This window comes from Phragmites australis, chromosome 18 (genome assembly GCF_958298935.1).
Source record: "Phragmites australis chromosome 18, lpPhrAust1.1, whole genome shotgun sequence".
Classification (NCBI taxonomy): Eukaryota; Viridiplantae; Streptophyta; class Magnoliopsida; order Poales; family Poaceae; genus Phragmites; species Phragmites australis.
Genome location: NC_084938.1, coordinates 7,712,650 through 7,769,314, shown reverse-complemented (window position 1 = coordinate 7,769,314; position 56,665 = coordinate 7,712,650). Strand labels below are relative to the sequence as shown.

General features: G+C 43.6%; 3 protein-coding genes and 1 pseudogene across 5 annotated transcripts; 2 read left to right on the top strand and 2 right to left on the bottom strand.

Moving 5' to 3' along the window:
• Positions 1–11,663: 11,663 nt before the first annotated feature.
• On the bottom strand, positions 11,664–12,406 carry LOC133899284 (protein GLUTAMINE DUMPER 1-like). The gene has a single exon (XM_062340263.1). It carries the CDS (start codon positions 12,328–12,330, stop codon positions 11,824–11,826), a length of 507 nt encoding a protein of 168 aa, XP_062196247.1. The 5' UTR covers positions 12,331–12,406; the 3' UTR covers positions 11,664–11,823.
• A 7,818-nt stretch (positions 12,407–20,224) lies between these two features.
• Positions 20,225–24,096, top strand: LOC133898515 (uncharacterized). Its single transcript, XM_062339239.1, has 5 exons — positions 20,225–20,317; positions 20,576–20,710; positions 21,179–21,687; positions 21,759–22,402; positions 23,888–24,096. Exons 1-5 carry the CDS (start codon positions 20,225–20,227, stop codon positions 24,094–24,096), a joined length of 1,590 nt encoding a protein of 529 aa, XP_062195223.1.
• Positions 24,097–24,389: 293 nt separating this feature from the next.
• LOC133898514 (transcription factor PCF1-like) lies at positions 24,390–24,990 on the bottom strand (annotated as a pseudogene).
• A 6,104-nt stretch (positions 24,991–31,094) lies between these two features.
• LOC133898948 (uncharacterized) lies at positions 31,095–35,255 on the top strand. Of its 3 annotated transcripts, none has more exons than XR_009906287.1 (9): positions 31,095–31,503; positions 31,610–31,685; positions 32,386–32,518; positions 32,596–32,707; positions 33,525–33,616; positions 33,746–33,815; positions 33,906–33,988; positions 34,188–34,433; positions 34,561–35,255. XR_009906287.1 is itself a non-coding variant. In XM_062339782.1 (8 exons), the coding sequence occupies exons 1-8, from the start codon at positions 31,189–31,191 to the stop codon at positions 34,267–34,269; spliced, it is 963 nt and encodes a 320-aa protein (XP_062195766.1). In that variant the 5' UTR covers positions 31,095–31,188; the 3' UTR covers positions 34,270–35,255. The 3 variants fall into 3 exon arrangements, 1 of the variants encoding a protein (XP_062195766.1); XR_009906286.1 differs by having other exon boundaries at positions 34,470–35,255; XM_062339782.1 differs by having other exon boundaries at positions 34,188–35,255.
• The last annotated feature ends 21,410 nt before the right edge of the window (positions 35,256–56,665 follow it).

The window sequence follows — 56,665 nt, the reverse complement described above, 5'->3', positions numbered from 1 at the left end:
AAGAAGGTTACAAGACCCCCCATGATCTACTCGATGCCGTCCAACAAGAGGAAGGAAGAAAATAACCAGGAAAGTCTTTCCCACATCCTTTTCCTCTCTGACCAATACCATCATGAACAACATCATGGAGGATAAGGGCAGTGGGGAGGCCCTGGCTGACCACCAGTATCATTGGTGTCATTGCCCTAGCTCCTCCCTTCAGCCGTCATCATCGGCATCACATGAGGACGAAGGTGAAGAAGAAACTAATGCCTTGTAGTCTTTAACGGAGACACTGACTGACGCCTCCTTCTCCTCCACCTCAGCATCTACCTCTTCTTCTAGTATCTCCGCTTTCAAGAGATCCCATTTGAAGGTATCGGTGACGACCTAAGAGGGGGGGGGGAGGAGGTGAATTAGGACACTTAGAACTATTTCGGCTTTAAAAACAACACAAGATAAACCTATATCAATTTCTATTTAAATATTCTCTAGGTTTATCTAGTATGTCTACTCTACTGATCAAAGCACTTTCAACCTATCTAAAAAGGTAAATTGCAAGAATGTAAATGCGGAAATGTAAATAAGATAGAGAGAGCAAACTCGGCATAAGGATTTTTCCTATAGTATCGATGGTATGAATACCACCCCTAGTCCACGTTGGAGCTCCACAAAGAATATGCTTTGCACCCGGTCAAGGATCTTGAGCCACCAAGTCATAAAGATAAGGTCCCTACCTGTATGAGCCACCAAGGTAAGGTCTCACCATTAGCCTCTCTTCCAGTTCCTTGCCGTCGTGATCACTTCAGAGCTTGAGCCACCAAGGCAAGGGTCTCCGAATACCCGCACAATCGCCTTGCCACCACTCCACACCAAGTCGGAGGGTCAACAAGCTTTCTGGCGAGTCACCAAGACTCCAAGATATCGGTGTACCACTTGGTAAAAGGTTAGATCACTCCTTGATACACTCTTTAGGAAGCAATCACCTAGCAACACTCTCTCCAGGCCTATAAGCACTAAACACTCTCTAATCTTGTGCTTAATCACCTTGGATAATCATTTTAAGCACTTTGGTGGCTTGGATGTCTTCTCAGGTGTACATGAACTTCTCTAGACTCTAGCAACTTCAAATGGCCGAGTGGGTGGGTATTTGTAGTCTCAAACTCGCGCACTAGCCGTAAACCCAACGGCTCAGAAAAGTTGTTAACACCGGATGATCCAGTGAGAACAATAGTACTAACACTGGATCATCTGTGAGTACTACCATCTGATGTCTTAAACTTTGTTCTGCTTCTTTGCACTGTTCATTGTCCGATGTTCGTTCCATTCACACCGGACCATCCGATGAGTTGAACCTTCGATCTTCAACGGCTGCATCCTTATCTGGTAATAATGCTCTGTGCATTCATCCTTCACAACACCGGACCATTCAATGGGTTGAGCCTTCTCTTCTTTTCTGTAGAAATACTCTGGTGCAACTCCCACTGATCACCGGACTATCTGGTGAGGTTTAACCTTTATTCTTCAGCACAACACTTTCTCTGGAAGAATTGCTCCGGTGAGCACTCTGCTCAAACAACGGACCTTCTGGGGAGGTCTTTAGGCCTCTCTCCCATTTGACAAATATACTCTGGTGAGTTCAGAAACCCAGAGCACTAGACCATCTAGTGAGACAAATCTTCCTGAGACTTCTCCAATTCAGTCCAACTTTGTCCTGACTGCGGTGGCTTCTTCATGTATTGCAGCCATGAGACCTACTAACACATATTCTTGACAAACATATTAGTCCCATTGACTATGTTATCATTAATCACCAAAATCACAATCATGGTCTAATGGGACTATTTTCGCTATAACCTCCCCCCTTTTGGTGATAACAACACAACCAAAGAAAGTGGCAAATAATAAATGATACAAAATGTAAAGATCATAAACGAGCACGAAGTCTTACCACATTGCTTAGATACATGTTCTTACCACTTAGTCCCCTTTTGTTGTGGCTCTCCTTTTCTCCATTGCCACTATCTCCCTTGAACGACCTATGCAAGAGTTTCTCTTTTGTCAATCTAGGCACCTAGCATCTTTTCTTCTTCCCCTTTATCAACTTCGGCATTCCTGGATGTCTTGTTTGTTCCTACAATCTCCTCACATTGTTCATCTTGCTTTCATCTTGCTTTGGTCATCAAAATTCTCCTCATTTGTCAACAATCTCCCAAAAGGGGCTATAAATACATATTGAACTCAATGGAAAAACATTAGAGCACATGCGAGAGAGCTTCACAAATCATGATCCAATAAAAGGATACCAATTGTATGGATATCACTACAAAATAATAATACCAATTGTAGACTATGAAAGCACATGAATTATAATTATTAAACTCATATAATATAGTCTAAACTCCCCCTATATGTGTGCATACATATGATGAGAAAGAAACATATGTATAATTAGACAATATATCAAGATAGTAAGTTTAAGCTATATTATACATTGAGGTAGCTTAAATAAATAAAAGATTTGGCGATGACACCAATTAAAGCATTTAATTATTGCATACCTCCGGGAACATGTTGATTTCTCTATGAGACTACAAAAGATGTCACTAAAAATATATGTTAGTTTCAAAATCACAACCTATTGGATATACTCCTCCTAAATGTGTGCATACAAGTGTTAAATACTTATGAGATATATATGCACTCGTTATTAATAACAATAGGAATTTATCCTTGGATCATGGCTCATAAAAAGATACCAAATGTAAGAACTAGTGATATAAAAAGAACATACAACTAATAAATCATATAAGTTGCTCATAGGTTAGAGATAAATACAAGCAACATACCATATGAAAATCTATACTAGGCATTGCAATAAATTAAAATAAGCATATGCAATCCTAGACAAGGCAAATAAGCTAGAAGCTAAATAACAAAATGCATGAACATAAGTATAGCTACACTTATCTCTTTTTCATTTGGATGGAGATTTGAGTATATGATGATCATGATCTTCATCAATAAGCTATCTTATATACTTGGACTCTTTGCTTGAATCTTCACTTTATTTTGTAAGTCAAGCCTCCAAATCCTCAAGCTGACTTGTGCTTCAAGTCTTCTTTAGAACCCAAACCGATTAGGGTCACTTTATGTTAGTGATGACTTCCTTGGCACCCAAATGGGTTGGTTCCACCTCCAGTTATTTCTCTTAACTATGTGTGCAACCACCTTACCATTGTCCTTCTTCTTGAGCTTATAGTGGTTGCTCTTGGTCTTGATCTTGTAGTTGAGTTTGGTGTAGAGGTTGGAGGTCTTGTTGGAGAGGTTCTCCATCTTCTTATTCTCCTTGATCTCCTTCTTCATTTGTTTGCATTGGAAGGACTTGTTGCCTTCTTGATGGCATTTGAAGCATGTCACGGTGGACCCCTCCACAAGCTTCTTCACCATGAAAGCATAATTATCTTAAGGAGGTTGGACATGTTCTTTGCCCTTTAAAATCGCCAAGTCCTTCTTGAGCTTCTCGACTTCTTGCTTGAGCTCATCATTTTCTTGCGCAATGAGGTCATTAGATGGTTCTACAAAAACATTCTTAATGCAAATCTCATTGCAAATGGGTGAGCTAGATAAATAGATTAAATTATCACAAGAAGTGTAAGCATCTACCTTATAATCGTAATTAAATAGAGAGGTAGATTGCTTTAAATGGACCTTAGTTTGAGATTCAATGCACTCAAATTTAGCCTTAAACTCATGATGCTCCTTGTTTAGCAAATTGAATTTACTCAATAATTATTTATAATTAGAAACAAAGGTAGCATGAATGTCATTAAGTGCATTGAATTTCTTAAACTCTTTTCATTGTTCTTAAGGGCCCTTTGTTGCTTATTGATCAAATGAAGAAGTTCATTATAGGAAGGAGAATCCTCATCGGATTCATTATTACTTACATAAGGCACTTATGAGATGACTTGTGTGATGACGACCTTGAGAAAGAGCTTTTCTTGAAGGGGAGGATAGTGAAGCTTTCATCACTTGAGCTTAACTCTTCATCGTCGCCCACCCATCTCCCTATGTTAGCAAGTACCTTGGCTCTTCCCCTTATCTCCCTCTTCTTGATCTTGGTCTTCTTCTCCTTTTTGATGCGATCAACTGTGTTGACCAAGTCTTCAATGGAGATACGATGATCAACCTTGGCATTGATCCTTTTCATGTTCTTCTCTAGCTTTGAGAAGAGTTTGGTCATCTTAGGATTAATTTCTTCATCACTTGATGTGTTTTGATCATCCTCTTCATAGCTCTCTTCATCTTGATCACCATCATCTTCACTTGAGCTTGACTCTTGCTCTTGTCTCCTCATCCTTGCCTTCATATGTTGGCATTGAGCTTGCTTGCTTGTGATAGCAAACTTCTTGGTACCAGATGCGAAAGAAGCTTTCACCCTCATGTTCATTGTCATCTCATGGGCGGTGATCTCGTCGAGCACTTACTTGGAGTTATCATCTTGATGTCATTGTTGTTATAGATGATGGAGACTATCAACTTGTACTTCGGAAGAAGAGCTTAAAGTATTCTTCTCACCACTTGATCATCTTCAACTGGCGTCAAACCTAACCTATTGCTCTCATTAAAAAAAATGTTCAAACGAGAATACATATCATTAGCACTTTTATGGCGTAGTTACTTAATGCCATTGAGCTTAGTAACAAGAACATGATATTTCTTATCGTGCATATCTTTTGTGCATTCGTGAGAGAATAAACACGATTAAATGCATCAACACATCTAGATGATAAAAGGATACTCTTGGTTAATGCATCTAATTGCCTCTCCTTGTTGGTGATGCGAGGTCTCATCCCTTCCTCGGTGACTCTCCAAACATCCAACCCTTGGGCTTGAAAATAACAAGTCATTAGAATTTTTCAGCGAGGAAACTTTGTACCATCAAAAAGTGAAGCACTATAAGAATCCATCCTAACCACAAATGTTACAACTCACTAGCGGTGAAACCTAACCGATCATAATGAGACTAAGGCTCAAATGCCACTTGAATTGGTGAAACCTTATGAAAGGTGTGAAGCTCTAACACAAATTGTAGAGCTAGATGTGAGCCCTAGCTCTGATACCAATTGAAAGGATCGATGACATCCTAAGAGGGGGTTGAATTAGGACACTTAGAACTATTTCGGCTCCAAAAACAACACAAGATAAACCTATATCAATTTCTATCTAAATGTGCTCTAGGTTTATCTAGTGTGTCTACTCTACCGATCAAAGCACTTGCGACCTATTTAAGAATGTAAATTGTAAGAATGTAAATGCAGAAATGTAAATAAGGTAGAGAGAGCAAACTCAGCACAAGGATTTTCCATGGTATTGATGGCATGAATGCCACCCCTAGTCCACGTTGGAGCTCCATAAATGATATGCTCCTGGTCGGCACCGAGTCATGGCTCTTGAGCCACCACGTAACAAAGACTAGGCCCCCACCCGGATGAGCCACCAAGCCACTAAGATAAGGTGTCACCACTAGCCTCTCTTCTGGTTCCTTGCCACGGTGATCACTTTGGAGCTTGAGCCACCAACGCAAGGGTCTTCGCGTCCCCGTATAATCGCCTTGCCATTTCTCCACACCAAGTCGGAGGGTCAACAAGCTTTCTAGCGAGTCACCAAGACTCCAAGGTGGTGGCGTACTACTTGGTACAAGGTTAGATCACTCCTTGATTCACTCTCTAGGCAACAATCACCTAGCAAGACTCTCTCTAGGTCTATAAGCACTAAACACTCTATAATTTTATGTTTAATCACCTTGGATAATCACTTTAAGAACTTTGGTGGCTTGGATATCTTCTCAGGTGTACATTAACTTCTTTGGACTCCAACACCCTCAAGTGTCTGAGTGGGTGGGTATTTATAACCTCAAACTCGCGCAGTAGCCGTTAACCCAACGGCTAAGAAAAGTTGTTAACACCGGATGATCCGGTGAGGAGCAATAGTACTAACACCAGATTATCCGGTGAGTACACTCTCACAAACTAGCTGTTGGAGCCCCACTCAAGCCTCTATGAAAACTAGACACATTGGTGAATACTTCATCTTCATAACCGGACTATCCGGTGAGTTATCCTGAGCCATCCAAGCATTTTCTTCTTCTCTGTGTAAATTGCTCTGGTGTATGCATCTGGTGCACATCATCATCGGACTATCCGGTGAGTTGACTTCAGCCAACCGAGCCAATGCAACCCTCTCTGGAAATAATGCTCAGTGTTACACAGCCTTCATCACCGGACTATCCGATGCCTTGAACTTTGTTCTGCTTCTTTGCACTATTCATTGTCCAGTGTATTATCTGGTGTTCATTCCATTCACACCAGACCATCCGATGGGTTGAACCTTCAATCTTCAGCGGCTGCATCGTTCTCTGGTAATAATGCTCCGGTGCATTCATCCTTCTCAACACCGGATCATCTGGTGAATTGAGCCTTCTCTTCTTTTCTTCGGAAATGCTCCAATGCAACTCCCACTAATCATCGGACTATCTGGTGAGACTTAACCTTTATTCTTCAGCACAACACCTTCTCTAAAAGAAATGTTCCGGTGAGCACTCTGCTCAAATACCGGACCTTTCAGTGAGGTCTTCAAGCCTCTCTCCCATTTGAAAAATATACTTCGGTGAGTTCAAACACCCAAGCACCAGACCATCCGGTGAGGTAAATCTTCTTGGGACTTCTCCAATTTAGTTCAACTTTGTCCCAGCTGCGGTGGCTTCTTCATGTATTACATCTATGAGACCTTGTCGGAGGATTAACTCCTGTCGCAGGGATCCCGAGAGACCCCTTTTTAGAGATTCGGCCGAGGGGATGATCCTAAATAAGTTCGTCGGAGAAATAAATGGAAGTGGAAGTAAATGCAACAGCCGGTGGTGGGGGATGATCGACCTAGTGCAAAGGGAAGTAAATGCTCCGGAGTTTAGACAGGTTCGGGCCGCACGGGGGCGTAATACCCTACTCCTGTATGGATGCAATAACTGTCCTGAGGGAGATCCCTCAGGGAGGTAGCTGGTTACAAGAATATTGTGTCTAACTAAAAGCTTGAGGCTCCTTGTTCTTGGGCAGGGACTACGGTTTTGTTCTTGGTGTTTTTGTGCTCGATGCTTACGGTCTCTTCTTTGTTGGTCGCGACACGGTTGACTGCTTGGGCTTTTTTCTCTGATTTTTTTTATCCCCCGTTCTCTTCTGTGTGCCGACCCTTTTATGCACTCGCCGGCTGCGACATGCCCCGAACGGGAAGGAGGGGGCACAAGTTCCAAGACGCCATGACTGAGAAAGGCGTCATCATTTCCTCTGGGCGAAGTGACCGAGGAGGTGGAAAACGCGACGCACGCCCGGTCACTTGTCACCATAAACGCCCTGGCAACGGGAGCCGTTGAGAGGGCCCACCGGGCAGCCACAGAGCCACCCGGCGTGCCCGCCCTGTCTTGTTCTTCTGCCACGGCAGGGAGGCAGGCGGAATGCCTTGATCCTGGCAATGTTATCCCGAAACACACCGGATGATACGGGACGGGACCCGTGCAATTAATGGCCCCACGCCCCTCTGCCAAAGCATGGCAGGAACTGACGCTGCGGCGGGAGCAGTTGGGAATGTCAGGCCGCGCACGCTCATTAAATGCGGCCTCAGGCCTCTAACTGATTGACACCTCATTGGCGGGCCCCTCGGGGGCCTTTCCGGGTCGTCGGGGCACCGAGCGCTCGGGGGTACTGTTCACCTCCCCGAGCACTCTCTCCCGAGAATGCTTATCCTTGCCCTCGGGGCACCGGGTGCTCGGGGGCACTGGTTACCTCCCCGAGGACTCTCTCCCGAGCACTCGCGCACGAACCTTCGGGGAACCGAGTGCTCGGGGGCTGCCACGAGCAACCCCGAGCACTCTCTCCTGAGCACTTTTGCACAGACCTTTCGGGGAACCGAGAGCCCGGGGGCTGCCACGCGCAGCCCCGAGCACTCTCTCCCGAGCATTCTCACACTGGCCCTCGGGGAACCGTGCGCTCAGGGACTGCTGTGCGCAGTCCCCGAGCACTCTCTCCCGGAACTTAGCCCTTCTGATCGTCGGGGGACTAGGGTGCTCGGGGGTGACCGGGCACCTCCCCGAGCACTTTCTTCCCGGTACTTAGACTCTGCGGGTCATCGGGGAACTGGAGTGCTCAGGGACCAGGGACTGTGGCCCCGAGCACCTTCTCCCGGAACTTAGACTTTCCTCACCTCGCAGGAGGGACCTCGCGGGGTGGTGACACGTGGCGGACGGCTGGCTTGGCCTCGGGACTCAGGGACCCCTGGTTCCTGATACACCGACAGACCTACTAATATATATTCTTGACAAACATGTTAGTTTCATTGACTATGTTATCATTAATCACCAAAATCACAATCGTGACCTAATGGGGCCATTTTCACTGTAACATTCCTCTTCATCGTGGCTTGGGCATGATTCCTTAGGTATTAGGGGCTTGCTAACTTTCATAGGGATGCTACTGATAGTTGCATCCTTTTCTGCCTCCTCATCGGAGGAGATGTCAACAACCTCCCCAATAGAGCCAAACTCGGTGGGAGATGACGGTGGTGTTAGAGAGGAGTACTCTGGTGGCGAAGGTGGAGGGTTTGGCGAAGATGGAGACTCCATGACTAGGCTTTGAGTTGGTGCAACAAGGCATCATCGCTTGGGGGCTTTTAAAAGATTCTAGGACAGGGAGACAACGTATCTTTGTCTTCGAGCATTGAATGCTAAGCGCGGCTACATAATGGTTCACGGGCAACCAAGCATCAGTTGGCTATCGGCATCACATCTTTTCAGCTGACTCGTGTGGACAAATAGGCGACCTCTCGGTGCATCCAATTGCCCACTGTGTTTTATGAAGTCTCGGTGCATCTGATTACTTGGTGTGTTTTTCAAAGTGTGCGAGGTAGCTGAGGGGATGGTACATTGCTTTGTCGTACTCGTGTAGACCTTTTGTCATCCAGAAAATCTCTTCACTACCGCGTAAAACTTCCGCTGCGATGGTTCAACTTTAAAACCCGACCAACGATAAGTCATTTCCTCCCCGTCCTTTCGCAAGGCTAGGATGATATTTTTCTGAGCAAATCATAAATCCTACTTAGATGGAGTATCTTCTCTAGGACTTGCTTAAGAACTCAGAGGTGTTTGGAATTCCAAATAGATGATCCGTAGATCCAAAGAACCCGGTTAGATGTACCATCCTAATCGGGAAATCGAGTCCTACTCGATGATTCGGTCAGCCAAAATGCTTATCTTTGCTAACCAAATTTTTGATCCGTCAAAGCCTCATTCTACGTATTGGTGGGGGGCTTAACGATGAGTAGTATAAAACTATCATATCTAGACACCCCAGGGATTTTCGTTATTCTCGGGGCATATCTCTATTACAGAAAGGGAATCCCTAGAAGTATGAAAACTTTCCATAAATACCTAGGATATCTAGTAAACAGGGAAGTTTATCTCTAAAATTAGGAAGGAATGTCTCTAGAGGTCGTATGATGATCCCCTTATATATACGAAGTGATGGGACCCTAAGGAGGAACAATCCATACAAGACTAAACGAGCCATACAAGCCAAGCAAAGTTAGTCAAGCTGGCGGAAATTCTGCACCTCTGAACCTTCATGGTTTAGATCTGTATTAGCAACTTGCCCCGACTACATTCAAGGGAGCCCCTTGACTTGGTTTTGATCCATCTAGGTTAGACAAGCACCTCTTCTAATAGTCCTAGAGATCAATACAAGATAAACATGATATATGATTATTATCCCAAGAGAGACCTAAACCTGTATAAAAACTTCTCTGTGTACTATATGATTCATCTACTTGAAGTATCACCTATCTCTTCTACAAATTCATAAGATCGGTGGTTCACCAATCATAGACAACATCAAACTCAAAGAAGAACTTTGACCTATTGTTTTGACAAGTGATCATGGTGTTAAGAGAATCACTTATGTAGATATGTTTGTTTTCTTTGGTCGTAGTATAAAGAAGGGTTTATCAGTGCTGGTTCAAATTAAAAACCAACACTGATACTATCGGTGGGATCGGACCCGAAATTTTAATTGAATTCGCTTCCGGCTCAACTCACCTCCGTCATGGCTCGACCTTATCTCTTCCCTACGCCATTGATCCCCTCTCTCCCTAAGACTCTCACCTCCTCTCTCTCCCCCCCCCCTCAGACCCTCACCAGCAACTCCGTCACGGCTCGACCTTATCTCTTCCCCGCCGTCTTCATCCTCCTCCTCTCCTACCAGCCTCCTCCTCCTCCCCAACCAGCATCTCTCTCCCTCATCCCCTCACTGGCAACTCCGCCCCTTGCGAGATCCACGGTGGGATCCAGCGGATCCGACCATGGATCTTGCTAGGGTTGGACTCTCTATATTGCCGTTTTTTTGTGGCGGCAGTGGCCTTCGTGCCCCATGGTAGATTGTAGTTCGCCGAGGCCCTCCCGCCGTCCAATGACGAAGGGAACTGAGGCATGGCTAATGTCGTCAACACCGTCGATTAGTCCGTCGTGCCCTCTCTCTGTGTGCTTGGCTGTGACGTCGTAGCCGATGCTCCGGCCGCGCTATTGTGCCTTCTCTCTCTATGCCTGGTCGTGCCGTCATAATCGGTGCTCCAGTCGCGCCGTTGTGCCTTCTCTCTGTGTGCCCGGCACTCGTGTCGCTGCCACTATGTTGCCGCGCGTGGGTGTGTGCGTGCGCTTCTGTCATCGTGTTGTTGCCGTCGTGCCGCCTCTGTGCTGGTGCAGCGCGTGTGCTTATCTATCACCATGCTACCGTGGGTGTGTTTGTGCGTTTCTGTGGCTGCAGCGGCCTCAGCGAGCAAAGGCCCAGGATCCGCGGCGACGGTGTCCTTGGCAAGACCGAGGCCTAGGATCCGCAGCGATGACATCCTCGGCGAGAGGAGGCACCAAATCAGCAGTGCGGGGGCCTAGCGGCGACAATTAGCTCTGTCAAGTGGGGTCGGCAGCTGGCTCGGCTCGATGCATCGAGACAGCTCGTTTGCCTGACCCTTTTTCTTTTTTGTTTTCTAGGCACTAATAGTTTCTGACTATCAATACTTCTTATGAAGTGTTGGTTTCAAAATCAACACTGATGAGATTTTAGAATCAGTATTAATAATCTATTTTGATGTAGTGTTAAAATTAAACTTTAGTTTTAAGTGATCCTAACGCGCTCACTCGTAGGCATTAGGCAAAAGCACCTTGTCGCCAACCAATTAAGCAGCCTTTTCCCGGCCGGAAACTTGGCAAGCGCTTCATGCATGTCTCCGGCTCTTCCTGGATTTGCGAACCGGCAATGAGTGCCTCCAAGCAACGGTTGTCAGTTTCGATATGGAACCCGAAGACCACCACAGGAAAGGTTTTGAGTGGACGTCAAGGCTAGAAACGTACGTAACGCCGTATTTTAGCGCCATGCTTTAGGCATATTTTCTGCAAAAGGTTCCGTTTAATTCGAACTTTTCCCTTTTCCGCGTTACCTGAATTCCTGAAACTTGCACACCAAGCTTGTGCTACTTAAAAACAGCTCCCAACAGAAAATAATCATGTTTAAAAAATGACGATTTTTTTTAACGAATTAGAAGCAGTACATCTAAAGCGAACGCAGCCCAGTGACTGACTACACCGGTGCGATTGAAATAACTTTTCTTCATCCGAATTATCACCAAATTATTTACATGTCCCAGCAGAGCTGAGAGAGTAAATAAACCAAACAAAACTTGGAGAAAACGAGAAGGACATTTCTCACGGAATCGCTACAGTTTTCTCTCTTCTGATCTATCCGCAGTTCACACGTGATCCTGCTGTCGGACTCGCTCGGCGTCGGCGACCGCGCCGCTCTCCCCCTCCCACGCCTTGCCGCGGTTCTTTTCCTCCTCTGTCTCCCGCGATCCCTCCACGGCAGCGGCTGCGGTGTCTTTGCCGGCTCGGTGGACAATCGGCGCGGCCAAGAACGTCGGCGTCTTCTCCCCGGCCATGACGACGGCGACGAGGTCCGCGAAGGCCGCCGGAGAAGCCGCGGCCGCGGCAGCGGGTGACTTGGAGCCGTCGGCGTCCCCAGCGCCGGCTCCGGAGGAGTCGTCGCCGGTGCCGAGGTAGCTGTTGAGCTTCCAGTAGGAGCAGGCGAGGATGAGGAGCGCCAGCGTGATGAGGCCCAGCATGGCGGCCAGCCCGCCGAACAGGTACGGCACCGGCGAGTGCCATGGAGAAGTCGGCGTCCCCGCGGCTGCCGGTGGCGACGCCGACGGTGATGTCGACATCGATGTAGGCCTGGGCGCACTTGCTGCCGGCCTCATGGGCTCGTTGCTTGTGTTCGCGCGGGCTCTGTGTGTGGCAATTATTGGCTTGAGGGAGGTGGCTTGGAGTAGGGGAAATGGCAATGAATGGCGGGGGTGATGAGTGGTATTTATAGATGGTTAGAGTCATGATTTTTCTTGTGTTCTTGCAAATGAAAAAGATATTTGTTAGGGGACTTCAAGTATCCCTTGTTTATTTTGTATTAGCGCCACTGTCAAGTCAATCTTTTCCTCAAAATTGTAGTTACAGTCTAAGTTACTACTCCAACCAAATACACAAATAAGCGATGTTTTACGATACCGCACTTCGACTTCTTTTTTAAAAAATTTTGGCTGTTCATATACCTTTCCATGTGTTTAGTTTGACTTATGAAAGCAACTAGTTCATAGATATCAACCGTGTTATGATACGATTGATCTTACAAGAAAGTTTTTTCTGTAAGCGAATCGATAACACAATCAAGAATAGGTAGATACAATCTGAATATTACTAATTATCAATAAAATACTCGAATTGGGTTCCACAAACCGATATACAACGAAACTATCTAAAATAAAATAATCTAAATAAAATCCGAGCATAAACTACGACGACTATTGTATATATATAAGAGAACATGAGGAGGTCAACCTAGGATTGTGCAACCGTGGAAAGAGCAGTATACAACTTAGAATCCGACCTCGACACACTTACAAGGCTCGACAAGGTCCACAATTGTGACACAACACCTTATTTTAATGACCCTGATTAATCTATAAGGAATCTAAAGGTGAGACTAGATTTATTAGAAATATCTCATCATAAACTTTCCAGTAAATCCAAGATTGTCTGAATTAGATTTTGTATGAGAAAGTTATGCCTGTTTTACTGATATATTGTCATGAGACTTGAGTAGACTTTGGAGTACGACTAGAGCTTGACTTCGAGTCCGAGTACACTTGGTCCTCGAGTGATAACACCCAGATAAGATTGTGGTGCTTCTTTTATGTTTCTAAGCAACAAAATAATATAAAACTTCTTAGTATCTTATTTTTTACTAAGAAAATATAAATAATTAGAAACAAGTTCACTTTATATGTATCCTAAGGAGCGATATCCTTACCAACAACTTCTTAGTATCTTATTTTTTACTAAGAAAATATAAATAGTGAGAAACAAGTTCACTTTATATATATCCTAAGGAGCGATATCCTCATCAACAACGTCAGTAGATTTGTCTTGAAAGATATATTCATTAGCTATAATTTAACATTTTTGATGTATCGGTAAAAACTCTTTCTAAAAACTGAAGTTAACGTCCAAAGCGTCACTTATTGGTGACTGCAGTGTGTACTTAGCTACGGGTAATAGTCCCCTACCAATTTAGCTTGATGGCACGCATCTAATGGTTTACATTCATGTTCTATTTGAAAGGAAGCAATGGAGGTCATGTGGTTAATTTGGTTGTTTGCAAACATGGTCCGGAAAAAAACTACATCAACCTAGTTCCTATTTAAAAGGAAACAATTTGCTTGTTTGGGAACGGTCGGTAAATAAGAAGAAAATCGGTATCTAAATCCGCATCCAAGAGAACTTTAAATCTGGATGATCTAGACATACATCTGTATCTTTAACATCATACTAACGTGGTTTGTTAGAGGGCCTTTGTGTAACTAGTATGGTTGTAAGGTAAGGAGGGTTTGTAAGAAGCTAGGCGAGGTGGTCATGAAAAAAGAATGCTTCGCTTTCACTTGATTGGGCTGGCAACGGCGGGCGCTCGGTCGGCGGGTAGCTGCTGCGACAACGACCGGTGCACGCCCGTGATTGCATTTACGACGACGAACGCGCGGCCAGCTTTGGCGAGGTCAAACTTAACACACGTACGCCGTGCATCCCAGATAGCCCGACGATCGAGCAGCGGATCACGTCGTCGATCACCACAGTTACTAGGCATCAGTCACGACCTCACGATGTTGATCGATGAACTGTACGCTACCCAGCCGTGGCTCGTGATCGGAGATGTCATTCGATCTGCAGATGGGCGGACCGAGGGCATGCAGGTCGATGTACGGGTAGTATATATCGGTGCACGCACGCACGCACGCACGTCAGGTACTAAAGTCGTTGTATATCTGGTCTCTGAGAACTGATTTATTCTAGCGTCAAGGTATATATATACGTACGTACGACGTTGCCGTCCCAATTAGATCATCTCCAGCAGTTACCTCAGATTTTTATCCTTAAAAATACTATTACAGTATCCCTTATTTTTTCATCTCCAACAACTACCCTATTTATTACCTTCTACTACTCTTTTTCTCCTTTTGAACTCACCGTCACCCTCTGTCTACAGTACTACTACAGTGTTGCTGCAGTAGTCCGACGGTGTTTGCCTCGCTCTGGCCCCACTGTCGGTCTCCGTAAACAGGGATGCTACAGTTTACAGCTGCTACAGGAACTCCGCAAATTTACCCACAAGCACTGTAACACTAGGATTTGCAAATTTGAAGGCTCTGTTTTGGCCTTATACGTCGTCGTCATCTTGGAAGATGCGGCCATTGGATGACGCTAGTCTGTCACAACAAGACCTCGATCGAATATGTTGGAGATTTTAAAGCTAACGCGCGTACGCATGCATCTTCCTGACCGATCGAGGCCCGTTTGAACACTGAAACACGAAGCGTGGGCCATCGACCAGCGTAAACTCTGACGTACGGGACCTCACCACTTACCTGACTGCATGCACCATGCAGCGTGCCTCCTTTCTTTCAGGAAGATGACCAGTGGGCCCCCCAGGCCTCAGGCCGGGTCAACACAAGCAAGGCATGACTTCTCCGGGAAGACAGCAGGAGTCGAGATGGAGAAGCTAGCGACGCATTCATGGCACGCCCGGCCGTCCTGTGGCCGTTGCAAGTCGTCAGTGCCGGTGCCTAGTGCCACACCTGGACTACCTGCTCTACCTCTACCTGGCTATACCAGCGGACTCCTGCCTGGCTACAACGTATAGCCAGTGGCTAGCTAGCCAGGTTTGATAGCGACTTGAGCGTGTCCAGATAATACTCGTAATTTGCACAAGCTTGTTGAAGACGCGCTCCCTGAGTCATGGTTACACAAGCTTTTCCGCTTTGGCTTTGCTGTTTCTGAGCTCGGGACCGGTTCAGACCATGACAGTTATCGGGCATCTGTCGCCCTGGCCTACAACTGAACCGAGCTAGCTAGTTGGAGCGCAAGAGCAGCACAACTTAAGATCGTGTGACGGGGAGAATCGACTGAGATTTCTGTGAATTTCAGTTCTCTGACAACGAGACATTTCTGATAATTAAACGATGTCCAAACCAAATTTAAGACGTGGGGGCAGGACTATTAGTCTATCGATCGGTCGATAAGATCGAGTGCAAAGGCAGCACTTAACCAGCTTTTGGATTCAGGGTTAATTGATGTAGAAAAGGTTCAGACTTCAGGGACCCTGTGTGCGTCATCATCAATCCTAAAATTGATGCTTACTTTCGTCGACGAAGGACGTACGCCAGCACGCTATCTCAAATCGAACGTACACATCCCGTTAGCACGCAGGCATCAAGAATTCTGCACGCATCACTTTGTCTCACCCCTCTGTCTCCCCTAGCTATCTACGCGTCTTGTTCCTCCGAGTGGTTAGGCCTCTTCACCACGATGGCATCATGGAAAGGTTGTGTGCTACTACGAACAAATTAAACTGTCAAAGACGTCGAAAATATATATCTAGCTCGCCGTCGGGTCTTCTGGAGTTGGATCTACGGTGCGGTCTGCGGATCTAGCTCGATTTTCTATATATTGCGCTAACTTACATTCTTCAACATTGATCTTTTACTAAACCAGTACGGCATGATCTTAATATGTATATAAAATAACAAATCACATATAAAATGTACAAAAGGTTGCGCACATTTGCCCTTAAAGTTATCGGAGGATTTTTCAAATCTTCCCCTCAACCTTTTATGTCGTTATAATTAGTTAAGGTTGTAATTAATATCTCATTGCAGAAAAAGGAAATTAAAAGAAGAAGGATCACCAAAGTGGTATTGGGCCAAACAAGACATTCACTAGCTAAAAGGGTACAAAAGTGGACACGGACGTGGTTCGGTTGGCTACCATCATCATCATCGCAATTGAAAACTTTATCTAACTTAGTGTGTTGGTTGAGATGAACGGAGACTTGCTTGACGATGGAATGATGGGTTTCTGTTGGGAGTTTGTATGCCCCATTCCTCCAAAAGGATGTTAGGGGACAATGTTGACAATCGGTGGCCTTTTTTTATCATCTAGCTCTCGATCGATGATGAGATAACCCTGAACTTTATTGGTCACTAATTAAGACCATTCAGAGATGTCAAATGGGATAGGTTTTAACTCCTGTGTGAAGGCCTCTTATTGTTATGAAACAAATCTTAATAATCAATTAGATAAAATCAAACACATATAAATCTAACATGTAAGCAATGAAAGAATAAACCGATCTCATTCCCTCTACTCTCAAAATTGTCTTTACAATTTGCATTAGACCATCTCTAATTATATTCCCTTAATTTTATTCTTTTCCGGATTCCTCTTTCCGTTCCTATTTATTTATTTTCTCTCATCTACAGCAGTTTAACTTCGAAAGGAGAAAGTAGAGAGAATCCCGTCATAACAAGAATCGTGAAGAAAAATCCTTTTATAACAAGAATCGTGAAGGGAACTGTTGAAGTACTGAATGGAATGAAAATCCCTCTGTGAAGAGATTCTGCTTCCTAACGGGAATTGGTTGAGAATGATGTTACAACACGTTATCAGCTACTATTACTCTCTGCACTAATCGGCCAATCAATCACAGACCAGAGCAGGATGAAAACCATGTCCTCTTCGGCCATCACCCAGTGACGTCGCGCGGGATCACCATGACCACTACATGGCAACACCAAGGGAGACACGTCGTCTTCGTCTTCACGATCAAGGCGAACACGAAATCGACGATGTCGTCGTCGTCCTCGACGTCATCACAACAGCCCATGGCGGCAAAGGCAGTGGCTGGCCATATCCAGAGCACCAACCCCATGGCAGCCACGCAACAGCCATACGACGGTCGGCACAGCCTGATCCGGCAGCGCCTGTAGCGATGCGCGGATAGGCGGCTGGTGCAGCCCGATCCGCCGGCACGGGGCAAGGCCGGCACAGCTCAAGGCGGCGGCTTTTCTCATGGCGGCGGCAGGCCTGTTCTTCCCACGGGGGAAACGCAGATCCGGCGGCTTCCTCGCCGGCCGTCTTCATGGTGGCGCCCGGCAGCACCCTCTCGGCCAGCGGCGGCAATCCTCCCGCTTGGCGGTGGCCCTCCACGGCGAAGCCCCATCGGGGCGCATGATGCTCGGCCCCTAGACCGAGCGACGGCGAAGCTCCGCCCGAGTGATGATGCCAGCCACCTGCCCGAGCGGCCGGCCGCACTCGACCGGCATGGCGACGACGGTGGCGGCCGTCCGCCCCCAATAACCCCAACCGCTCCTCCTCAGGCCTTATATATATGCCGAGCCAATGGACCAATGGGCCAGAAGGCGAATGGGTCACATGGGCCCAGGAGCCAAATGGGCCGCCAGGCCTGTGGAGTCGCATTTTTGCAGAAAACTCCCTGAATTTCAAAGAGAATGTGCTGTAGCATTGACAAAATTAATAACAGCTCACTGTTGTTTACCTTCAAGTCCTCAGACTTTACATAAATTCTGTTATGCTATATTTATCTTATGTAAATATATATTCTAGACCCTCATGTCATCAGGAATCGCATAATATTATGTATAACTGCATTATATATGTATTACCTCAGAAATACTAAGTAATTTAATATATTTTACAGTTCATTACATTATTTAATTGATTTATTGCAATTATTTATTTATTTTCTGCATTTTTTAAATTATTTAAGCCTCATATTAGCTTAAATAATTTACAGAAAATTATGCAAAATGTACATTAGTGATTAATTTCAATTATATTAGTAAAAATATAAGGTAGTTGTCAGAGGGTGAACTCCTCAAGCAGGGATCCGGAGGGACTCTTTTGAGATTCGGTCGGGGGATGATTCTGAATCCGCCTCATATGTGAAATAAATGGGAATGAATGAGAGGTATGTGGAGTGGATGATCGGATGCAGGAGGAAGTAAATGCTCAGGGGATTTTTAGATAGGTTCGGGCCGTACTGAGCGTAATACCCTACTCCTGTGTGTATGCTATAAATGCTCTGAGAATGTCTCTCTAAGGATCTGCTGTGTTACAAGAATGTTTGTCTAAGTCTAGAGCTTCGTGTTTCTCCCGTCGTCGTCGTCGTCTGGGGTTCGTCGGATGTGCTCTGTCCGATGTGTTCTAAAAACTCCGTCCAAGTCTCTCTCTCCGTCTGATGTGTTCTAAAAACCCGTCCTCTTCTCCGGGGAGCCAGCCCCTCTTTTATACCCATCAGGGCGGGTAGCGTGCCCAGAAAGGATTGGCGCAAGTTCCAAGGCGCCATAAATAGAAAGCAACCATCATGGGCTGCAGCTTGAGGTGACGGGGAGGGTGGAAAACGCGCCCCTGTCCGGTCTTCATCGTCATCATTCCGCTTTTCACCGGGTGCAGCGGGGAGGGCCTGCTAGGCAGCCACCGAGCAGCCCCGCATGCCCGCCCGATCAGAGCGAGTCTGACACGGCAGGGTAGCAGGCGTTACGCCTCGAGCCTTGCGACGTTATCCCGAGATGTGCCGGATGACGCGTGATGTAACCCGCGCATTAAATATCCCCACGCCTCCCTGCCAGACCGTGGCAGGGACTGACAGCAAGCGTGGGGGGAGTGGTTGGAAGTGACAGGCCACACGCTCTCTTAAATGCAGCATCGGGCCTCTCACCAATTGACACCTCACCACCGAGCTCTCGTGGGGACTACCGACGAAGGACTTCTCAGACCCTCGGGGAACTGTGAGTGCTCGGGGACTACTGTTCACAGCCTCGAACACTCTCTCCCGAATATGCCCTCTCTTGGTCCTCAGGGAACTTGGGTGCTCGGGGACCACTTTTCACAGCCCCGAGCACCCTCTCCCGGAACTTGACTGCTCGAGTCCTCAGGTGCTAGGGGACCACTGTTCATGGCCCCGAGCACCCTCTCCCAGAACTGACTTCTCTTGTCATCAGGGAACTCGGGTGCTCGGGGACCACTGTTCATGGCCCCGAGCACCCTCTCCCGGAACTTGGCCTTCTCGGGTCATCGGGGAATTCGGGTACTTGGGAACCACTATTTATGGCCCCGAGCACCCTCTCCCGGGACTTGGTCTTCTCGGACCTCGGGGAGATAATCCCCGAGGGAGGGCGCCACGTGGCACTCTGCTGTCCTAGCCTCGGGACTTGGGGACCCCTGGTTCCCATGTCACCGACAGCAGCCCCTGAGCCCATTGGTAGGCGATGGCCCAGACACTGCGGATGGGACTCTCGTTTTCATCGAGGCCGATCCTAGAACTGATGCCACGTGGCCTGTTCTTGGGCGCTGGTCTCTCTGGCCCAGGCTCTTGGTACGGCCCAAGCGGGGAACCGAAAGGACGCATGTCCTTTCGACTTCCAAGGAGCGTGATAACGAGGCGGGAGGCGCGCGTGGCAACTGCGCGGATCGAGGATAGTGTGCCTGGCAACCGCACGGATTGAGGGAGATTCGCCTGGCACCCGTGTCGATCGAGGGAATGCACTTCGCCGAATGCACCGCGGAAAGCGCCGTTTGAAATCCCCAGGACATAAAAAGGAGAGGGGAGTGAACCGTTGCCCCTTACGCCATTCTTGCAATCATCACCTCTGTCTTCTTCTTCCTTGCGCTCAGGAGCTCTCGCCCTTCCTTCGGCCCACAGTGCACTCTCTCCCTCATCCCTTCCAGCACACTCCCCACCCCCAAAAGATGCCGAGGGTAGGAAGCAGCCGCTGGGACAAGTCGGGCTCCGACAGTGTGCTGCCGGAGTCACGCATCGTGAATGAGGAGGGGGCGGAGAAGGTCCGCAAGCTGATGGTGCACGCCGGCCAGCGGGAGGCATCGGTGGTGACGCCGGCGAGCTTTCCGCCCTCCACGCGCCGGTTGGAGCGGATTGTCATCTTCGTCTCCTTCATCGCCGCCGGGCTGGTGCCGCCCTTCTCCACCTTCTTCCTTCAAGTGCTGGACACCTTTGGCATCCACCTCATCCACCTGAGTCCAAACTTGGTGGTAATCCTGGCCATCTTCGCGCACTTCTACGAGATGTTCGTGGGAGTGCAGCCGTCGGTGGCCCTGTTCCAGCACTTCTTCGTCCTGCGAGCGGCCGGGAAGAAGAGGGGATCCTCCGACGTGGACATCGCCGGCTGCTGTAATTTCCAGCTGCGGGACGGGCTCGGCGAACTCTACATTCCGCAAGTGCTGCGGAACAAATGGGAGGACTGGCGCCGGGATTGGGTCTACGTCGACATCAGCCCCCATGACCGCCTCATGCTACCCGAGACGCCGGCGGAACCCCACAGGCCGACCTGGTAGGCGACCCCCGTGGAGGATAAGCGCATGCGACCGGTGCTGAACCGCATCGACGATATGCGCCGGGCGGGGCTGACTTCGGTGATGGTGGTGGCCGACTACCTGCGCCGCCGTCTGGCGCCTCTGCGGGAGCGGGCCCGCTTCACCTGGATGTACACAGGCCCGAACGACATCACGAGGACCCACATCGGCGCGGATGGGGATCTTGAGGAGGGAGTGCTGGCGACCTTGCTGAAGGTGGTGACCGGCATCGAGGACCTCACCCGGGCGGTCCTGCCCCGAGAGGAGCTGGCTCTCTGCGCGGACCCGGGCCGGGTGGCACTACAAGCGACCTTGCCGGAGTTCGACGCCCAGGGTCTGGTGGAGCGTCCGAGACGCTGGAACCCCGGGACTATACAAATCCCCGGGGTGGACGAAGGGGCAGGTAGCGAGCAGCAAACCGGCGTCAGGGACGCTGCGGGCAGCAGGCAGCAGGCCGGCGGCAAGGATGCCGCAGGCGGCGGGGCAGCGGCCCAAGGGGACAAGGGGAAGCGTCCCCGGTCATACGTGCCCCAGCCATCTTCCTCGTCGTCGCCGTCACCTCCACGGCAACAGCCGGCAGATGGTGGCGCGATGGAGAGTGGCCGGGGCGGCCAATCGTCTGGCGCGGAGTCCAGGACGGAGGCCAGGTCTAGGGCGCGGGAGCTCGAGGACCAGGGCCCGGCTGGCGGCGCAATAGCTGGCGCCCGAACCGACCCGCCACCGAAGGCAGGCTCCAAAGCGGCCCCTCAACAGCCCGAGGGCCAGAGCCCTCCACCGAAGCCGCAGGGCCTCGGCTTCAAAATCCCCGAGTCCCGGTGGCTGTATCGCGGGCCGAAGTACATGTAAGCTCCTTTTCTGTCTCGAGCATGTCTGCCCGGATGTTGGTTTAGGCACCAATATTTTTTGTTTTCAGGCCGCCCAAGGACCCAGCAGGAGGCCAAAGGAAGCTAGAGGGGCCGAGGTCAGCTCCCGCTCCTAGGCCGAGCGCTCCCGCTCCAGGGCCGAGCGCGCCAGCAGGCCCGGAGCCGAGGGCGCCGACCAGCCCTGGGCCGAGGGCAGAGGCCGCTCCCGAGCAGCCAGCGCCGATCGAGCCCGCCCCGAGCATTCTGAGGGCGGAGCGAGTGGCCACGGTGGAGGTGGTTGCGGCTAGGGCGGCGCCGGTGCGGCAGCCTTCGGGGACCCTGAGCGCCTCTACAGAGAGGGCTCACAGGGGACCCAGCCCCCGGCCACCGTCTAGCCAGGCCCCGGAACCCCTCCCGGAGGTGCTCGGAAGCGCTTGGGAGGTTATCGAGCGGCTTAAAGTGGCCGTGGCGGCGGAGCGAGCCGAGCTCGACAAGGAGCGCGTCGCCCTCGTTGAAGAGAGGGGGCGGCTGGAAGAGGTCGGCAAGCTTTTGGAGGCCTGCATCGTCTCGGCCCGTGCAACCTATGAGAAGTCAATGCGTGTGGTGGCCGAGGAGCGGGAGGCGTTGGAGGAGACGCGCGACGAGGCTGTCGCTGCGCAGGAGAAGGCCAGCCGCATGGAGCGGCAGCGACCGAGCGCGTCCAGGCATCCCGGAGGTGGTGGCCGAGCACGTTCTCGCCTGCTACCGCAGCTGAGACCCTACCTTCTCGCTGGAGCCGGTCCAGCAGGGAGTGGTCGAGGCCGAGGAAGCGGTCGCCCGGGAAGCCGTTCGGGACGTTGCCGCTGAGGTGGCGGCGCGCTTTACGCGGGAGCCAACGCCGGAACCGAGCAGCAGCGACGCGCCCTCACCCCCGTCGGAGCTTGTGGATTAGCTTAGATTTTTTGTTTTTTGAATGTTGTAAATATGGGAGTCTAAGGTATTAGCAACAATTTTGTTGCATGTACTATATAGAAGGCTTACACTCAATGTCACTCTTGACATATTTTGATTCACATTTTTTAAATAAGTAGCAAAAATTAGTGCAAAATATTTTCGATGAATATCTTCCATAACATTGATAAAACACAAGGCACTGGAGACTATAACATTGGCTGCAACGATAGTTTCACCCGTTCTTATAGGATGAAATTCATGCTCATAGTAGCAAGTTTCTCGCACACTATTGTAAGGTTTACATCATGTTACTTATCAACATGATGACTCTCTTTAGCGTGTATAACTAGATTTATAACACAGAGTCTATGTTTCGATAGTGATTATCAAATCACATATTCCCTCAAGAATGGAGTCTAAAACATTAGCTGTGACTTTGTCGTCTGTTTTTTTTATGGAAGACTACATGTATATTCAAGAATCATCTTGATTTTAAATTTTGTATAATTACAATATTTTCATGCTATTTAATTTACCATTATGGTAAATTAATTAAATACATGGTTATTTTCTGTAGAAAATGGCTCATATTTTCAACAAAGAATTTAAAGAACTTGTGTTAGATAGTAGCAACTATCTAACCTGAGCTATAGGCGTAAACATCAGTTTAACATCCCAAGTTCAAATTGCAGCAATAACTACACATTGCACCTCAACCTGAAGCCCTAATGGTATTTGAACAAGTTAAATATATTTCCATATGTTTTAGGACATCACCTCCGTCCAGATCTTAAAAAATAAATATCTGATAGAAGAGGATCCATGTGCTCTTTAAAAATTCACTCAAAGAGCGATATGATAAAAAAAAAATGGATGTTATTTTTCTAGAAACAACTCGCGAATGGTCACTCACTCGTTTTCATAACTATAAGTACGGGACATATTATAACTCTATTGTTCATAAAATCTATTCATAATTGTGTTTATGTGATCAACTCGTCTCAGACGTAGATGTAATCGAGAAGACTTTATCCACTTTCTTTCTGGCTAATGGGGTATTGCAACAGCAATACCACACCTAGAAAAATTCAAAGGAAAGTGAAAACTCTACAATAAGCAAAAAAATTTATGGATCTAACAAGGGTAATTGCATTTTCAAGAAAAATAACCACAATGACAACTCGTAAGTTTGTCATAAGTGTGGGTGTATGAACCATTGTACCAAGAAATATCATACCCCTAAATATTTGGTTGATATGTATGTCAGAGTCTGTTGGAAAAGAAAAACAAGTTCAAGATGATAAGTTCAAAGCTCACTTCAATGAACAGCTATACAACAATCTAGCTACAGACTATTCTCAAAATGTTCCTCAAAACGACCAAGTGAATGTCTTGCAGAAGGAGGATAACCCTCGAAACATATATGACATGCTTGTGGAATTCAATTCCCAAGATATGTTTGGAGACCTCAGTTAGTCTCCTAATCATCCTCTAAATGAGATAAGAATACTATTGCGCTACTTGATATTGAATATTGTATATCATTATATACAATAATGCCTCTTAGACATGATAATCAACAAAGTCAGCATTATATGTATTCTATATATGAGTTAAATTCATACCGAATCTTCATTGAATCTTGGAAACAACACACTAGCGATTGACCGGAAGAGAGGAACAAGCAAATCAAGAACACTGCCAAGAGGTAGAACACACGGAAATCAATGAACGAGTGATGCATGTAGAACGTGTCAGGAGCCGTGGAGTCACCAGGACTCCTCCTCGGCGCGCCTGGCGGTGCCGGAGAGCGTGGCGAGCAGGTTGAGGTGGTGGTGGTGGGCTTACGCCATTGGCACGTACACCGCCGCCGCTTGTGCCTCCAACGGCGAGAAGCCCCAGGCCTCCGTCCGCGGTGCCAGCAGTGCCGCCCAGAACGCGGAAGCTGCCGCGGCCGCCACCGCGGTGCTGATGGCGATGTCGCGTTCCTCGCGCGAGCGCATGCCAAGGATGGTTTGCTGGTAGTGGGAGGAGGTGGACGGTGCCAGATCCCGTGGCGGCGAGGATGGAGGGCTCGGCCTGGCGGAGCAGCCACTCGATGGTCTAGCCGTCGGAATTGAGCCCGAGCTCGCGAGTGAGCTGGAACACGCGCACCGCGCACACGATCGGCATGCGCACGCACCGCCCGCGCCCATTCACCTTGCTGTGCCGATCCTTGCCGCCCTACGCCGCCTTCTTGCCCGGCGTCGTGGGGACCACCACGGCGCCGTCAGCTGCCGCTGCGGTCAGGGCCACCATGGACGGGACCGGCAAGGGCTGGTAGATGTGGAACATGGTGGCGGCTGAGGTGGAGACATCGCGGGTGGCCATGGCACATGTCTCTCTCGTCTTGTTCCCCGAGCGCCCTCTCCCGGATATGTCTTTTCTCGGTCCTCGGTGAACTCGGGTACTCGAGGACCACTGTTCATGGCCCTGAGCGCCCTCTCCCGAAACTGTGTCTTCTCGGGTCATCGGGGAACTCGGGTACTCGGGGACCACTGTTCATGGCCGCCCTCTCCTGGAACTTGGTCTTCTCGGATCTCGGGGAGATAGTCCCCGAGGGAAGGTGCCACGTGGCATTCTGCTGTCCTGGCCTCGGGATTCGGGGACCCCTAGTTCCCATGTCACCGACAATATCCTCATCCAAAACTATGTGATCACATAATCTCAACTTTGAAAAAATCATGTGAACTTGAGAGTTGTAATCTATCATAGACTTAAATTCCTAAAAATGAAGTAGGGGCCATTTGTATTGAGTTTCAAACATGATTATTGCTTTTTGTTTATCATATCTCTCTTTGAGAGAGTTCCAAAGAGCGAGTGGATTTTCCTCCATGACATACTCAGTTTTGAGATCCAGATGAAGGTTATGCCATAAAAGAAATGCAATATTGCATATTTAGAATGCTCAGGAATAGGTTTGACATTCTCTTGTGGTGGATTTATGGTGGCAATGTACTTTGGGACAATAAAATTGATTTTGACATCTTGTGCCCAGGCTAAATAATTTGTGCCATCCAATGCAAGTTCTATGAATTCCTTCTTGGAAATGTTACCCATGTCCTACATAAAATGGCAATGCATTAATTTATTAAGAGAATAAATTAAATGTAAATGCTGTAATTGAGCAAAAATGCTAGTCAAAATATGTCAATAATGACAATAGATGTAGATCTTCAATATAAGACATGCGATTAATCGCTGCTAATATTTTGGACACCATTCCTGATGGAATAGGTGACACTATAGTCATAGTAAAAAATATAGACTATGTACTATAAATATTGGATAGACACGATGAATATAATCACTAATATGGTGTAAGTCTCAAAGTAGTGGGCCAGATAACTTGCTGCTACGAACATGGAGTTTGTCAATTAAGATGGATGACACTACAGTAGTAGCCAATGTCATAGACTCCAGTACCTTGTCCTATGCCAGCATCATAGAAAATAGTCATCTAATTGATAAGAATTTAAAATAATTTTCTAAGAATTATTTAAGTTGATGCTTAAATAAGTAAATACGAAAAATATTATTCTATCTAATAATTTGCAATAAAAATTGCATGAAACAAATAAGAATATGTAAAGAATTGCAATATATTGAATAACACGACGTATCACTGAGGTAATACAAGTACAATACAATAATACACAAATTCATACCATTATTAAAAACTGTTAAACAAAAGGAATACAACATAATTGATATTATATTAAAGGCAAACACGTGATTCGACTAAACCCTTAGTTTTTTAAATACCGGCCCTGGGTTGAATTCAGCCCAAACGGTTCATTGGTCGATTCGGCTCATCATTCAGTCCACCCCATTTGGCCGTCGGTGGCGGTGGATAAAAGGCATGGGGGGACTCCCCCCTGCACCCTTCTCTCTAGTGGTGTCGCCGCTGCCATCACCTCCACCTCCCTCGTTGGATCTAGTGCGCGAGCTATGGACCATCATAGGTGGTATGCTCGCTAGTGAGGCCTAGAGCCGCTGGATCCTAGGTTGCTGATCTAGCAAGTCAGAGGTGCTATTCCCTCGGAGGAGGTCAGAATGGTGAGGATCACCACCTTGGGAGGGAGCCCTGGTGGGGCAGAGTCTTTGGTGGATGCCGGCTCCAAGGAGTCTTTGGACGTGAGGCGATGGGAGAGACGCGCCAAAGGCACCTTTGTCATGCCGACCACATCAGCTCTGATGCTAAAGGTGAAGGAAGGTAGAGAGGTGTCCGGGGCAACGGTGTTGAAGGGGAAGATGGCGGGGACAGAGCAGAGGTTGATGTCATCAAAGTGATGGGGAGCACCAAGTGCCGCTCATGCCACCATGGTGGTTGCATCCTCGTCAGATGCAGCGAGTTTGCTATTGCTAGGGGTCATAGCATGGCCAAGAGGATCATCGTCATCTTGGGAACATGTAGGCATCGAGCATGACGACGGTGAGGAATGTGGCACAGAGGGCCATGCTGATGATTGAGATGGTGCAGATGACGGCGCCAGTGGGGTCGTGTGAGAGGGAACACTAGGAGAACAACAATGGTGAGGGACATGGGGATTAAAGGTATGCCCTGATCCATCCCTTATGCTATGTCGCCTCGAAGTTCTTGCCCTTCCTCTGTTCTATTATGTTCTTCTCCTTCATCAGTTTCCTCTATGTTCTTGGCCTTCTTCTTGGAATGGAGAGCAAGAGTACTGATAACGTGTTGAAAGTAATTGAGATAGCAGAATTCGAGTAGAGAGAATAGAATTCATTATCTATTTCATTAATTTAGCATGTTTATATACAAGATGGATAGGTACCGTTAGGGAGACACTCTCTCCCCCAACGAACATCAACACAATCGCTATTGGCGGTTAGGAGGAGGACAATCAATTCGAAACACTTTTTGTGAGTGAGCTAGTTCCCATCTAGTACTTCAGTATTGTGGTTTGAGAAACCCCTTATCTGTTATACTGAGCTCGTTCTTTTGGGCCCCCAAATGCGATCGAAAAATGAACTCTGTTGTTTTGGCCCATGGGTTGGATGGGCCGAACAGCGCGATGACTTCGATCTCTCGAGGTAACACAGGGAGCTAAAGATTTTGAGATGCTCCTCACAAAGCAAAAAGAGTCTCTGAGATGCTGCCAGTGCCATTTCCAAATCCTTGTTAAATTATACCGACTTTTACTATCATACAAACTGAGCTGAATGCTTGTGCTATGCTACAAATATAAAAGAATCATGTCACCTGGCATGAGTCGAGCCATAGTTGTTGGACGTGCCACCGCCCACCGTTGAGCACTTGTCTACTTCGCGATGCCGAGACATACTCCGCCTTGTGAGCAAGGTAGCATCACACCTCCACCATTGGTGGTGCTTGCTCAACTTCATGTCTTAGACCATCTCTAGCAGACTAGCTAAATTTCACCCTTTATATTTCTATTTAGCTATCCACTTCAAAAGATTCTCTCTCTATATTTCTACACACTCTAGAAAACTAGCCAAATCTCACGCTCCATATCCCATTTACTTATATTTTATTCGTAACAGCTAGTTTTTTCAAAGGCTAGTTTTTTTTTTGCAACGGCTATATTTCTCCTCTATATATGCGTAGCGCACACAAAACACTAAAATTTCTCATGTAACTTAGGATTTTCAATAATTTTAGAAATTAGTAAATTAGTTTATATGAATATTCATGAATTTTCCATGATATTGGGAATTAAAGTTATGCCCTAAAAATTCAAGCGAAGTACAAAAATAGTCAAATTTGGAAAATTCTCATTTAAAATATGTAAGAGATTTTTAGTTGGAACTAGTTAAAGTGGGTTCTGTGTTATTTATTTTATGAGTACAAAAATCGGTGTGATTTTAGAAGTTCTAGAAGTTCACATTTTGAATTTATAAAAAAAGGGAGAAGGAGTGAAATTTTGAAGTATTTGGCTAACTTGCTATGGGCGGACATGCCAGGAACTAGGAACAGTGTGGGCATGGAGGCAGGCAGAGATGGCGAGCCGCACATGCCAAACAAATTTGGCGACCGTCTCCCGCTAGATGCCAGTCTACAATCATGGCCAGTCCATTGGCTACTCTGCTAGAGCTGTTTTTTTTTACAGGAGATGGTCATATAATCTTCTTATAACTCTATTTAAAAAAGGGTATACCATATACCTCGTAGTGATTGTAGTTCAATTGATCATATCACCTCTCTGTCAAGGCGGAAGCTACGAGTTCAAGCTCCGTCAGTTCCAAACTAGAGTTTAATAAATGGATAAATTCATCGATCTTTTTTTCATCAATCTTTTTCCTGAAACAAGGGGAAGAGAAGGCAAGATCAAATATCTATGTGTACCTCACTTGACTTTTTTATTTCACGTTTCTCAGTAAAAAGAGAGTAATATAGGATTGATAAAGAAAAACGTACATATAATATATTTATATATGATTAGTATAATTTAGAATATTATATCTTACTTTTTAGATTGAGAGTTGGATGGCCACCGGAGATGCTCTTAGGCCATCTCAGGAGTAACTGTATCTTGACTTTAAAACACTGTACTGACTGTTTTTCATCATTTTTACTGAACCGAGCAGCGGTATCTTTTTCTAGCGGCTTCGGTATCAGGATCAAAAGTGTTGCGAAGAGATAAATGGGAGAAATAAATTTACTAACTAATGTAGCGATCTGCAATACTGTGCATAGCGTATGCACGTGGGTCTGAGGGGAGTAGGAGAGTAATAAAAGGGAGGAAATAAGGTAGCTGTTGGAAATAAAAAAAATAAGGAATACTATAATAGTGATATAGGGGATGAATCTTTAGAGTATCTACTGGAGATGATCTTCATTCCCTTTCTGATTCTCTTCTCCATTCCTAATTTCTTTATTTTCTCTCAACTCCAACAGCTTTCCTTCGATAGGAATCGTGAAGGGAAATAAGAAAAAATTCCATCCTAAAAAAAATAGCTTTAAAAATTCTTTCGTGATAAAAACCGTAAAGAAAAATCCTTAAAACACTGAAAGAAGTCTATTTCCGACGGAAGAAACGATTCGCCTTAGTCTTACAATGCCAACCGCCTTCACCTTGCCGATGCGACTTTTCGTGTCACAACACTCTGGGAAAATCGGAGAACCCAGCAGCGGCCTGCCGGGCCCACCACCAATCCAGATCCGACTAAAATACAAAAATAGACAACATACGTCAGCGTATTTGCGAAAATAGACAACATATCGGCGTATTTGTAAATCTAGCACCTGTATTCGGCACCTTAAAATCCAAAAACTCAATTTTGGTACCTCAAACTCCGAAAATACGCCGGGCCCACTGATTTCGACACCTGAAGTGCCGAATACAACACTGTTCACCGTATTCGGTACCTCAAATACCAAAAACGCTATGTATTCGGCACCGAATACGGCTCTGCAGTGCGCGCTCCAGAGAAGCTAGCAAGCTACAGTAGAAGGAAGAAAGTAGTTAAAAATTCATGTTTTTTATTTAACTCACGATTTTATTTAGAGTATAAAAATAGTCTAAAAATTCTAAACATTTTCATGAGCAAAATAGAGGTCACTAGCAATCCATTTTAATTGGTTTGATCCAAAAAGCATGAGCCAATATTTAATTAAAATTCTCTAAATAAACTAACTTTTATAAATTCTATTAATTTTTAATGCTCAAATAAATTCTTAAAAATCTAGAAAAAATCACTAATATTATTATAATGTGATGTAATAATTTATAAAAATGTCTCCAACCCTATGTTATTTGGTGACTCCTTTATAATGATCCATTTATATGCATTCTTATCATTTCATATGATATTCTCTTTTTAATTCAATGTGAAGTTGATATTAGTACATCAAATAACATAGGGTTGAAAATATTTTTATAAATTAGTACATCACATTAGAAGAATATTAGTGATTTTTTCTAGATTTTTGAGAATTTATTTGAGACATTAATAATTGCTAGAATTTATAAAAGTTAGCTTATTTAGAGAATTTTAATTAAATATTGGCTCATGCTTTTTTATCAAACCAGTTAAAACGGATTGCTAGTGACCTCTATTTTACTCATGAAAACGTTTAGAATTTTTAGACTATTTTTATACTCCCAAATAAAATCGTGAGTTAAATAAAAAACATGAATTTTTAACTACTTTCTTCGTATTCGGCAGGTGAGGTGCCGAATACAGCTTTCGGCATCTCACTTACCAAATACATAGCGTTTTTGGTATTTGAGGTGTCGAATACGGTGAACAGTATCATATTCGGCACTTCAGTGCCGAAATCATTGGGCCCGACGCATTTTCGGAGTTTGAGTACCAAAATTGAGTTTTCGGATTTTAAGGTGTCGAATACAGATGCTAGATTTACAAATACGTCAATATATTATCTATTTTCACAAATACGTCGACAAATATTATCTATTTTTATATTTTTTCCATCCAGATCCCTCTACACCTCTAAATCCCCAATTCCCCATCCATTTCTCTCTCTCTCTCCGGAACCCCGAAACCACAATCTCTCTCTCCTCACTCTAGAGCTAGGGTTCCATGGCGGGCGCCGGCATCCACCCGTATCACCAGCAGTGGCCTCCCGCGGCGGGCGCGCCGCCCCCGCCCGGGGCCCCGGCGGCCACCGCTGTCCCGCCGCCTCCCCCCGTGCCCGGCGCTGCCGCAGCCGACGAGGTCCGCACCATCTTCATCACGGGGCTCCCCGTCGACGTCAAGGAGCGGGAGCTCCACAACCTGCTGCGCTGGCTCCCGGGCTTCGAGGCCTCCCAGATCAACTTCAAGGGCGACCAGCCCATGGGATTCGCGCTCTTCTCTTCCGCGCACCACGCCGTCGCCGCCAAGGCCGCGCTCCAGGTTTGGCTCGGCTCGGCTCGGTTCGCTTCGGGTTTATTGTATTATCTCGGTGGCGAGGTAGGGATTGGATGGATGTGATGTGACACGAGGCGTTCGTCATCTGCAGGATCTGGTGTTCGATGCGGAGAGCAAGGCAGCTCTGCACACCGAGATGGCCAAGAAGAACCTCTTCGTCAAGAGAGGTGCGACTCTGCCTACTCATCGTGCGCATGTTCTCCTTGCTGCCGCAGCGCAAGTAGTATACATCATCTAAGGGAAATTTGGACCTGATAGAGAGTGCTAATTTGTCATAGCATTACATTGTTGTTGTGGGGGTAGAGGGAGCACCAAAAACATGTCTTGATTGGTGAGGGTGGCTTCCCGTTGCTGTGGTGTTGAGCTTTTGGTTGGTTCGAAATTTGATGGGAGCAACTTGTGATGTTGGGTACGTTGAGGTGGGGGAGAAAATGTGAACTGTAACCAGAAAACTTTGGCCCATGATATGTTTGCTTTCCTTCATAGATAGATAAACCTTTCTAATAACAATCAACGTGGGAAAGGTGACATTTTTTGTTGGGTTTCCATGCTCATTTTGATATCTTGATAAACCTAAGTAGATAGAGAAATTCTACCAATCCTCGACAAGCTTTGCAGTGCACTTTTTAATTTCATTGGAAATTGTTCCAGCCGTCAGTTATATGTTGTGATATAAGTATATGCAACATAAAACAATGTCTAGTATGAGATTCGTGTTGCCAGAAATTTGTGCTGGGTGCAAAACACTCTGGTTTGATCTTAGTTTATTCCTTCCATTCTTATTTATAACCTAATGAATAGTTTGATACTTTGGTTACTACATTGCTCGCATGTTTATTATGTGTTGAAAGATTGAACCTATTTTAGGTGTGGGAGCTGATGCAAATGCTGTGGACCAAAGTAAACGCTTGCGAACTGGTGGAGACTATACTCATTCTCCTTATGCTCCTCCTCCGTTTCATCCACCCCCATCAGCTGTTTCCATGTGGGGAACTGCAGGGTAAATTGTTTATTCATTTTGCTCCTGCACTCAATCATGCATCAAAGGACTTACCATTCTTCTTGGGTATTATTCAGTTATATCACAGCTCCGCCTCCCTACAACCCCTATGCTGCCTATCCAGTGCCCCCGGTAGCCATGACTTCACCTTCTCCTGTACCAGGTCCAACTGCCTATGCTCCTGTGCAGGTAATTTGGGGGTCATGTTGTCTCAATTTAAAATGAAAGGTTGGGCTATTTAGTTTATCATGGGTCATGACTTTGTTTTGAACCTAGTCTTAAAAAAGCCCAGTTCCTCTCTGAATGACAACTTGCTTTTCCTAGGAGATAGGGATCGTGTACCTACACCACCATACAATATTCAGCTGCGGTCCCAATACTCTTGCCATCTCCATTTGGTTATATTTAGTTCTGTAAACTTTTAATGCAAGTCATTATAGTTTTACTTTTCCGAAAGCTCTGCACTCTGGTACTCAACTACCTTCACTCATACTGATCGCTGACATTGGTTGGGATTCTGGATAAAACTTGAGAACAAGGAACCGAATGGATAATTCCATGAAGTTGGACTTATGATATAATTTAGCATAGCCTTTAGATTTCCTATCCATCATGCCAAGAAATATTTACTTATTATCACGTCACTTACAGTCTAGCACATTCATTCCAACTAATGAGATGGACTGTCAACGAACTAAACTCTATTGACTACTCCCTCGTACTCATAAGTTTTCTGTACATTAGCATGTAAGCATATTACGTCTTGTTTGTCACAAAATCTTCACATTTGGATGAAATGAGATTGATTAGTTTTGTTGCTTGAATATTGTATTTTCCTTTTCATGATCTCGGTTTGTTACTTTAAAAGCTATTATAAAGGGCAAATATTTGCTGCAGTATTTTATGTAATATAGTTGAGAGTGTATCTTCAGCCTACAGTGATTGTTGCTTCATGGACAATTTAAGCTATAATTTCTGATAAAATATTTTAATTTACTTTTTGCAGAACACAAAAGATAATCCTCCCTGCAACACCCTTTTCATTGGTAATCTCGGTGAAACTGTAGTCGAAGAGGAATTGCGAAGTCTCTTCAGTGTGTAAGAATCCACACCTTAAACAGAAACATTATAAAATTGGATACGATTTTTGCCTACTGGGTGTATAGCTGCAGCATATTTCGGTTCTGGTTGTTAAATCATATCTGTTTTTCCTCGATATCCTTCCAGGCAACCTGGTTACAAACAAATGAAATTATTGCGTCAAGACAGGAACACTGTGTGTTTTATTGAATTTGAGGTAAGTAGCAAAACTTCTTAATTGTATTGTTAGCATGGCACCACCTTTGTTTCCTACTCTTATATGTCTGAACACCTGCTCTTTTTCCAGGATGTGAATGCTGCTACAGCTGTACACCATACTTTGCAGGGTGCTGTTATTCCCAGTTCCGGTCGCGGTGGAATGCGTATTCAATATCCTTTATTTGTTGAAGACTGTTTTGTTTCTTAAATCTTCAGTTTGATAATCTCTTCATATTAACAGTCCACAGTTATGTTTATACTTATGCTTAGTTATTTCTTAGATTTCTTAGATGTGTACTTTCCAGTTACTTGACTCTAGTGTAGATGTGTAGTTTATATCGACCTTTTGGCACTCCTTAACATCTTGAACGTTTTCGAAGAATCCCTTTGGGCGAAGGAAGGATTCAGCTGGTGGCTTTGTGGGAATTCTGAATGGAGCTCCTGCAAATTGATCCTGCCTGAGGGGATGTATCTTGAACTTTATCATGGCATCATGGATTTCATACTACATCCTATTTATTATCTGCATTCTTCTGCTAAATGCCCTGTTTCTCATGTGTGACATTAACATCTTCATATGGTGGAGTTTCTGGGACATGATCATCATCCTCATTAGGTGGTGTTTCTGGAACATGATCATCATCCTCATTAGGTGGTGTTTCTGGAACATGATCATCATCTGGTAGACATTGCATTGTCACCAATACCATCGTTGCTGCTGTTTGACTTCTTTATATTTGTAGTTCGCGAAGGCCATCCGGAATGTCTCCTAGGTGTGCATTTGGCATTTGTCGTGGATAATTGTAGTATTATGTAGTTCCCTGTATGCAGTTGCAATACTTCATGTGTTCATGTCATTGTCACTTTGCAATCTGGACATGTTTGTAATAGCTAAAGTGACTTTTCTGGCTTACTAACAATTCGGGAAGCTGGGATGAATCATACCATCATGTCATGGCATGTTCATGAGGGAAGGACAGTTGATAGACATGGCATGGCATACTCATTCAATGAATTCTGGAGCATTGCCTTACCCCAGGAAGCATGCAATCATCCATTCCTGATTAACTAGTTAATTTGCTTAGTATTGTTTTTCCCTCCAGGCTGAGAGGCTAACAGTGACCACAAAATTGAAAATTGCTGCAAGCCTTTTTTCCCTTTTTCTGCAGCAGATGGTGAAACACCTAGGTGTGGCAGCAGTTCAGGTAAGGCAACCTCAATGATGCTGACGAGAGGTAAGTGAGCGCATGGAGGTTCTACGGAGATGTTTTCAAGTTTGGCATAACCATGCTATGAGTGATACTGCAGCAGCTTTACTCAACTCAGGAGTTCCACTGTATCAGTTGATTGTTTCTTACTGACTTGGTTGATTTTCTCCACAAAGTGTGAATGTAGAAAAGTGAATTTGCTATTGAGAACGTTTGTGGGTCTGTCTCTATACCTGCGTCTGCATATGCTTGTTTGCTATGGCAGTAGAGTCAACTTTGAGAAAATTTGAGCTAACTTCAATTCCTTACCAAAAATGACGCAGTTGGGTACAACTTAGCAAAGCTGATCCATTGTTATGATGGCCTGAATGGGCTGAGCTTATGGCTTGCACTGCTGCGTTCCAGTCGTTGGCCTTGCCGAGCACGAACCAACGATGTGGAAGTGAGGAGCAACGATGGGAATCCTTGGGAAATGAGATCGACGTGTTGGACTTGTATCAGGGTACGCGCATGTATATTCATGAGGTTGATAATGCAATCCGTTTCGTCTGTAGTACTGGCGGATTCCCATGCTCTGTTTTCGCCGGTTGGTCATGGAGCTATCAAGTACCGAGCCTCCTACGCGGCGGACAACCTCTGTCATTTTCATCTCCCCGGTCGAGCAGGACCAAGGCGATTCTCTTATGCTTTCATGGGGACTTAGTCGATGAGTCCCATGTACAATGAGAGTCAATAATAAAATTAACGAGGTTCTTAATTGAGTAGGTAGCTGCAACCTGCAAATTACACCTCCTATAAACTAGTAGATCGGTCTAACGTCCAAGGAGAGCCTTAATTAAGGAAAAAAGCTTGGTCGAGTCCCCAAAAAAATGAAGTATATACATAGTAAGTACACACTTGCATTAGAAGCATACTCAACTTGCATGTAACAATGAAGTGGACTTGGACGAGTCAAAAACAAAGATAGTCAAGGAAACAACCTGTTGCCTCCAAGACAGCCTTGCAAACCGGTTGTGATCATTGCATACCTGCTTCAGAGCAAGGCATGCCCAATCTATATTGTCTAGCATACACTCTTACCAGCGGTAAATTCATGGTAACCTTGATATGCATATACACAGATCTCTTTACCACACGATATCAGTCAAAGTCAAGATGAGATTCGAACCACACTTATGATAGCTCAACCATTCACTCATTTTTATAGTAGATTACTAAATTGTGATTAACTCTTTAATTATATTGGTATGGCTATGTACTTTCTTAATCCAACCACATCGAGATATCTCTCCTGTTATATAAGAGGGGCAAATTCCATATGGATTGCTCACATCCTGTGACATGTTTCTTACACTACGTGAAAAAAGTTCATTAGTGACGTGCGATAACTATCATTAGTGATGGGTCATGTACCCATCACTCTGAATGCGTCACTAATGAGAGGTTATTAGTGACGAGTGATGGTTATGACTCGTTATTAATGACTGAATATTAGTGACGGGTCGTAATCTTGACACGTCAAATGACTGATTAACGTTTTTCGTGTTTTTTTACACGAAAAAAGTCAAAAAAAATTCACCGGAGCCATCCCCACGTAGGCCCATCGCATATGCCCACAAGCCATACTATTTTTCACACTGTTTCCAGTCTGTGTTATGTGGGAATCGAAGCTGCGATCTCCCCCTCACGTGTGTAGCACTCTTACCACCTCACCTATCACGTACTTATGATAGAAACCGAATATTTTATCATTTTAACCTTATTTGCCGAAGGTCATTAGTAACATTTCATAACCATGACCTGTCACATGACTAATTTTGCTAAATTTTGTTGAGGGTTATAATTTACATATAATTTTTTTCTTCATCCAATTTGTATTAATATTTTACGAATTTCTAAATATCTCATGCAAACAATCACGATTTGATAGGTGATCCGGAGTGCCATTCGGTAAAACGAGCACAACTTTTACATACATACTCCAATTTCAAAGTTTTTTACTCTACGTACCTACATAAAAAATTACATCCGGCCTGGAAAATTTTTTGAGGCCAAATTCTGCATGGAAGATTGACTCCTAATGTTTCTGCACTATTTTTTAAACACGCGTTTGTGTCCATAGCTGTCACCCCTTACATCAAACTTGAGCAAAAATGTATATTGTGAGTAGAAATCGATCGGAGAGAATCTAGAGTAAACAGTAACTTCTATTCATCATGAAGAATGTTTATACACACACACAAAAACACACTAGATGAAGAGAAGGTAAATCACCTGTTGGGGATGTCTTTTCCCAACGGGTGTCTCCTCGTAATGTAACTGCTAATTACATTGATTAACTACTAATGATAGTTATATGACATTTGATCACATGCTTATCAAGCCAAAGGATGTCTGATCATAACACTCCACCTTGATCAATTATCTGTGATGTAAACTTCTGGTTGAAAACTCCTCCAAAACCCTGTGAGAAAATATGAGGAGAAAATACTATGTTGATATGCTATTAAAACTCCTTTAAAACCCAATGAAAAAGGCAAGGAAAAACCTAAATAGCAAAAACTCATTGGTGAGCTTAGAGAATAATAACTATGATCTATGAATCATATTAAAACCTCCAGAAAAAATCTTTGAGAAAATACGAGGAATAAGGAAGATATTGCCTCATTAAAAACCTTATATGAGAAACCGTATAGGAAAAAAATCATAAAGAAAAATAGTGCAATATAATATGAATAAGTTATTATTCAAGGATCAACTCTCTCTGAACCTTGCTTGTAATCATCATATACCAATTACATGAATACATCTTTGAAATGCGAAAGTTGGTAAGGACTTAGTGAATAAATCAGCGAAATTATCACATGATTTAGTTTGCAAAATTTTTATATCCCCATTATTTTGCAATTCACGAGGATAGAATATTTTAGGGGTAATATGTTTGGTTATATTGCTCTTTATGTAATATGTTTGCATTTGAGCAATGCATGCAGAATTATCTTCATAAATAATGGTTGGTGATTCAATAGAACCGATACCACATGATTGTTGTATGTGGTTTATCATTTTGCGAAGCCACACACATTCATGTGATGCTTCATAATGCAATTATTGCAGAATGATTTATGGATATAGCCACAAGAGTATGTTTTGAGGACTTCCATGAAAAGGTTGTTCCACCATGTAAGAACATTGTGGGGATCTAATAAGTAGCCAGTATTAGTGTAACCAATCATATTCATATTTTATTTTCTTTCTATATCTCTAAGAATATAAAGAAAGATATTCTTGACTCTCGCCTGATATTCATATTTCACTGTAGATACGATATCAGGCCTGATGCAATTTGCAAGATACATTAGTGCTCCAATGGCACTGAGATAAGGGACCTCGGGTCCTGCTATTTCTTCTCATTTCATCCCATGGTATAAATGGATCTTTCTTTATATCAAAAGATCGAACAATCATGAGAGTCTTGGATGGATATGATTGGTGTATATTGAATTTCTCCAATATTTTCTGGGTATATGCATCTTGGTGTACCGGATACCTAAAGGAAGATGCTCAAGTTGTATACCCAAGCAAAATTTGGTTTTACCCAAATCCTTCATTTCAAATTCCGTCTTTAGATGATTGCGTGCTTCATCTATATCTTCTATATTTCTAATGATATTCAGATCATCGACATAGATAGAGATGATACAAAATCCTATTGAGGACTTCTTTATGAAGACACATGGACAATCATCATTGTTAGAGTACCCTTTATATAGAAAGAACTCTTTTAGTCGGTTGTACCATATTCTTTCCGACTGTTTTAAGCCATATAGTGACTTTTTAAGCTTTACACAATATATGTTGTGGTTTGTGTTTGGATTCGGAATGCCTAGTCCTTCGAGTACTTTCATATATATGTCTAAATCAAGTGACCCATAGAGGTATCGGTTACTACATCCATCAACTACATAGATAGATGATTTTGAACTGCCATTGAAATTAGATATTGGAACGTGTTTCCATTAATTACTGGAGAATAAGTCTCATTGAAATCAATGCCGAGTTTCTGCGTGAACCCTTGTGCTAAAAGCCTCGCTTTATATCTCACCACCTCATTATTTTTGTTCCGTTTACGAACAAAACCCACTTGTATCCCACAGGGAAGATGTTACGAGGAGTAGGTATTACTGATGTGAATACCTCTCTTTTGGAGAGTGAGCGCAATTATGCCTAGATTGCATCCTTCCATTGTGTCTAGTCTGAGTGTTTGCAGCACTCTGCCATGGTCTTGGGATCTGGATCATTGTGAAAGTCATTTGCAATCTTTAAGGAGAAGTAAGTGTTGACAATTGTAGTCTTTCTATCAAATGATTCTCCAAAATCAATATAATTGATGGAAATTTCATCTATTCTTTCTGACCCATCATGATTTCCCATTATGATACAGTCGGGGTGTTCTAATGTCCCAGCATCAATATTCATTTGCATGGTTGAGCTGGGATGTGGATGTTGATCATCCACTGGATGTATAGTATCTAAAGGCCTTGAGTGTCTTTCAACTTGATGTTGATTTGCATTTACTATTTTGGAGGATGGATTTCTCTGTTTCCGCAGTAGCTTGCAAGAAGCTTTATTCTTTATGACCGTACTTCTTCCCCTTTTATTTTGATTTGAGAGTTGAGTGATTTTGTTTGGTACCTCCACTCTTTCCGGCACATTTCTAGAAGGAATTTAGGATTTTGTGACACATTTATTGTTAGTAAATGCATCTATCAAGTTATTTGCAATATGTTACAAATTTATGATTTTTTGAACTTGGAGTTCAGATTCTTGAGTACGTGGATCTGAGGAGAAAATATATGTGGCATTCCAATTGATTTCCTAACGTTCTTTCTGGTACTTAGAGTCTCCCCCTAATGCCGGAAAATGATCCTAATCAAATATGCAGTCAGAATATCGGGCTGTAAATAAGTCCCATATGAGGGGTTTGAGGTATTTTATGATCGACGGAGAGTTATACCCCACGTAGATCCCCAATTTCCCGTGTGGGCCCATTGATGTATGCTGTGGTGGTGAGATCGGAACGTATACAGTGTAACCAAACTTTCGCAGATGGGAAATGCTAGGAGGATTTCTACGTACTAACTGCAGTGGGGAAGCTATGTGATATGCAGTTGGTCGCAATTAAATTAAGTTAGTAGCGTGTAAGACTGTTTGACCCTAACATGAAGTTGGTAAGTTGCAATGATGTAATAATAGTTGTGTGATGAGCTTGACTCTCTTAATGAGAGATTTGGCCAAACCATTTTGAGTATAGATGTATGATACTAAATGCTGGACTTGAATTCCGAGGGCCATACAATAATCATTGAAGGCACGTGAGGTGAATTCAGTCGCATTATCCATTCGAATGGATCATGTCCTATGTTCAGGATAATGTGCTTGTAATTTAATAATTTGAGCAATTATTTTGGCAAAAGCATGGTTTCATGTGGACAAAAGACACATATGTGACCATCGTGTCGATGCATCAATGAGAACCATGAAGTACCTAAACGGTCAAGTTAATGGTTGAATTGGACCACATATATTGCCTTGAATGCGTTCAAGAAATTTGAGTGGTTCATCTCGGATTTCAAGATAAGAGGGTCTTAAAATTAATTTTCCTGTGGCGCATGCAATGCACACAAGATCCGAAGATTATGGGAATTTGGCAGTATTTATACCATGACAAATTGAATTGCTGATATTTTTTTGTATTATCCCAACGCCGGGATGACCAAGGGGATCATACCATTTTGGAATGTGTCAACATTCTGGAAAGTTAGCTTATACGCAACATGTGGTACGGGTTTGATGTGTAGTACAATCCTAAAGATTAAGAAGGAATTTTCTCTAGTATTTGTTTGGCATATCTGTTATTTTTGGTAATGAGGAGATATTCCTCTTTGTTGTCATCATGAGTTTCGATATGGAAACCATTTTGACTGATATCTCTATAACTTAGTAGGGTAGTGTTAAATCGGGATATAATAGTGCATCATCAATTGTGATTTGAGTACCCATAGGGAGAGTGATTATGGCGTGACCAGAGCCAACAATCATAGCATCACATCTAGCGATTGTCATAATATTTCCTTTAATCTTTTTAAGAGATTGGAAATATTTAGTTTTCCTAAGTATAGAGTTAGTGGTATAGCTATCCACTAAGCATATTTCCTCTTCCATTGGATTGTCCCCTGTAGACAACTATATATAGAAATAGAGAATTTAAAGTGAAATTCTTCGTAGATATATAGGATACATACAACTTTATTGAGTATCAATGTGCTGATACATTATTGGAATATATAATATAGTATAAGATGACAACAACCTATTATAACACTATGTAGGATATAGATATAATAATATCTAATTAATTGGGAGCTAATTGAGGTCTCCAAACAAGTCATTGGAAGCAAATTCTACGATCATATTGTCGGTGCTCTCAAGGTCCTCATGCCGCTACAGAGTGATGTTGGTGTCCGGTTCTGGAGGAACACTTTGGGAACAACTGGCTTGCCTAGTGGTGTCAGGTTGAAGATTGAAATGTGCTTCAAATCTTCCGCTTTGAGCTGGTCGGCTTTATCCAACAGACTTGAGATAGAGATCAACCAAGTGTCTTGGAGTGCGACATTTCTTAGTTGTATGGCTATAGCAACCATACTTACGATAAATGTCAGATTTATCTTTGTTGTTCTTGGAAATGCCCTTCCCCTTATTGTGTCCATAGAATATCCACTTCTTGTTGCGGTTCTTCTTGCCTTTGGAGTTATTTGGGTGGCGTTTGTTGCTATCGAACTTCTTGGTATTCTAAATATTAGAATTAACTTTAGGTAAAAGAGCAGTGTCTGTAGGACGCTGGTGATGATTCTTAAAAAGAAGTTCATAATGCTTTTTAGCCTGAAGTAAAGTGTGAATTAATTCAGAATAGTGCTAGTAATTCCTAGCATGTTATTGTTGTTTCAATACCCTATGAGTAGGAATCATTGTAGACAAAGTTTTTTCAATTTTGTAGGATTGAGAATGGCGACTAGAGGGGGGGGGGGTTAATAGGCGCCTTACCAGTTTCTTTCGAAACAGATAGCCTTCTCCTTTTATCACCCAACACACCTCAAAAACCAATAGCGGAAGCAAAACCAAAGAGAATCAAGTTGCTAAGGAAATATCAAGAAAAAACACATGGCTCTCGTGGATGTATATGAACCCTAGGTTACATTGAAACTCATCTCACGAGCCATCGCCACAAAAGATGGCAACTTGAGGAAAGAAACCTTCGAAGCAAAGAAAAGATCACCGGTAGAAGAAATTCTCCAAGTTGATGATCTAAAGGCAAGGGAATTCAAGACCCACTTGTATACATATGTATAAGAATTTTATGCTTCTAGCAACAAGAAGAACAACTTCCCAATGTGGAAAAATTTCAGCTCAACAACCAGAACGAAAACACAACGGGAAGAGAAAAACTTGCAAACTTGCAAGGGGACCAATAGAGAGAAACTAGAAGGAGGTGAATACAAGCACAAGAGTAAACACAAATTTCATTGCTTGCGGAGGTTATCCCTATTTTAGGAGGATTACAAAGATTTTTCCTCACACAGCTCTCACATAATACATAGGCTAAGCACTTCTCTTCTTCTCATCTAAAACCCTAACACAAAGCTCTCTTATGAATGACTCAAGGGGCTCAACTGGCTCGTTCAAAGGGCTCAACTAGCCCTCCCCTCTATTTATAGCCTAGGTTCTTTGACCCCTAAGTTTCCTAGCTTGTTCCCAAAATTCTCCTTTCTTGTAGTGCACTTCTACCTACCGCCAAGGGCATTTGGTCCATTTTCTCTTCCATCCATTGGACGACCGTAGCCCCTTCATGACTTAGCTTCGCCTCGACGCAAGCTTCGCGATGATGTCACGTGCACTTTCATCCTTCCCACAGTTTTGAGGCTGAACCTCGTAACCCCTTGCACGCTTCTCAAAACATGACTCACTGCCACGTGCTTGACCTCAAGCAAGCATCCCGATGTTGACACGTGTACTCCATCTTGTAATCTTAACCACCGACAAGTCTCTCCTGCTCCTGATCCCTCAGGCCGCCTTGTCACTTATACCGGCATCCCCTTTGCTTGACTTTGTCAATACGACGTCTTCATCCATCTTCTCATGCTTTTCTTGACCTCCATGTGCATAGCTAGGATCGTCCTTGACTCCGCCTAGCCTCCTTGATCGTCCGGCACTAAGCACCCAGCTTGGCCCTGATCGTCCCGCCGTCGACCGCCAAGTTACATCCATCACCTGCACAACATAATAAAAATAAACATGCATCTCTAACAACATATAACTCCACCTGCAGTTAGTCCAAATTGAAATCCTTAGTTCAAAGCACATCTCAGAAAAATTGTGAACGCCGGATGATCCGGTGCACACTCCTCCTGAGCGCTGGACCATCCAGCGTGTGCAACTCAGCAGACCCCTCCGTCCAAAATTCTCTTCTGCAAGAAATAGTCTGGCGATCCTCCGGTGTACACGCTAGACCATTCGGCATGTAGAATAACCCCGAACACTTCCTAAATATTTCCTTGGAAAAATTAGTTCAGTGCTCATATTGCTTCATCATCAAACCATCTGAGCATATAAGTCCACTAGAGCTGATTTGCAACCTCTCTGCATGAAAATCTTTGGCGTTCACTGATACCCTATGCCGGACAATCTAGTGTGTACTTTAAGTTTTGCCTTGGCTTAAAATACTCCGGCGTGTACTATGTCTGAACGCCGGACCATCCGACGTGTACAAATTTTCCTGGACTCAAAGACAAACATGCCAACTCGATTTTATCTGCAAATTTGGTTAGTCATGATCATAATTATAGTACATCTATATGCATTTGCAATCCAAAAATTATCAAACCAAATCAACACACTTGTGAATCACTCATCACATATAAACAAGGCACATTTCCACTTAGTTTCTCAAATTTTCTCCACATATGTGGGAGCTTTGTCACAAAATAGCAACCTAGAGTAGATCTTGTGAACAACATAGTTGTATTCTCCAATGGACTTAAAGTCCTGGATGCGAATGTTGGACCACTCGCGTTGAGCTCCAGGCAGTATGACTACCTTTTGCTATTCATATCGCTCTTTGAGCGAATTCCGTAGATCATATGGATTTTCATCCATCAAGTATTATGATTTTAAATCTGGATGTAGATGGTGTCTTATAAAGTATAAAGCCTCATACTTGATTTGATCTAGAAGTGGCATATCTCCTTCTTGAGGAGGATTAATCACCGTTATAAGTCTGCAGGATGATAGACTCATCTTCATATCCATTGCCTAAGTTAGATAGTTATGACCATCTAACTCGAGTCTGTCGAACTTGACATTGGACATTTTGTCCTACAAAATGACCAATGATTGAATGAATTTACACTTTGGGTAAATTAAAGAATCATTGTAATGTTGTAGTAATGCAAAATATGTAAAGTCAAGTTGAGACTTGAATTACATAGTGTAGACCTCAAATTATGTAGCTAACACATTGAAGATAATCACTAAATGTGGTGTAGATCTCACAGTAGTAGGAGGCATATTCTAATAATGGTCAGTAGATGCCTATATTCCTTCTACCTTGTGTTATGCAAAATTGATTATTTGGAGGGACACTTTGAAGGTAGTCATAATGTCAAAATGACATTATGTAGACCTCACAGTGATGGAGCATAATCTGTGAAGGTGCAGTAGATGCTTGATTCCATCACCTTGTGTTTCACAAATATTAATTGGAGGTAATCACTGAAAATTTTGCATTAAATTCTACTTTGAATTAAGTGTCATGTGCTTATATGAATTAATTGCGGGCTTAATTATAAATGTAAGTGTAAAATGTAAACTTTGCAATAAATAAAATTAATTGCAAAATAAACAAAGATTGCTAAGTAAACTACATGTTATAGGGATTGCTTGAAGCAAACACATGGAACATTACACAAATTCTAGAAAAACAAGGTCTGGAAAGCTAAAATACAATATTAAACAACACAATGTGTAATTACTGTAACCGCCGACGGCCTAAACATGAAAAGCACTATAAACACAGTACTTCTAGTTAGATCATTTTGCAATTTGTTAGAAACCCGGGGGTCTTTTGCAAAATGGTCTTTATTGGCCTATGGGCCATGTCAACATAGGCTTAGGCCTTTCCGGCCTTGTGGCCCATTCGGCCCAGGTGGGCTCCCCCCTCCCCGCTCCATATAAGAGAGGAGGCATCTGGCCAGCGGTTAGGGTTGAACCCTAACTGCCCCTGTGTTGCCGCCGCCGCTATGGGTGGTACATAGCATCGCCTGCTGGAGTTGGGCCACAGAACGTCACTTGTCGAAGAGTCACCGACCACCAGTCGACGTTGGTGGAGCAGTGCTAGCGCGGAAGTCAAAGGTCACCACTGCCGAAGAGCTGTCGGTCATGTGTGTGCTGTACGCCATCACCTTAGATGGGGCGGTCGAAGTGGACTGCCATGAAGTCACGCTGGAGCCACGTCGTCATGCCACTGGTGGGTCACCAACTTTGGGGGTGTGACACCCCCTCCCTCCACTCATGCACGCATGAAGGGGCCCGTAAGCCCCTTTCCCAAAGCATGCACATACGTCCGGGCACGCTTAGCCGATGTCGGAGGGAAGGTCGAGGGCCACAGGGGCCCATAACCCTGGCGTAGACATGGACGGTGGTTGGCCACTGCTGTCAGGAAGCAGTGGAGGATGCGGTGAGCCAGAGCACTTGTGGTGGCCTCTGTGTCGCCGTGAGTGGATCCAGTGGTGAATGTCAGAGATCTGCATCGTGCCTCCATCGGTACCGAAGGAGAAGGCAGACCACACGGTGTCGATGGAGGTTGAGGTAGAGGACGCGTCAGAGGGTGCCTCCTCGACATTGATGCTAGAGTCAATGAAGGCCAGCGTGAAGGAGGAAGACCTAGCCAGCATGGTGAGGTCGAAGCCACAGGAAGAAGTGGGGTCGTGGTTCGCCATGGCTCTAGGGAGGCTCCTGCCGCGATGGATCCTAAAGATCCAGTTGTAGCGGGTGATCGTCACATCATTCAGTGGAGGAGTAAGCGTGGTGATCATCACATCATCGGACCAAAGAGAGGGACAACACCTCAATGGGCTACCATTGTGGGCGGTGGTTCACAGTCAATCGCCATCGTGGTGGTAGCTATTGTCGTTAAGGACTCAATGCCAGTGGCGGTGCTTCAGGCGCCTGAACTCCAAAAGAGAAGGGTGGCAAGGGCAGCGAGGCTGGGGGCGGTGATGGTGGCGGCCAGATGGCCGGAGAGGCTGCCACAGGGGTTGTGGCACTCACGGGGCCACTATGGTGACCAAACTGACGACGAGCAGGACCATGGCACGAACGATGACAAGCGGCGACAGCGGACGATGTGACAGGACGACGACGACGAAGAAGGATGATGCAGGTATGCCATGGATGGGGCAAAATGGATTTACCATGGAGTGCTTACCGTATGGGAGAGGCCTTTGTGCCTCTCTGTTCTTGATTGTTGTGGCAGATCAGTGGTAGAACCAGTGACTGATAATGTATTTTGAGTAGAAATCGATTAGAGAGAATCTAGAGTAAACAATAACTTCTATTCATCATGAACAGTATATATATATATATATATATATATATATATATATATATATATATATATATATTCATAACTAGGGATATCTAGGGAAAGTTTTGCTTCTCCTGAAATAAGCTAGCGATAATAATGGTGAGTACCGAGTAGGATTCTTTATGGATATGTATATGTATATATAAATATATATGTATATGTATACATATGTGTACGTACACATAATTTTTTTCACGAAATTCTAGAAAAATAGTGAAAGTAATAATAGTTATATTGATAAATTGCCTAAAATAATCTAAAATGCATAAGAAAATATCTAACACTCAAAAAATATGAAAACAAATTTAGTTAGGTAAGTATTACTATCGTCTAAATGTTAATAATATGTGCATGCATGAAAGTACCATTGTTTTTTGGGACAAGTTACTGTAGCTATTGTTCATATGGGTTGCGCGTATGTGTATGTACATATATATGAATATGAATATGTATACGTATATGTATACATGTAGACATATTCATATACGTATGTGTTCATACACATAATGTTTTTGTTAAATTCTAGTAAAATAGTGAAAGTAGTAATAGTTATATTGATAAATTGGCTGAAATAATCTAAAATGCATAGAAAAATATCTAAAACTCAAAAAATATGAAACAAATTTAGTTAGGTTCATATACTGTTGTCTAGATGTTAATATTATGTGCATGCATGAAAGTACCATTGTTTTCCCCATAATTAAATGAATGTGTTAAGTAATGAGTTTATATATATATATATATATATATATATATATATATATATATATGTATGTATGTATGTATGTATGTGTATGTATGTATGTATGTATGTATGTATGTATGTATGTATGTATGTATGTATGTATGTATGTATGTATGTATGTATGTATGTATGTATGTATGTATATTAGCCCACAAAATCAAGCAATCAATCAATTATATACATATATATTCTTTTATGAGAAAAATACCCATTAATATATACACACACACACACACTGGATGAAGAGAAGGTAAAGCACCTGTTGTGGATGTCTTTTCCCAACGGGTGTATCCTCATAATGTAACTACTAATTACATTAATTAATTGCTAATGAAAGTTATATGACAATTGATCACATGCTTATCAAGCTAAAGGATGTGTGTTCGTAACAATGTAAAATGGTTCATATTATAGTGTTGCTGAGGTGAGAAAAAATAAAAGAAAAATAAAAAATATTTGTGAATACCATCATTAGTGATAGGTCACAACTTGAGCCGTCACTAATGATTGGGCTAGGATGACCCGTCACTGATGAATTGGTCATTAGTGGTGGGTCACAACTTGACCCGTCACTAATGAGTTGGTCATTAGTGACGGGCCAAATTAATGATTGGTATAGGATGACCTGTTACTAATGAGTTCATCATTAGTAACGGGTCATAATTTGACCTATCACTAATGACTGGCCTAGGACGACCCGTCACTCATGAGTTGGTCATTAGGGTGATGGATCACAACTTGACCCATCACTATTATCATCTGTGATGGGTTATGTTACGACCCATCAGTAATGACCCCTCATTAGTGCCGGGTCTATATCCGGTCCCGATGAGATGGAATATTAGTGACGGGTCGTAGTGGGACTCATCACTAATTTCGTGTCAGGTCCCGACGACCCATCACTAATTTTGTGTCTCTTTTATCTTTTTTTTACATAGTGATAGCATATCCGAAAGCTATCTTTGTAACTACATAATTACAGAGTAGCGTTTGATAGCCCCTAGGTGTAACACTACACATTCAGGGAATCAATTACGATCTTAGGTCAAAAGAACCTGCAGGTACACCATTCGAGGCCAACTGATGGTACATAGTAATATATCGATCCCAGCAATGTCTCGAGGTGGGTCAATCCAACACCATGTTCTCTAACATGTGTCCATATTATTGATTTGATATCTCTATATCTATCATCCATGAAACATGATCATCAATCAATACATGTGCTAGTCTATAGATCATTATTGTCTAATATAATGATATGAAACTAGGTAACATTTAGAATAATATCACAATAAAACAAAGAGGTTCACAAACAAGTCACATACTTACTGATCGATATAAATGATAATTATTCAAGGAACCAAATAACACATTATTCAAAAGTACATAAACATAGACATTATACAATCTCTCACACGCACTAGAGTCAAATCATGCAAGTATCTAATACACATAGCTCTTGTGTGTGCCTCATGCTTGGGTTGTGGGAGATGCTTTGTCAACGGATCAATGACATTCAAATGTGCACCTTGCAAATCTTCACATCACCTCTATCGATAGTCTCTCGAATGAGGTGATAATACCGAAGTATGTGCTTAGACTTTTGGTGCGACTATGGCTCCTTGGCTTGTGCAATGGCTCCACTATTGTCACAAAAGAGATCCACTGGATTGGACACACTATCGACCACACCCAACTTAGAAATATACTTTATGATCCAAGCAGCCTCCTTTGTAGCTACAAAACTGCAATGTACCCAGCCTCCATCGTCGAATCGGCGACCATCTCTTGCTTAGAACTTTTCGAATTTACCACCCCTCCATTGAGGATAAACATAAAACCAGATTGTGATCTGTAATCATCTTTTCAGTTTGGAAGCTAGCGTTGGTGTAACCAATTACACCGAGCTCTTGCTCACCTCCAAAGGTTAGGAAGATATCCGTAGTCCTTCTAAAGTGGTTGAGGATATTCTTAATTGCTATCCAGTGAGCTTCACCTAAGTTTGATTGGTACCTACTCGTAACACTTAGAGTGCAAGAGATATCTGAGTGTGTACAAAGCATAGTAGACATCATAGATAATAGCCGAACCATACGGGATCATGCTCATATTGTCTTGCTCATCGGGTGTTGAGGGACACTGATTCTTGCTAAGACTAATGCCATGTGACATTGGCAAAAAACCTTTCTTGGAATCATGTATATTGAACCATTTCAATACCTTCTCAATATACATACTTTGGCTTAATAAACTTAGCCTTTTAGATCTATCTCTATAGATCTTAATGCCCAAAATGTAAGCTACTTCTTCTAGATCTTTCATCGAGAATTTTTTTCTTAATGAAGACTTGGCAGCTTCTAGCATTGGAATATCATTTTTGATCAATAATATATCATCCACATATAAGAATAGAAACTCAAGTGTGCCTCCACTAGCCTTCTTATAAACACATGACTTTTCTTCATTCTTGAAGCCAAACCCTTTGACCACTGTATCAAAATAAAGATTCCAACTATGATATTCTTGCTTCAATTCATAGATGGACTTCTAATGCTTCCATATATTCCTAGAATATTTTGACCAACAAAACCTTCAGATTGTATCATGTACACATTCTCACTTAGGTTTCCTTAAAGGAAATATATTTTGACATCCATCTGTCATATCTCATATTCAAAATATGCATCGATTGCTATAATAATCCAAATAGACTTTAGCATTACAAAGGGAGAAAATATTTCATCATAATCAACACCTTGAATTTCTTTTTTAAACCTTTTACCACCAATCGTGCTTTATAGATGTGAACATTTCCATCCATGTTTATCTTTTTCTTAAAAACCAATTTACACTCAATAGTTTTTACACCATCGGGTGAATCAACCAAGTTCCAAACTTGAATATCATGCATGGATTATGTTTCGGATCTCATGGCACCAAGCCATTTCTTGGAGTCTGGTCCCACAATTGCTTCTGTATAATTTTTCGGCTCATCATTGTCCAACAATAATATGTCGTGCTTCCCGTGGTTAGGAGTGTGAATGTTTTAGTTGCACGACTCACCCTTTCAGACCTATGTGGGGTTGGTGCCTCCACAATGGGTTCTACAATATCTTGAACATCCCACTAAGGTTTAGTAGGGGTTGAAATAGTTTCAGGTGTTTCCTGAATTTCTTTGAGTTGTACCGTGTTCCCATTAGATTTCTTTGAGAGAAACTCTTTCTTTAGAAAGATACCATCTCTGACGACAAATACTTTGCCTTCTTCCTAATTATAGAAATAATATGTTTTTTGTTTTTATAGGATATCCCACAAATAAGCATTTATCAGATTTAGGAGTGAGCTTGTCAGACATCAAAAGTTATACATAATCCTCACAACCCCATATCTTAAGAAAAGACAATCTAGGATGCTTCCTAGTCCATATCTCATATGGCGTCTTCTCTACGGCTTTAGACGGAACCATGTTTAACGTGAACATAGCAATTTCTAGTTCGTATCCCTAGAAGGACAATAGAAGATCATATTGGCTCATCATACACTAAACCATATCTAACATAGTATAACTCCTTCGTTCGGATACTCTATTATACTGAGTCATTCCAAGCGGAGTCAATTGTGGAACAATTCCACATTGATTCGGATGATCACCAAACTCATGACTCAAATATTCACCTCTACGTTCTAATCGTAGAAATTTAATTGTCTTGCCTATTTGATTTTTTACTTCATTATGAAATTACTTAAACTTTTTAAAGGATTCAGACTTGTGCCTCATTAAGTAGATGTAACCATATCTACTAAAGTCGTCAGTAAAAGTAATGAAGTACTGAAAACCATATATGGCTGTAAAGCTCATTGGTCCAAATACATCTGTACGTACAAGGGCCAACAAGTCATTAGCCCTCTCACTATGACCAATGAGTGGCGCTGTAGTCATCTTTCCAAGTAAATAAGATTCACATACATCAAATGATTCAAAATCGAATTAATCTAGATGACTATCTTTTTGGAGCTTCTCCATGCGCTTCTTATTTATATGACCTAAGTGACAATGCCAAATAAAATTTGAATTCAAATCATTAGGCCTAAGCCTCTTTGCACTAATGTTATAGATTGGCTCATCCTCAAGATCTAGAATGTATAATCCATTCCCTAATGGACAATGACCATAGAGAAGGTCATTTAAATAAATTGAACAGCACTTATTCTTTATTATGACTTTAAAACCACCATTCACTTCTAAACATGAAGAAGGAATAATATTTTTGCCTAAGGTAGGAACCCAATAACAATTATTTAATTCCAAAACTAATCTTGACAGTAATGACAAGTGATAAGTGCTAACAACCACCGCAACAACCTTTGCTCTATTGCTTACACAAATATCCATCTTGTCTCTTACAAAACTTCTAGTATTTCTTATTCCCTGCAACAATTTATAAGTATGAATCATCGCTCCAATATAAAATACCTGAAGTGGAAGTCTCACTTCCCTTCTTTTTCTTGAATTCTTCCAAGTACAGCTTGCAGTTCCTCCACCAATGATCAGTCTTATACCAGCCTTGGGCTTTCCAATAGGCTTGAGCTTTGAGCTTGAGATCTCACTTGAAGTCTTAGCCTTGTTCTTGCGCTTTCTCTTCTTACTATCCTTCTGAGCTATCATCACATGATTACGCTCTTTTTAGTGCTTTCCTCCGTTGTTTTAAGCATCACATGCAATTCATCCATGCTATTCATATGAAAGTTCATAATGAATGGCTCAAAACTCACAGGGAGTGATTGGAGAGTCATATTCATAATCAACTCTAGGATAAAGGGAAAACCAAGTTTTTCCAGTCTCTCAATGTAACATATCATCTTGATCACATGAGGACTTTGAGGTGTTGAAGCTTTCAGCCCTAGCTTAGTTCTCAAACATACTACGAAGTTCCACAATCATATAGTGAGCATTCCTATTCTCATATTGATTCTGAAGCTCAAAGGTTATAGTGGCAAGCATGAGATAGCTAACGTCAAGTGGGTCTTCATAGTGCTTCTCATAAGCTCTACAGTCAGGAGCGGTGGTATTAGCAGGTGGATCATTAGGATATGAAACCTCTAGAACATACTTCTTTTTCTCTTGCTTGAGAACAATTCTAATATTACAGTACCAATCAATAAAGTCTGTTCAAATAATAATTTATCACAAGTTAAAACCAGAATTGGAATTAGCGGTGGGTGCCATCATCTACAACAGGAAATAAATATGCAAAGTTTAATACTATGTTTATGTGAATCTCTCATTAAACAATTTAATAAAAGACTCCCACTATATGTTTTGCAATGTTTTCCCTCTAACGACATATAGTAAGTCAAGATCCAAATTTATCTAAGTCCTAGTAAGCTTTGCATCACTAATAGAAAACTAGTGACATAGGTAAGGAATAATTTGCTAATCACATCTATATGAGGTTGTTGTTTGTTGGGTGGCATCGTATGCTCGGTGCCCAACACCATACCCTAAAGCCTAAAATCATTTTGATTGCTTTGTTAAGTAAACCAATAATATGCATGTGGATGTCCGACATCCACCCTATTAATCAAGATAGTTGAGGACACTCTACTTTGGCAGACCTACCACACAACAATCAAAATGTTAATAGGTGCAACTATTGAAAGGGCATCAATTACTCTCATTTTTTCTTAGAGAAACTATTCTATCATGATAATCATATCCACCACATATAAAAATATGAAAAAATAGTATAACATGAACATAATAAGCATAACAGATAATAAGCCCTGATGGTGATTCCAGCCGATAGGGACAAGTCGTGGCCCATCTGAGAAGGAGCACAGACTAATCTTGTGGTCATGTGATGCTATCATCTCATACTTATTCTGACCCCTATGGTTGATTGATATAATCAACTCGTGCACAAACCAATCCATCAATATGAACCGATCACAAGAACAGTAATAGATCAAATCTACTACTATAACATATCACTATGTGCGCACGATCCGGATCACTAACAACACAAGAAGGATATTGTTGGGGGTCATCATTAAGGACCTTTGATGCCCCTGGCTTCCGCCAGCCTATGCCTGGGGATCACGGATCTTCGAAGGCCCTTCAGGTCTCCAATCTCCAGGGTTCTTCGGAGCCCCTGCCCTCTGAGGCCTAGGCAGGCTCTCCGGAGCCTCTGTCCCCGAAGCCTAGGCGGGCTCTCTGGTGCCCCTGCCCCCAAAGGACAGGGTAGTCTCCCTGAACCCCAAAGGGTGAGCCATTAGGCATTGGCAAAAGATCAGCTAGATGGGGCCCACCAGATGTCATTCACTTGCAAGGAAGTGATGGGAATTTAATACCCATGCAAGTTAGGGCCATCCTGACATCCCAGTGCAAGTGGTGGCCAGCCTGACACCCTGGACAGTGTGACACCGTAATAGACGATCGGCCCAGTACATCACCCTTAGGACCACTTGCACCATTGCATTTGCCATAGTGGATAATATCTTCTAAGTAGGGATAAAAGTATTATGCCTAGACCTAGGCTGGGTGATCGAACCAGCCCTAGGTCCATGTGGTATAGCGATGGCTGGTATCACTATCTCTGTAAGGGAAAACTTGTACACTTGCACCCTAACGGCACTATAAATACAAACCCTTGGCCATCATGCCAATCTTTTCTTATCAATATCAACAACATATTTGGTTTTGCTTCCTCGCCACTTCTCCAAGTTTAAGTCTCCTCTTTAGAGGAGGCTCTCACCGCACTTGTTCGTGGAAGATATTTTCTTGCACCAACAGCACGCCGTCCGTGGGGGTCGAACATAGAAGTACAAAGAGAGGTAGGATGCCACCCAAAAAGAAGACCACCAGGGCTACAACACAAGCGGCTGACTCCCCGGCAAAGCTTCTGCGAAGGTCCACATGACCACTGCAACTGAGCTTGCGATACGCCAGCGACAGCCTCAGCTGGAGGGAATAGGGCCCTGGAACCACCATCGGTACGACAACGACCCTAGCCATGCCTGACGCTAGCAGGCCCGCCGTCTCGAAGGCCCTCCTACAATAGCACAACGAGGCCCCCACTGCATCCCTAGGGGTAGCAACTGAAATCATCGCTGCAAGAGCCATCACGACCCAGGTTGCGGCTGACGCCAAGAGGCCAGTCACCCCGATGGCCCTTTGGCAACAGCGTAGCAAGACCCCCCACTACGTCCCTAAGGGCCACAACCAGAGCCGTTGCCACGAATGCCACCATGGCTGACTAGCAGTCGCACGTGGTGGCCCTTCAGGCTCAGTTGGAGGAGCTGTAGGCTGCCCTGCGTGCCGCATAGCAACCCATGGGCTTGACCACGACTGCTCCCGTAACAACCAGCTTTATGCTGGCCGGGGTGCCAAGGCCCGGTGGGTTCTTCGTCATCCTAGCCCCTCATCACCACCAGGCACCACTGATAGCTGGTACGTAGGATCCAGAGCCTTGGGCCCATTGGCACGAGGCTCCATTACTAGACCATGATTGTCCCCTGCAAGCAGACCTACAGGCTGTACCCTTTCCGGAGGGGTTTCGAACCTTCAAGCTACCCAAGTCCAGGGGAGATTCAGATCCAAAGGAGTTTGTTCACTCGTACACCCTCGCCATAAAGGCCCCCAGCATATCATATTTGTGTGGTTGTATCTATGCAATATTGTCAAGTATGGTGGCGCAGAACAGAAGGGCAGTGCTTGTCTTAGATTGTTATATGCCTAATGAAGCATTGTAGTCCCATCTATATTCATCAACTACAATAGGGCTTATTTCAACCTTTAAGGACTATATAATCAGAACAAGTTCAAGAGTTTACTTGTATTCAACATTGTTACAATTGACCGTAGTCATGCGGCTGAACAAATACGAGCTTCAGGCTGAGACTTCCATTCATTAATATGAGATGACACAATTATTTTTTTCAAAGAAATAATAGGTTGAAGCAATAGTCCTTATGTTTGTCCAAGATACTTTGGTTGTTCTGATAAAGAAAGTTAGGCCCCTTGCATATCATATTTGTGTGATTGTATTCGATATATGCATGAAACCTAATTAAGCTAAAGATAATCTCTGATTGAAAAAGGTAATCGAGCTAGCTATTGATAAACCATGTCTGCTATTAATCTAACTATGAACCAAAGTTAACAAAAGATTTGTGATGTACCTTTAATGTTCTGATATGCTTGCGGGATATCTCAATCTGGTTCTCAAGCTGCTCAAGCTCCTTCAAGCTAAGTGGACCCAAGTCCTCACCAAGAAGACTTCTGCAGATCAAGATTAGAACTGCAGACATATTACTCGCCCACTCAATGAATCCATCCTCGATTGAACTAGGGCTTCGCTTTGCTATTGCCTCTCCGCACTACAGGCACACACGCGGTAGTGTTCTTGGTGGTGCTTTAGGATTCCAATGTACTGCGAATTCCAATCGGAAGATTGGAAGTAGGTTCTGATCCGGATATTCATGACAACTAGGAAATAGCCCATGGCGTCATCAAAACATAATACATGTAATAACCACACCGACTTGTACTAAGTAAAAGCAAAATGGCGGAAAAGTTTAGGTGTGTACCATCCAAACAGGCTCCCCAAATTGCTGCTAGTGCAGAAGAGAAGCCAGAATATGCTTAGTACAAAGCTTATATCTGTGCTGATTAGGTTGTTGTACCAGCTGCGTTGTTCATATAAAATCAGGGCAAATAAGACAACCTAAAGCACTTGGAATATCTGCTGAACTGAAAGATAAGGTACACCCCTTTTTTTCCTCCTATTGGTAATAATTGGTACAACTACTTCAGTTTTCCTATTGTTATCTTCTACTGCACAAATGCCACCAAATTGCTCCTTATGTCCATGGTTTAAAAAAAATCAATTCTTCAACACAATCCTGGCCCATGATCCAACTTAGATATTATTTACAAGTGGAAGTATTGTCCTAGGTAATTATTGGATTTAGCTTTATGTCTTGTAGCATCATGTATTGTCACAAATAGGATTAAATAGTTTTGAAAGGTGGCTTGAAGAAAACTAATTTACAAATTAATTATCCACTTGCTAGGATGCAGTCAAGGTGGCCTTCAATTATGGTACTCAAAGTCTTAGCTAAGTGCTATCAGTTCTTACAATTAGTATGCGAACTAGGATGCACCGGCTCGTAAATTGTAATAAAAATAG

What these genes read in the sequence shown, in the direction of transcription:
- LOC133899284 (XM_062340263.1), bottom strand. Translation starts at nt 12,330, where the DNA reads ATGAGGCCGGCAGCAAGTGCGCCCAGGCCTACATCGATGTCGACATCA.
- LOC133898948 (XM_062339782.1), top strand. Translation starts at nt 31,189, where the DNA reads ATGGCGGGCGCCGGCATCCACCCGTATCACCAGCAGTGGCCTCCCGCG. An exon ending in CCGCCAAGGCCGCGCTCCAG is followed by an intron (nt 31,504 to 31,609) that starts GTTTGGCTCGGC and finishes CGTCATCTGCAG; the next exon opens with GATCTGGTGTTCGATGCGGA. An exon ending in TTGCGAAGTCTCTTCAGTGT is followed by an intron (nt 33,617 to 33,745) that starts GTAAGAATCCAC and finishes ATATCCTTCCAG; the next exon opens with GCAACCTGGTTACAAACAAA.
- LOC133898515 (XM_062339239.1), top strand. Translation starts at nt 20,225, where the DNA reads ATGCCGAGGGTAGGAAGCAGCCGCTGGGACAAGTCGGGCTCCGACAGT. An exon ending in ATGAGGAGGGGGCGGAGAAG is followed by an intron (nt 20,318 to 20,575) that starts GTCCGCAAGCTG and finishes GTGGGAGTGCAG; the next exon opens with CCGTCGGTGGCCCTGTTCCA. An exon ending in TATCGCGGGCCGAAGTACAT is followed by an intron (nt 21,688 to 21,758) that starts GTAAGCTCCTTT and finishes TTTTGTTTTCAG; the next exon opens with GCCGCCCAAGGACCCAGCAG.